The sequence below is a fragment of the Silene latifolia genome, chromosome 9, assembly GCF_048544455.1.
Source record: "Silene latifolia isolate original U9 population chromosome 9, ASM4854445v1, whole genome shotgun sequence".
NCBI lineage: Eukaryota > Viridiplantae > Streptophyta > Magnoliopsida > Caryophyllales > Caryophyllaceae > Silene > Silene latifolia.
The window spans coordinates 81,692,762-81,764,850 of record NC_133534.1 but is presented as its reverse complement, the minus strand read 5'-3'; the positions used below and the strand labels follow the sequence as shown (position 1 = coordinate 81,764,850).

The 72,089-nt window shown below is 41.6% G+C and overlaps 1 protein-coding gene, 1 non-coding gene and 1 pseudogene across 2 annotated transcripts; 1 reads left to right on the top strand and 2 right to left on the bottom strand.

Annotated features, from left to right (window-relative positions):
- Positions 1-28,432: 28,432 nt before the first annotated feature.
- Positions 28,433-29,080, bottom strand: LOC141601286 (uncharacterized). The gene has a single exon (XM_074421556.1). The coding sequence runs from the start codon at positions 29,078-29,080 to the stop codon at positions 28,433-28,435; it is 648 nt and encodes a 215-aa protein (XP_074277657.1).
- Positions 29,081-31,545: 2,465 nt separating this feature from the next.
- LOC141603855 (small nucleolar RNA R71) lies at positions 31,546-31,626 on the top strand (annotated as a pseudogene).
- Positions 31,627-70,895: 39,269 nt separating this feature from the next.
- On the bottom strand, positions 70,896-71,002 carry LOC141603191 (small nucleolar RNA R71). The gene has a single exon (XR_012525083.1). It is a non-coding gene; the product is annotated as a small nucleolar RNA R71 (small nucleolar RNA).
- Between the last annotated feature and the right edge of the window lie 1,087 nt (positions 71,003-72,089).

Below are 72,089 nucleotides of genomic sequence, written 5' to 3'. Positions count from 1 at the left end.
ACAGTGGCCACGCAGGCTCCCGGACACACTCCAAGAATCATACTGACAACAAAAGCCACTCTACCTCCCAGGACCCCTGTTGTCTCAGCCCAGACCAGATCGACAAAGGAACATCAAGCTCGGGCGTCACTCCGCCGCCGGGCCCCACGCAGATTCGCTCGCCGGCGTGGAAAATCTTCAGAAAGCTATGGAAAACATGAGAGAAGATCAAAGGAGAGCAGATGCTGAGGTAAGAAGGAGAGAAAGAGAGCTCTGGGCACAAATTGATCTCCTGAAGTAGCAGTCCAACACTCCCGCAAATAGGACAGGTGAAGGAAGATTTCCTTTGGTAGATCTGACACAAGGAGCAGCAGGCAGCAGGCAGATACCAGCTGAAATAATTACAAGATTGGATTTGGCTACGACCCCGTCAGATGGAAGGATAACTCCACGAGGGTTAGGATACCTCACACCAGATAGCTGGCAGCCAGCCAGCTGCGTAGGGATACAAACAGGTGGCCTCCCGTTAGCGATCTGCAAAGAATCGATCGGACACTGTAGCAGGATCCGAGTCAAACCAGCAAGTGAACTGGCAGCAGGGGACAATCGTTGCCACAACCCCCTGGCAGCCGGAATTTATCAAAATCTTCAAGAGCCCGGATCAGGAGGAATTATGCGAGACGGTGACAACGGGCGGACCCAGATTCAGCCAATATAACTAATCAGCAGTACTTGGAACTAAAGGAGATGTTGAGCAGGGTTCCAGGGCTACCACCCCACTAGAGAAAGCAGCTCTAGACAGTTATGCCGACTCGCCATTCGTGGACACCATATCCATCACAGCCATGCCAAAGGGGTTCACAAACCCAACTATGCCTCTCTTCGACGGCACAGCAGACCCCTTTGATCATATCAGCCAGTATAAACAGAAAATGATGACGGTAACATCCATAGGACAAGTTAAGGAAGCCTGCATGTGCAAAGGATTCGGGTCCACCCTAACAGACCAAAGACTTCGATGGTTTGTAAGCCTGCCAAACAGGTCGATATCTACATTTGCTGAATTGGTAAACACATTTACTCAACAGTTCGCAAGCAGCAGAAAGCCACAGAAGCACGCAGGAGACCTGTACAGAATCGTCCAGGGGGCAGGAGAGAGCATTGGAGAATACAATACCAGATTTAACAATGAGAAGGTAGTAGTACGAGAGTGTGATATCTCAACGGCAGTAGAAGCCTTCAGGAGAGGCCTCCACCACGACACTGACCTATACAAGCAGCTGACTATGCATCCTTTGCATAGTTTCGAAGCAGTGCAGGAGAAGGCAGCTGCCGCGATCAGACTGGAGGAAGATATCCTAGCCAGAGCCAGCTTACAGAGCGTGCCAAGTATTTCTAGTACTTCAGCCACGGAGAAACCAGGAAGAAAGCAAACCACCAACAAGAAGGACGAGAGGTACATACCATATGGGAGGGGAGTCAACAGAATCGAGGAAAACCAGCTACTCCCCACCCTGGCAGAGTATAGCAGGAATTTTGAAGGCGCTTAGAGAGATGGGAGACGGAGTCAGGTGGCCCAACCCACCAGTAGGAGAGCAAGCTTAGCAAGAAGAAGTGTGAATTCCATCGTGATATCGGACACAACACTGAGGATTGCTACACATTGAGAAGAGAGATCAAGCGCCTATACGAACAAGGAAAGCTAAGCCACCTGTTACCACGTGGGGGCAAGCAGCCGGATAAGGTAGGTTTCGCCAAACCGGCCGATCCACCCACATGCACTAAAATTATAAACGTGATAACAGGCGGCTCAGACTTAAGCGGCCTGACATACTCAGCAGCCAAGAGACATGCCACCGAGACCAAAGGAGACAGGCCAGCCAACTCTTGTAGAATTTCTCACAGCGACCTGCCAGCAGTAAGCTTTGATGAAGGAGATACATACAATGAACGAGAACACCATGAAGCACTTATTATCACCTTGTCAATGGCCAATTGCACAGTAAGAAAGGTCTTGGTAGATACAGGAAGCTCGGTCAACTTAATCATGCTGAAAACCATAGAGAACATGGGATTCGGTGAGAAGGATTTACAAAAGAAGACTATCCCGCTAGTAGGCTTCGGCGGAGAAAAACGGCTCGCTAGGTGAGATAATCATCCCCACCTATGTGGGAGGAGTCAACAAGCAAGTCGGGTGCACTGGTTATAGATGGCCCCTCAACCTACAACATCATCCTAGGAAGACAATGGCGCACCGGAGGAAAGCGGTCCCTTCAACATATCACCGGTGCATAAAGTTCCCCACCCCATGGGGAGTAGAAACGATAAGAGGAGATCGGGAGGAAGCTAGAGGTCGCTACAAGAAGGCACTCAAGTGCACCGCCACCCTCCCGCATAGCAATTGCGAAGCGACCTATCCAGACGAATACATCGAGCCCCCCAGAAGAAGAGTGGATCGATTAACTGGACAAGCCGCACCTAGAGAGAACCGTGATCATTGGAGCGGGATGTACGGGAAGCTTACGACAAGACTAGTCAAGTTCTTACAAGATAACATGGATTGCTTTGCATGGTCAAACGATGATATGATAGGCATAGATCCATCCATCATAACCCACAAGCTTAGCGTGGACCCAAAGTGTAAACCCATCCAAAGAGAGAAGGAGAAAGTTTGCGAGAGAAAAATAAGGTAATCGGCTAGGAAGTAGACGACCTTTGGCAAAAAAAAAAGATAAGAGAGGTGAAATACCCAGAATGGTTGTCTAATGTAGTGGTGGTGCCTAAGAAGAATGGGAAGTGGAGAGTATGTGTGGACTTCACTGATCTCAACAAAGCATGTCCTAAAGATCCATTCCCGCTGCCTCATATTGATGCAATGGTAGATGCAACAGCTGGACACAAGATGTTAACATTTACGGACGCATGGAGTGGAAACAATCGATCAAGATGGATCTGAGACCAAGAGAAGACTGACATTTATGTCCGAGAGAGGAATATATTGCTACAACGTCATGCCATTCGGCCTAAGGAACGCATGCTCCACATATCAAAGGTTGGTTAACCGCGTGTTCAAAGAGCAAATAGGAAGAACCATGGAGGTGTACATTGATGACATGGTGGTGAAATCAGAAAAAGCCAAAGATCATATGCGGCATCTGGCGAGAAACATTCAAAGCACCCTCGGGGAATACAAGATGAAATTAAACCCATCTAAATGCACCTTCGGGGTATCTTCTGGCAAATTCTTGGGCTATATTGTAACTCAGAGAGGAATAGAAGCCAAAGATCGAAGCGATCAAAGTCTGTCTTACATTTGGAATCACCGAGAAACCTAAGGATGTTCAAAGACTAGCTTAAAAGGTAGCAGCCACGAACGGGTTCATTTCAAGATCTTGAGACAAATGCAGGCTATTTTACGACGTGCTAAGGAAAAGCCAGAAGTTTGAGTGGACCGTTGAACACGAGCAAGTCTTCGAGACTGAAGCACTATCTCAAGCAGACCCACCACTCTGTCAAAACCAAAGCCAGGTGAACCATTATTCCTATACCTAGCTGTCACAGAGGTAGCAAAGTGAGTCTTTGTCTGGTCGAGAGCAAGAAAAGGAGCAAAACCCAGTGTACTACGTAAGCAAGTCTCTCGCCGCCGGCAGAGACCAGGTACACATCTCTTGAAAAGTTAGTACTAGCATTGGTAGTAGCATCTCGCAAACTGCGTCCCTATTTTGAGTCACACATCATACATGTTGTGACAAACTACCCGCTAAAAGCTATCATGAGGAAGCCCGAACGTCGGGAAGAATGTCTAAATGGTCCGTACACCTCGGTGGATACGACATCCGAAGACGACCCTAGAACAAAGCAATCAAATCACAAGCACCGGCCGACTTCGTGTCGACTTGATCCGACCATCCGAATTTGGCGATACCGAGATCCTCACTTTAGAAGGGAGCAGCAAGATTTAAGGAGAAGTCCGGATGCATATCGACGGAGCCTCCAACCAAAGGGGGGCAGGTGTAGGATTAATTCTGCGATCTCTACAGGGAGATCTGATAGGACAAGCTGTAAGATGTGAATTCAAGGCAACCAACAATGAAACAGAATACGAGGCCTTGATATTGGGAATGAAGCTAGCTCTGGAGTTAAGGGTCAGACACCTGCTCATATTCAGCGACTCTCTATTAATAGTCAACCACGTGAATGATGAGTTTATAGCCAGAGATTCGAAGATGATAGCATACCTAAAAGTAGCAAAGGAGTTAAAACAAAAATTCGAAACTTGCAAGCTTAAACAGATCCCCAGAGATCAGAACGTGGAAGCAGACGCCCTAGGAACCCTGGAGGCAATATTCAAGCCAACGGAGCTATCCAGCATTCCAATAGCACATATGCTGGAACCCTCTATCCAGAAGGAAGACGAAATAGACAGGGGTGAACTGGAGGATCCACAAAGCGAAAAGGAAATCCAGCGATTCTGAGAGGAAGGTGAGAGCTCTCGGTCAAACGGGCAGGCGCCGGACCAGGTAGCCGATCCAGCAGACGACTGGCGCACACCTTACCTAGACTGGCTGCGCCATAACAAGCTTCCAGATGATAAGAAGGAAGTGAGAGCTTTTAGAATAAAGGCTTCCAGATTCATACTCATTGATGATACACTATTCAGAAAATCGCTAGCAGGTCCCTACCTATGGTGCCTGGACAAGGAACAAGCACAGACTGTGTTACATGCTCTCCACAGTGGCGAATGTGGAAACCATGCAGGGGGCAGAAGTCTGGCAAATAATGCCCTCAGACAGGGATATTATTGGCCTTCAATGAAAGCAGATGCTGCAGAGTATGCACGAAAATGTGATGCCTGCCAACGCTCAGCGCCCATGATCCACCAGCCAGCAGAGCCCCTGCACCCTATTATTTCTCCCTGGCCATTCATGGCATGGGGCATGGACATAGTAGGCTCCCTACCACGGGCCACGGGAAAAGAACCGGATGCTAGCAATGATGATTACTTCTCCAAGTGGATAGAGCAAGCAGCATTCACGGAAGTAAAGGACAAACAGTCGTCTCATTCATAAAACGAAACATCATCTGCAGATTTGGTATCCCATCAGAAATCATATGTGACAATGGCTCACAATTCATCTCAAACGACATGAAGGATCTTGTGCGGGTGGAACATCACCTTAAAAAGTCGAACCCAGGACTCCAAAGTCCAATGGACAAGCTGAATCCAGCAATAAAATCATTATGAACAATCTGAGAAGGAGGTTACAGGAGTTAGGAGGAAAGTGGGCAGATAAATTGCCACTAGTGTTGTGGTTAGACAGAACGACGCCAAAGATAGCAACAGGTCAAACACCCTTCAGCCTGGTTTTTGGCGCGGAAGCAGTCATTCCATCAGAAGTTCTTGTTCCCACCCACAGGTATGAAAATATGACGAGGAACCGAACAAAGGAGAGATGACCGAAGCCGGACACATTGACGAGCTGCGAGCAAGCGCAAAAATTCGTCCTGGTCGCCTACAAACAATCGGTGGCCAGGAGTTATAACAAGAACGTAAAAATCAGGCTCCTGGAGGTAGGAGACCTGGTTCTCCGAGAGGTGTTCCAGAACACCAAGAATCGAAAAGCAGGCAAATTCGCCTACAAATGGGAAGGACCATACCAGGTAGAAGGAGTTGTTGGCCATGGTGCATACAGACTGATGACTATGGACGGTCAAATCATACAACGCCCATGGAACATACTTCACCTGAAGAGATATTACTTTTAATAATAAGTAGACTCTAGTTTTCAGAATAATGTACTATGAGAAGCCAAATCATTTTTAAAGATAAAATAAAAATTCGGTAGTAGGCATACTGCCAGTTTCACTCTTATTTCTGGTGTCTTTAGTTGTTTTTAAAACTTTAAACTACTATTGGATGGTGTGGTCTGGCAGCGTCCTGGGACCACAATTGCTCTGGTACCCCATGAGATGGCGACAGGTACTTCACACCATTCTGATAGATTTTCCTATTTTCAGGCTTCTCTAAGTACATCACTTTGAATTCTGGTATCTATGGTACTTTGAAAGGATGTCTAGCAGGACTGTCAACTGCCAACGTGGGGTGACAAGGCACATGGCACTCCAACATGCCTAACCTATTTTCTCCACAAGGAACACCCTCACCAGGCGGACTGTGGAACATACGAAAGGGAGCCTGGCTGACAGCTGAATAGGCTTATCCAGCTACCCCTGATACCACCCCCTGGACGTAGCTCGCACTAATCGCACTTAATCAGGGCCCCAGCATGCATACAAAAACGAACATAGAACGTAGGGATATCTGCGCTACCAGAATCCTGCAGCGTCTCCATCTGGTCCTAGAATGACGATAAGCTTGCCTCAATGACTCCCCTGCTGGCATAAAACGAGACGAACACACCTTGCGTCATGAACAAGGTTAAGTAGTCCACAAACTGCGGCATACGCCTAAATCAGCCAGCCGGCTGACACGGCAGCTAGCTTGGTCTGGATCAGTCTTTTCAGGCTGACCAGGCTGGTCTAAATCAGCCCCCTGGGTTGACACGGCCACTCCTCCTTACATTGTGGCATACGCCTAAATCAGTCATCAGGCTGACACGGCAGCTAGCTGAGTCAGAACGTTAGCATTCTCAGGGTGACAAGACTCGCCTAAATCAGTCAAGCAGACTGACACGACACAAACTTCTTAAAAACAGGGAGAATAAACAAACAAACACACGATATGTAAAAACCTTGCCAAACAATGGCAAAAGGCATTTCAAAGTATGGCCAAAAATACGGCCCCAAGTTTAACCGCCACCCTGGCGGAGCAAACACAAGAACAAGTATAAAAACTTACAAAGTCTGCCACCTCTGGGCCAGACTTCCAAAAAAGTTTATCAAAACATAAAAATTTAATTATCGGTCACATTAATGACCTCCACCTCTGGCATCCCCTCTGGCTGCTGACCTCTCATTTCCGCACCGCTTGGCTGAGCATCCTCGTGACCATAGCTCCCCGAGCTCCGTCGGCAAAGCATCCGAGATATTCCAAAGATCACCCCGAGCACCTGCTCGGCCCGGCGCAGAGAATTCACCTCACCAACCTCAGGCATCAGCATACTCAGATCAGGTTGAGCGGGGTAGAGCATCTCCAGCTGCTTCTCCTCTTCCTGTATGGCCTGCTGGGTGGGAGCCTCCTCGAGTGCAACACGCATCCCACTGATCTTTTCCCGCCAGGTAGCATATGCAACGACGTTGGTGGCCAGGGAGATCAGCTCACTGATCTTCTCCTCAAACTGCTTCAGAGAGTCAGAAAAGGTGCTGCACACCGCCTGGGTTCGAGCCAGCTGATCAGCCCCCTCCTTAAACTTCTTCTTGGTGACGACAAGCTCAGTCTTCAGCTCCACCACACGCTCCTTCAGATCAACCCATTTGTTGTGCGGATCTGTGATCTCCTTGACTCCTGGTTCTTGGCGCTGGTTGCACGGCTGGTGGTCTGCACTATGTTGATCATCTTCCTGTTGTAGAGTGCAGACTCAAGAGTCTGGGGCATAAATAATCAGAAGTCAGCAAAAGAGTTGGGAGGTAGAATTTAAGCAAGAAGCAAATGGACAGACAGGTAGAAGACGAAGAATATTTACCATGAAGGCATTGTGCACATCGTTCTCAGCCATCTCCTCTGGAGTGAACTCCGAAAACGTTTCCTCAACAGGAGGAAAGAGCAGCTGATCAATCTCCGGCCAGTACGGCACCTTGTCCACATTCCCAAAGCCTTCTGGGAAATGAGCAATGATGCCCCTACTAGACGAAGCACGAGGACTGGCAGGAGGAGTAGGCGGATGGCGAGATAGCGGATTAACTTCCAAAGGCTCACGTGCAGCAGAACTAGAAACTGTAGGAGGAGTCTGAAAAGAGGCAGTAGGAGCACTCCTCTTGGAGGCAGAGGCCACAACAGGGCTGGCAGAAGGTCTCTTTCTTTTAGCACTTTGGAGAATGAGTTCCAGTTGATCGACTTTTGAACCTGCAAGCATACACAGTCTCAGACGGCAGAATGCTTAAAACATCAGCAATAACAGAATGCAAACGAGAGTGGCTACAGAAACCTTACCAGAAGACATACTGTGGGCTGATTGAGGAGGATTGGAGGAGGAAGCAGGTGAAAAACCAGGGAGCAGGTCCGGAAACTTTCTCTCAAATTTAGAGATGCAGAACAGTTTGCTGCAGGCAGGGATCTTGGCACCAATACGGGTAAGGTCATAGGGGCCTACACGAAGACGATGAAGTAAGCTAGTAAGCAGCGAGATGAAACAAATCAGGTAACAGGAAAGCTACTTACTCGAAGTCAGAACCCATTTCTCGAAAATATAATCGGCAGGAGGCTGGATGGAGTCCTTCCTCACATAGAAGAAGTCCTCGAACCATTTCTCATCGCGAGATTTTGACACATGTTTGAAGGGAGCCTCTCCACGGTCCCGGAAGGAGAATTGACCCCTGCCCAGGGACCTGATGTTGTACAAATGGGCCAGATCGCCCAGAGTGACAGCTTTGCCAGTACTCTGACCAGCGGCCAGAGAGTAGAGAAGAACTCTCCAAATGGCGGCAGAGATTTGTGCCATGGCGAAATTGTTGGTGAAGATAAAATCTTGAACGAGTTTCGGGAAAGGGAAACGGAGGCCATATCTAAACGGATATAAGTAGAAGAAAACCCACCCTGGACGGAGGGCGTCAGCTTTCTGTCCCGGTTCAGGGATGGCAATATCCACCCCATCACCAAGACCAAGCAGGTTCTTGATCGTCGGAATGTCGGCCGGAGTTAGGACGGAGTCACAATCATGTGGGTGTTTGAAAAGTCCCCGAGAAGGGAAAGTAGGGTCAAGATTACGGTCGGAGGGTGTAGGGGTTGATGAAGACTGCCGAGTTTTGCCCATGGTGGAAAGAGAAAAAGAAGATTAAAACGGGAAGGGAAGATGGATTACCTGATGATGAAGATGGAGAAGGGGAATAGTGAAGCCGGCAAGGAGTGAAAAAGAAAGAAGATTGAGGGTTTAAGAGAGCAGAGCTTTTGAAATAATTTGAAGTGATTAAATGAAAGTGGAAGAGAGACGTTGGGGTTATAAATAGGAGAGAGGGAGTTGTGTGCGGAGAAAGAGGAATAGGGCGGCTGGAAGTGATGGGTTGCATGGGAAGAAGTAAAAGGCGGCGTAGGGTTTTTAACATTTGGTTACGTAAATTCCTTGTTCGATACTTGAAAGCGTACTTCACAAGAAATTTGGGGCAAGCTGTTTGGGCTAAAAATAGCATAATAAAGAAAGCCCACTTGGTAAAATAAAGATTACGAAGAAGAGGTGAGGAGGAAGAGAGCCCGCGGTCAGGAGAAGGGGGAACGGGCTTGAGAAGGATCAAGAGCTCGTCATAAAAGGTGCCCGCGTTAAGGAAAAGAGTGTTAGGGAGAAGTTAGGGGAAGTTAGGGAGATCGGGGAGAATTGGTAAGGGAGTCCGGGTTTGGAAAGAAGTCCTTATGGAAATAATATTCCCTTTCCATATTCGAGGTAGGATATATCTAGGGTTCTTACCCTATAAATAGCCAAGGAAGGAAATCAAGAAGGGCATTCACTCATCCATATATTCATTCAAGATTATACTCAAGACAACCACATCGCGGCATATCAATTACAAATATACACCCGTCTGAGATCTTACTGGCCTGACACCTAACGCCAGCAAGAATAGCATAAACGTTGTCATTGTAATCATCCTCCTATTCATATAGTGCAATACTTGGCAGGGTACCGTCCCTCCCGCGCTTGCTCCCACATTGGGTTTTCCGCGTCACCAAAATCTTACGTGTCAATTTACATTACGTACTTTATTTTCCATTTACTTATTGACATACGGATCAACATACATTCAACCAACGAATATAGACTACATTGACCCTAATTAATCGACTTAGGTAAAAAAGACCATAAACAATCTTCTCGATGCTTTTAGTTATGTATGATAATATTAATTTCTATGACGTTTTATCTCTTGTCTCGTCTTATATTATTCTAGTCATTTTTGATTTGTTATTAACTTTTCGATGATGTCAAGAGGGGGAAAGAACGTCTATAGTAAGAATCTACCTAAGCTTGCTCCTTGTCAAGACCGATTGTCTCTTAAAGTCCTTAAAGTTTTGGTTTTTGATAAATCGTGTTGATCTTGCGTTGATCTTTATTATTAAGATGACGGTATTATATTGAGGGGGAACTACATACTTAGCCACAATTTTAGGAGGCTTGCCATCATCAAAAAGGGGGAATTTGTTGAACCATATAGTTTATATGTTTATGTTTTGATGATGTCAAGGTGTTTTATATTTTATATACTTATTGCGCGTAATCGTTTGTGTAAGTGTTTTAGAATCAACTTATTACAAGCAAGCAACAAAGGAGATTGTGATGATAGTATGAAATGTTCAAGCCTATATTCAAGATCAAACGATATATAGATTCATTCAAGATTTATGTGAAGACGAAGTCCGTCTAAAGATTAATCAAGCTTGGATGATGACGTAGCCTATACTCGAAGATCTCCTTGAAGATTAGAATAGTATAGGTGATTATCTCGTAATGATAATTAAGAATGAGTTTCTTGAATTGGTAAAGTTATAGCTTTGCAGCTATAACATTACTAGTAAAAGAGCTCAATGTTATAGCTCCCCTACTATAACATTGAGATGCTGAGTTTATTATACACGACTTATAATGTTTCAAAATTGTTTTTGAAAATTGTTTATAGTTTATTTTAAATGTTTTGATAAAAGTATTTATATAATAAAGCCCGGTTTAGTGCGGAGTTTGGTTTTATGTTGGACGTTGACTAGTGGTTGTTCTAGACCAACTTATGAGTTGGACCTTGCTACTAATTAGGGTTTCAACAAAACCTCTCTTAAAACCTTAATTCAGACCCATATATTAAGCTAGGGTTTGCACTAGTCACGAGGCTTATGAGCCGTGACATCTCGTGTTACCTAGGGTATATTTGGTAAAGATTTTATTCTATAATAATATCTTTACATATCTTATATATCTTACTTAATATATTTGTTTATGATAAAAGATATTCTTGTTTTAGGAAATCTTATCATATCTTAGAATTTATAGTAAAGATAATATTTGAATAAGATTATATTCTATCTTTTAAAATATTCTTTATTATCTTTTAAGGCTTTTAGGAAAGAGATAATAGAAGATATGATTTGTTAACATATCTCTTTTATTCGGCCAATTAGGGTTTCTATAAACCGAATTGCCTTGCTCTTTCTTTCCTATAAATATTTTGCTCTTTACAACATTTAAAGTAGAGACCTTAAGCATAAAAATTGATTTTATTTTTAGAAAGCAAACCGTGTGTTTTCAAGCAAAAACCGATTTGTTATTTTTGAAAGGTCGTGTGTTTTAAACTCGTATACTCGTTTTTATTGTTATCGTTATAAGATAATAGTGCTTAGTTGATTTCTTACTTGTTCATTAACGTGAACCTTTGCAAGAATCATTAGTGCTTTCTTATTTGCGTAAGTTAGTCACTCGAGTATTTAACGGTACTCATTGAGTTACAGCTAGAATTAGTTGTACGAGTTGGGTTAGTAAATTTATAATCCGTAGAAAGGTACTAAATTTATTAATCGAGAATAGTGGACATAGGTTTCGACTTGTGAAACTGAACCACTTCAAAAACCGTGTGTCTCCTCATTCTTTCGTTCGTTTGTTTATTTCGTTTTACATTCACTAGTTGATTAGTTAAAGTTTAATCAATAAACTTTAAATAATCAATTACATACACATAATCGAAAAAGCTTTCAAAAATTTTAAATCCTCAATTCACCCCCCCCCCACTTGAGTATTTTGGATCAATAGACTCTTCAACTTGTTTTAATCTTTGTAAAAGTTAAAGTAGGGTAAAATTTAAAAGAACTGACGAAAGGTGTTTATATATCTTTCTCGCATTGCTAACAAAACCCGTCAAAAACAACCCGTAAAACAAATTTACTCGATTGAGTAAGTCACTTACTCGATGGAGTAAGTCACTTATTCGATCGAGTGCCTCCTACTCGATCGAGTAACACCTGCTCGATCGAGTACCCATCAGACAGAATACTGTTTCGTAACCAAAACTCACTTACTCGACAGAGTAAGCCTTACTCGATATAGTACCCAACAGTATAGAAAACCGTATTATTATTGATTCGGTTTAAAACTTTGCCGTCTAAGCTAACCAATCAAAACAATATTTATAATCTAAACAAACTATTCTTAGTAGAGTGGTAAGTAAAGATCGAATCCCAAAGGACGGGTATTGAATTAAGTTATCGGTTGTAGAGAGCTATGTCTTAGGGTGTCACAATATTGGGTTGAGATTTGAGGTATCAAACTAAACTACAATAACAATAAAATATGAAGAAATGAAAGTAAAACAAACCAAGTAAACAAATAGAGGTTTGTAAACAACTGATTAAGGCACTAGGGTATCATAGGTTCATAGGGGATTCATGGTGGTGATCATACAAACATATTTACATAGTTGCAAGCAAATTATTGTTGTAGTGGAATCGAGTTAGTTTTTGTCTTACAATTCCTAGGAAGACTTGGGTCCCGATGCCGAGTCGGTCAAGACTCTACAACACCTAAAAGTCGACTTAGTTTATTCCTATTCAACTTTATGCATGGTCTAACAAGACTCGAGTTAGTTTATATCTTACAAGTCTTGTTGAATGGATAAGAGATGTATGCATGCAAGGTTTTCAATCAAGCATAACATGTGCATAAGTTGAAACTACAACAAGCAAGCAGTCTTATAAAAACATATTAGATTAAGTATGGATCTACCACCATGTTTTAGTTCCCCTAGTCCCCCATTAACCTAGCTAGAAGACTACTCACTCATAATTATGGTAAACATGCTAATAATGGTTCCAATCATATTAGCAAAGTTAAACATGGTAAATAAGTAAAGCAATAACTAATTAAGCAAGGGTAAAAGGGATTATACCAACTTTAAGGATGATCCAAACAATAAGCAAAGAATAATAGAAGAACACTTGATGAATGATGAAGAGTTGTCAAGTTTTCAATAAACCCCAAATAGTCTTCAAATTACCCAACTAAATCTAAGAACACAGATTTGATTAATATTGAATTGAGTGAATACAACTTGATTAATAATACATAAACTTGATTAATGCTAAATTATAACTTGGTGATTAATCCCCTAATACAATGGGGTATTTATACTAAGTACAAGTATTAGGGTAACTAAGGGCTTAAATGACGATTAAGTCCCTAAGAAGAATATTAGTGCCTTGCAAGTTTCATAAGGAGTCGCCCGACTTGACATTAGAGTATGCTCGTGCTGCCCAGGGATCCGCTCGACCTGAAGGTGAGACGCCCGGATTGAGGCTTGAGACGCCCGACCTGGGCTCGGGACGCCCGGATCCTTGCTTAGCTTTCCTTCTTCTTTTGACTGCCTAAGGATTCGTGGGGATCGTTGAGGGGTCGTGGGGGTCTTCATCATTGCCCATTCTACTTGATTTATTCACTTAGGCCTTTAGTAATGGTCTCCTCTTTGATGCTTGGTCATTAGATGCACTCCATTTAGCTCCACTTTGCTCTATAAGGGCAAGGCTAGCAATCCTCTCCTACCAAGGACACAAAACCTCAAAGAATATGTAAAGTAGGGAACTAAAGATAAGAAACGACCCTAAGAAGCTCTAGAAAGCATAGGAACGAGGCTAGTTCGGGGACTAATTGTGCACAAATATGAGTCAGATCAAATATCCCCAAACCGAACCTTTTCTTGTCCCGAGTAAAGAGGTGACTAAAACTATGAACCTCATTAATACTACTAGCCGATGTGAGACAATTAGCGGGTCGCACTCCGCCCCTTCAACTGACAACAAGACATTCATGAGGTAAGATGCCTTCTTGCAAGGCAAGGTGGGGCTTGCCAAAATTTCGATGCATCCTATCTTTTAAGCACACAAAAAAAAGTAAGGAATGCATCTACAAAAAGAATAGCCACTTTCCTCATCTAAGTGGCGGAAATAGTCTAACGGGGAAGCAATATAAGGGTACACACTCCATTGTAAATATCATTTCTCCAAGCTACTAAGTCAAAAAAGGATACCAACAAATCACCTCCAAGTTGTGTCAAACTAGGGTACTTTTATCCTCAATCGCTAAATACTTTTGTCAAGAGTAGGCTCCTTATGGTGTTAGAAACATTGTAGGATCGCGAAATTCCCCCTCTTGCCTAGACAAGAAGAAAGGCCGTCCCCTCTCCACCATGCAACAAAGAAGGGATCATCAATGGATAAAAGGGATCGATATGATTTGAGTTTCACAATGGTTGTTTGCTTTTGATTTGTTTTCCCCACCAATTTCTTGTGGCTTTTGTCTTTTGAGAACATTTGTTTGCCATTTTTTATGTTTGGCAATTTGATACTTGGCAAATTCTTTGCATTCTTTTTGAACATTTTCAAAGTAACCCCATTTTGTAGCAAGGGCACTTTTATTGAAGCATAGGAGTCTATTTTTGCTCCTCTTTTCATTGATGCATTTTTTGCTAACTTTTTAACTTTCACTTTAGTGCTTGAACTCAAATTGGAGATTTATTGTACCCATTCCCTTTGCATTGGCAAAACATGATGATAGAAATGAAAGAACGGTCGCATGGCATCAACGGTCACCTTGGAATAAACGGTAGCCAAGGAGTCATCACACCACAAGGTACTCTTTACTAGGCCTTAGTCCATGGGTCAAAGGATACTAGTATGACAGATCCTAGGGTGTCTTGAGGGTATTCTAGCAAACAAAGTCTCAAGGAGAAAATATATCTACAAGGGCCTATATACACTTGCCAAGCTTCCCACTAGACATTTTCACAAAATTTTCCCTAATATGCAACTACATGCCATGATGCAACTAGCATATGTACAACCTAATGCAAATGCTACTATCACTAGTATGCCATATAATCTAAATGCAACTCCTTAGATCACATTGGTTTTTACCGCATCAAATAAAAAGAAGCCACATTGTCATTAACATATAAGAGGAAAAAGGAGATTTGGAAAGATCATACCATGCGGTCTTCATATTCCTCATGCCTCGAATATGGTGTAGTCAGTCCCAAGTGATAGGAGTGAACACAAACAAACAAATATAAACAATATATACATCTCTACACTACAAAAGGGAAGAACATGTTTTTGGGTTTTTTAAATTTTTCAAATTTTTTATCATTATATCATTTTTGAGTTAGATAGTGTTAGAATTCCCCATCCCCACACTTACAATGGACATTGTCCCCAATGGACAAAACAATAGTGAATTGTGCAAATTTAATGAATGAATGATGCATGATTCTATACTAGATGCAAACTATATGTGAGATATTTACATGTGATATATACAAGTGATGCAAACTAAACTATACTACATGATGCATGCTTTCTATTGTTCGGAGAGCTAATTTAGATTAACTCGTATTCCCTATGTATGAACATCCCCAAACGGGACAAAACACTATTTCTAGTGCAAAAAGTAGGAAGTTCATTCACAAAGCATGAAATGCAATGCATGAATGAATTTTTGTCATTTTGGATTCTTTGTAGTGGGAGAAAAAATATAGACACCTCAATGTTTCCGAGGTGTGAGTCCTTTGAATGGTGCTAGGACTCAAAAACTAAAAACTACCAAAGATCCCAAACCGACTCTAAAAGTGATGCAAGTTCAATGTTTTTTTTTTTTTTTTTTTTTTTTTTTTTTTTTGGTGGAATGTTAATTTCATTAATAAGAAGAAATGTAACAATTACAACTCATTTGACCACCTTTCAAAAGACTCCAACCATTACTCCTCCCAAACATCACTCAGATAACAACTAACATAGCAAGAATCTACTACACCATTCATTATCTAATCTATGCGGGACAGCATATATCCTCTTTTTTGCCCTTACAATAACCTGTTGCTGAATTTGTCTAACCAACACTCTTGGATGCCACACCAGCTGCTCCACACGACACTGGTTTCGCATACTCCAAATCTGATATATCAGAGCCACAACCACCATTTGAATCAACTTCTTCTTCAGCAGAGACCTACATTTGATCTCAAGCACACCAAGGAAGACACTTGATCGGTATAGCATCGTCCAGCCAGTCATTGATCATCGCCAAACACAACTGACTATACTTACACTCAAAGAATAAATGTTCAACAGTTTCAGATTCCTCACCACACAACTCACAATCTCCATCAGTGATTACACCAAATTTAACCAATCTGTCTTTAGTGAGTAACCTTCCCCTTGCATACAACCAAGCAACAAAGGAGTGTTTAGGCCAATTCATTCTATTCCAAATAACAGGATACCAAACCACCTTCTCCTGCTCACCCAACAACCATCTATATCCTGCATCAGGCCTATACACATTTCCATTAGGATCCCAAACGCCTGCCTCATATCCTGGCTGCAAGTTCAATGTTATACAAGTTATAGAAACATGAGACAAAAACAAAGCAAAAAGAGGGGTAGGCGACTCACAATGGAATAAGTCAATACTCATTGTGACATCAACCCCACATTGTGATTCCCTCCTTCAAGCTTTGTCAACCATCAATTGTCACTCATTGTGACATCATCATCATCTACCTCCATGGAACCAGAGTTTTCACCATCATCTTCTTCACTAGAACTTGAACTTTGCTCTTCTTCCTCATCATCTTGGCAAGGCCCACTACCTTCCCCGCTCTCATCATTAACTTCCTCCTCTATCCTTGTTTCCCGATCATCTCTTTCTTCATCTTGAGAAGAATTAGGAAAGAACACTTTCCTATCCACCCAATTTGGCAAAGAACTCGAAGGATCAAGGAGTCCTTGCCTAGCAAGATGTAAAAGGGGTGGATATTGGGTGTAGTAGGCATTCACCCGATCATTTTATGCTTCCTTATGCATATGTTGCATTAATTGTGTCAAATATTCATTGCCCGCCACAACATCACTCAGTTTAAACTCGTGGTAGGCAAAGGGATATGGTGGTGTAACAATGGAGGAGGAGAAATCTTCACTTGGATTTTGTTGTTGCTTGATGATGGTCTCGGCTCTTTCGGAAACGGGAATGAGGTAGTTGGTTCGGTGGGTGGAGATGCGATCAATCTTGCTTGGTAAGACAATGGAATTAACATCTTTGATGAGCCACTCATAGGTATGGTCTAAGTTATCATGCTTGACCCATTGGAATTTGTGGATCAAATTGCTCATATCAAGAAGGTGGTTTCCTTTAACCTCTTGGTAAGTGTTATCTTTGTTAAACTCGGGGTTAAAGTGCTTAGCCAATCTTGTCACCAAGCCAGCATTAACAATGAAAGTCGTGCCATCTTTAACATTCTCAATATCTAACCATCTCTTGATCAATAGTTGATGAATATTGTACTCACTTTTGGGCTTCCCACCAACATTAAAAAAGGACTCAAGGTAAACAAAGTAATTCCGTCAAGTGATTGGCTTCCTTTATAGAAATCAAAGTGTTAGCCACGAACTTGTGCTAATACCTTATACCCGGATGATGAATATACAAGGCACGACACTTCTTGAAAGTAGTGAACTCACGACCGGAGATAGCTTTCCAAAGTGGTTCGACATCAAACTCCAAAGGTTTCTTGTTGAATCGGTCATGGTTCTTTAGCCCAAACACTTTACCAGAATCACTTTTATGCATTGTTCTAGTCTTATTTTTGAGAGGGAATTCTACATAATCTCGAGCCTCAATTTTATACTCCCTCAAGGAACTAATGAAATCCAATGTCAAAGAGAGGTATGTCAATTCATTCATTTTAAAGAGGGCTGATAACACCATAGACTCGAAGAATGCCTTTGTTTTCTCAAGAACACCCAATTTTCAAAGCGTCATGACATACAAATTTAGTAGCTAGAATCTTTTTCTTGGCTAGGGATTCGAATGCAAGCCTATGCTTATCGGATATGAAAGTTACCTCTGGATAGTTCTTCAATTGTTCCACCTCCGGGATAGAAGTAGTAGCTTCCTCGATAGAATTGATGGTTGATGGGGCTTGCTCCCTATGTTGAACCAAGACCAATGCCTTAGATGCAAGAGCTTGTTGTCTCTTCGATAAAGTTGGTGTCTTTGTTTCCTTGATGCCTCTTTTGGTCCTTGCCATAGCTATTCTCCTTTCAATTTAGTATCAACAAACCAAGTATATACTTGAATGCTCCTTTCTTCTTCAAGTTTCAAGTAAATGCCCAATCAATTTGAGGATTTTCGGATTTTCACCCAACCCTAGAGAAATTGATTGATTTTGTGAAGAAATTATTGTTTGAATGGTCTTATGTTGATAAAGAAGTGATTTGTTTTTTATTTGAGCAAGTTTGGACTTGATTGTGGTGAATTTGGTTGAGAAAATGTTGTTTTTGGATGAGGGTTTGAAGGTTGAAGTGAGGGAAGTTATGATGTTTTGTGTTTGAATGAAATGAAATGAAATGAAGAAGCGGGGTGAGTCCCGTGTTTTGGTGATGTAGCAGGTAAGGACGAGCAGGTAAGGTCGAGTCGGGCGGATTTTCATCCAGTGAAAAATCGACTATCTGTTTGGCTCTGGAGACGGGCGTCTTAAGCGCAAGTCAGGCGGATTTTGGCCTGGCTCACTCGACTTGAGTTCAGGACGGGCAGATTGTTGTCCAGTGTAAATTTTACAATTGAGAGCTCCTTCAAGTCCCACGACTTGGGCTGAGGTCGGGCGACTTGGGTAGTGAGTAGCTCGGGCTGAGGTCGACTCGGGCAGATTTCTTTCTAGAGCAAAATTTCACTTTGTACCCCTTTCCCAGTCCTCACGAGCTCAGGTCTACTCGTGGGGATCTTTGTCCCGCATGAATTCTTCGTCTTTTCTTGTTTTTTCTTGGGTAGCTTTACAAAGGCTTGATTAGCCTAGGCATGTGCTTCCCCACACTTGATCATCAAACACTACACATTTGAAGCACATTAAAATCCCTCCCTCACTTGCTCCCATGTTACACAAATTCGTCAAACAAAGCATGTAAATTGCAATTTAAAAATTGTGTAATGTACAAGTTAAATGAAATGCAAGTTAGGAGGTTAGAATATTTACAAGTGGTGGTTTAGGGAGGACTCCACCGAACTCTCCTTATTTTGAGAGGTGTCAAGGGGGCAAAGCCAAGGCATTGTTGATGTTGCTCAACACCTTGTAGAAGTCGTCAAAGGCTTGTTCATTTTCATGATAAAGGTCTTGCATAGACCCTTGCACATTGTTATAATCCGAGTCAAAGTGTTGACAAGGATCCATCAAGCCTTGTTTAGAGTCATAGCATTCCCAATGAAGGGATTAACCAATCCCTCAAATTTATTGTCTCATAGACCATACACTTTATTCGCTTTCTCCCCTATGTTGGGCGGATCATGAGTTGACAAGATCAACTCTCCTTCCTTGTTATCATGGCCAATGAGACCTCCATCTATAATTGTCATGAGTGAGCTTTGCAAGCTCTCATTCTTGTTGTCAAAAATTACATGCTCTCCGAATAGAGCCATTACAACATCATCAGTATCTTTCTTCCAATTGGACGGTGTGTCTTTGCCCTTCTCTTTGAGATTTCCATCTTTCCCTTGTTCTTTGAATAGAGATTCCATCTTCTTCTTGTCACCCTTCCGAGTATAGTGATTAACCATAAAGCATGGCTCAAACAAGTTGGGAGCTCTCTTAGTCTTATCAAGGTTGAAGGTGATTGTTTCATCACCTACTTCAAGTGTGAGCTCTCTATGTTTCACATCGATCACCGCTCCGGCGGTGTGTAGGAGTGGTCTTCCTATAATGATTGGAATGTTGGAATCTTCCTCCATATCAACAATGACAAAGTCCACCGGTATGAAAAACTTTCCAACTCTCACGGGTACATCTTCCTATACCCCTAGTGGTTTCTTTGTTGAACGATCCGTCATTTGTAAGGTCATGTTGGTGTACTTGAGCTCTCCCACTCCTAGTCTTTCACATACCGAATATGGCATGGCACTCACACTTGCTCCTAGATCACATAGTGCCTTGTTGATTGTGGTATTACCAATGGTACATGGAATGGAGAAGCTTCCCGGATCCTTGAGCTTTGGAGGGGAATTACCTTGAAGAATTGCACTACTTATCTTGGTAAAAGCAATAGTTTCCAACTTTTGGATGGATTTCTTCTTGGTAAGGATGTCTTTCATGTATTTTGCATAGGCCGGAACATGGTTGATTAGCTACGTGAATGGTATAGAAACCTCTAAGTTCTTCACAATCTCCATGAAATTTCGAAGTTGCTCATCAAACTTGGGCTTGGCTTGACGACTTGGGAACGGAAGTCTAATCACAATAGGCTCTTTCTCAATTTCTTTATCCTTCTCTTCATTTTTCTTCTTTGATAAGTCATTGGTAGTTGTCTCTACTGCCTTAGGATTTCTCCTTAGTGGTTCAATCACTTCACTTTGCTTGTCATTCTCCTTAAAAATATTCTCTTCAATCAAAATCTTTGGTCCCTCATTGGTAAATTTCTACCAATTTAGGGTTAAAGTGGTCTTAGCGTTAGGTCTGTATTATGATTCGATCGATTATTGTATGTTAACCTGTATGCGCAACGTAAATAAAGAACACAAACAATTTTGGTGACGCGGAAAACCCGATGTGGGAACAACCGCGGGGGGAGACGGAATCCCACCAATATTTTCACTATAATTCGGGAGGAAATACAGTTTGTTTGCTCGCTATGAATGCTAGGGTATAGTTCTCGTATTTCCTGATGCCCTTTCTTCTTTGCATTGAGGCTCTTTATATAGGGAAGCTCGATGAGTTAGGGTTTCTTGCTTTTCCTCCAAGTTATTCCTAATTTGACACCGGGTAGGACTTTTCTTCTTCGGATTTGGCAAGGGGTTGGACTCTCACACACTTCTCTCACGCGGATCAAAGCCCGCGTCCTTCACTGCTCGTTGATGCTGTCACCCTGGCTCCCTGATGTCCTGCGTCCCTTATTGCTTCCAGGCCTGTTGTCCCGAGTCAGCCCATATCCAGATTTTGGGCCTAACAGTTTGCCCCCAATTTTCCGCGAAAGTGCAACCCTAATTATTTGAGCGGGAAATTGTAGTGTATCATTGAGTGACTTCTCGCATACTCCATTTCAATTCAAATTTCTCCAAAACCCCAACTACCCTCTCCTATTTAATCTCACCCGTCCGCCTTTTTCTCTTTCATCATCATTTCATTGCCTCAAAATCTTCAAATTTCCGTCTCCCCAAATCCCTCTTCGTCAACGTCCTTTCACTGCCAGCGCCGTCTTCACCCGTCTTCTCAGGTACTTCTGCTTCTCTCTCCTTGTTTACCATGGCAAAGACTCGTTTAACATCATCCTCCTCCACCACCATCGACCTCAAAAACGATGACTTCCCTTCACAGGGAGTTCTCAAAAGACCGCATTCCGGCGACTCCCACCTAACCCAGGAGGATATCCCTAGAATCAAAGCCCTACTTGGATTGGGTGATGATGTGGTGATCCTCATCCCCAAACCTGGTCAGAAAGCAGACGCCTTCTGTGCGGGGTGGATCTGCTTATACACTTACCCCTTCGCCCTTGGCCTTAGATTCCCTTTTCCCTTGATGATTCAAGAGTTCATCCGCCTGAACTCCCTACCCATGGCCCAAATTGCCCCCTATGCATGAAGAATCCTCTTGTTCACCATTGCTCTGAACAACAGCTTGGGCGCTAAAATTGGACTATCAGATCTGGCCCATAGGTTTGAGTGTCGGTCATTGGGACATGGCCAATACACTTTCAAGGCCGTGGAGAAGACTGAAAACTTCCTCCAATCGGCTGCTAAAGGGAAGGACGATTGGTGGTATGAGGATTTTTTCTATGTCAAGCTTGATTCTCTCCCCATCCACGTTGATTACTTGTTCGAGAACTGGATTTTCGCTAAGAGTAAGTATATTTTGGATGTCCATTCTTGATTACTCTTGTCACTCACTGTCCTTACTCTTTGATCTGATGCAGAACTCAAGAACCCCGAGAAATCCGAGGACGAGGACGCTTCTGTTGCCAAGCTCTTTTCCATCCCTGAAGACCGTAGACTGTTTCCCCTTCTACTCTCTGGCTTAGCCGACTCTGCTACTGAAGAAAGCATGTCTTCTGGTAGACACCCTTCAATCTTTAAGAACCTCTTAACCCATTGATTCTTTATTCTAATCCCTTGCGTTCTTGTGCCCCTACAGGAAGTGCTAAACCGTCTGCCTCTGAGATCCTGATGCGTCATGCCAGGAAAAAAACTGCCGATTCCTCTAACTCCCCTGCCTCCTCAAGAAGGAGATCCTCCTCTAGGCCTACTTTAGAGCCTATCGAAGTGACCCCAATATCGCGTGCGCGTGGGTCCCCCGTCCATGCTGACGAACTGCTGCTGTGCCTTCCTGCTAACTTTGGGGATGCTGATCAGGTCAACTACTGGCCTGCGCTGGAAAGGTTCCTGACTCTGGCTTGCTCTAGGGCATTTGACTCGACTGCCCCCCAAGAGATGACTGACCTGGCTGCTGAGCACTGCTTCCTTGTGAGTCTTCTTTCAATGTCTCCTTTCTTTCTCTGCCCCTGTGCTTTCCTAACTCACGGTCTTCTTTATTGCAGGCTCTTCAATCATCTCTCTATCTTCGCAAGATGCTGCAGAGGGCCAAGGTTGAGTGCCTGGCTTCCGTGGGAAAGAATAAGGAGCTCACAGCTACCTCCGCCAAACTGAGGGAACAGCTCCATGTGGCTCTAAAAGAGAAGGAGGCAGCTAAAGACCAGCTGGCGAGGACGCAGGAAGGTAACTGCGTCCTGACTTCTGGGCTGACAAAGGCGGAGGCCCGTACTGAGGAGATGGCTGAGCTAGCCAAAAATGTGGGAGCCTACACTGCTTTTGAGGGGCGGATAGATTGCATCCGTGCTTATACCAAGGGGAGGCACACATCCTGGAATCTGGAGGAGGAGCTGGCCGAGTTTGCCCGCGCATTTCCCAATGGAATAGACCTGAGCACCCTGTTTCCTCCTGAAGCTGAAGCTGCTAGCCTGGAGCCTGATGTTACAGCCATGGATATCTCTGGAGCCATCTCTGGGACTGTGGAGGAGATCCTGGCGGGGGAGACTGGTGATGGTGCTATTACGACTCTTGAGGCTGTTCAGGCACCTGCAGTAGAGAAGTAGACAGAGCATGGGGAGCAGAGCAATGGTCAGGATGCAGTTGTCGAGAGGATTGACCTCTCTTAAATTTTAATTCAAATTATCTGGGGACTTGGCCCTGTGTGGCGCAAGTTTGTAAAAAACTCTTTTTCATTTTTTTTGTTTTGGCTTGTTTTGTGCCTGCTGGTGTGCAGGCTTTAAACGTCTGATGGCACCTGCTAAGGGTAGTAGGTGCCTTAACTCAAAGTAGTTCTGGGCCTAGGTTTTTAGGCCCTGCTTTTGTTATACTTGCGTTTTTGCCATTGATTTCTGGAGGTTTGATTCCACATAGGTATACCCAGGAAGCTGACCTGGCTCCAGGTGCACAGCTCCTATTTCTGGTGACAGACTTTTGATAACATATTTTACCCATGACGTAAAATATCTTATCACTAGGGTTAGCTGATTAGAGCGTACCTTCAATGAATGTTTCTGACTAACAAGGAATGTTGCGTTCCTTGTGGTTCCAGACGTTTGAAATCCGTGTGTGCACTCTTTGATCTACGACATAGCTATGGGATTACTAAGTTAACGTTAAGGTATGGGTGGTCTTAGTATGCCGTGCCCTGCGTGCTACCTCGGCGTATGCTCTCCATGTGGCTTGACTTAAGATAAACGTCTTCGTAGCCTCACATGGCAAGGGCTGGACCCTCAAAGTGTTCCTTATCTGACAAGTAACCAACATTAGTATCAAAGCCTTTCTTCGTAGAAGTATTATAAAGTCCAAAGTAGTGCAAATTACCTAGTGCTATCTCATGGTGTTCCAGGGCAACACCTGGATCCAGGAAGCCACAGCCTGAACTACTTGGTTTAAAAACGACTCTATTTGATTAAAGAAAAACTAAGGAAGACAAAAGAAAAAGATTTTGGAAACACACCAATACCTAAAGCATATACTAACCCCCACCCCCCCCCCTTTTTTTTTTGCTTCACGGACTTTTGAAAGGTCCTTTATACACTAAAGTTTTGGCACTTTGTCAGACAAAGTACCGTTTTAAGTGACGGATGTTCCAGGGTTTATCCAGGATTTGACCGTGCATGGTCATCAACCTGTATGCCCCATTCTTGATAACGCTTTCGACTTGATATGGCCCTTCCCATTTGTAGGCAAACTTGCCTGCTTTGTGGTTCTTGGTATTTTCGAATACCCTTGTGAGTACGAGGTCCCCTACTTCAAGGGTCCTGATTTTGACATTCTTGTTATATGTCCTTGCTACGGACTGTTTATACGATGCCATACGTATGTAAGCACTTTCTCGCAGCTCATCAATTGTATCCCAGCTCCTGGCCATTTCGACTTTATTTTGCTCTGCCGTCTGACAGCCGTATCTGTGCATGGGTACCGGAACTTCTGAGGGTATTACTGCCTCTGCTTCGTATACAAGGCTAAACGGAGTTTGGCCTGTTGCCATTTTCGGTGTTGTCCTGTCTGACCAGAGTACCAATGGTAGTTCATCTGCCCATTTTCCCCCAACTCCTCCAGCCATTTTCTGAGGTTCTCCACAATGATTTTGTTGCTGGACTTGGCTTGGCCATTGGTTTGTGGATATCTGGGGGCTGACTTTCTCAGTGTTATGTTCCATCGTGCACAGAAACCCTCGGTGTTATCCGATATGAATTGGGATCCATTGTCGCATATGATTTCGGATGGTATCCCAAATCTGCTTATGATGTTGCGCTTGATGAAGGAGATTACCTGCCGTTCTTTTACCTCCGTCGTTGCCTCTGCTTCAATCCACTTTGAGAAGTAATCAGTCATAACTAGCATATATACTCTGTTTCCTGGAGCTCTAGGCAGCTTACCCACTATGTCCATGCCCCACATCCTGAATGGCCATGGAGAGATAATCGGATGCATTGGTTCTGCTGGCTGGTGGATTGCTGGAGCCGCCTTTTGACATGACTCACATCGTTTGGCATGATTCACGGCATCTGTGAGCATGGTGGGCCAGAGATACCCCTGTCTAAAAATTTGTTTGGCAGACTTCGTCCTCCAGCATGGTTCCCGCATTCTCCGCCGTGTACATCCTGCAGCACTGTTTCTGCTTATTCTTTGCTCAAGCACCTGAGGCATGGTCCTGCCAATGACTTTCTAAAGAGAATGTTATCAATCATGATATACCTGGAAGCCTTTATCCTGAAACTCTGTGCTTCCTTTCTGTCTTCAGGGAGTGTCCCATCCCTTAGCCAATTTATGTATGGGACCCTCCAATCTGCATCCTGCTGCCTACTGTGAAAACCAGCGTCCTAGGTCCCTGCGTATACTGCATGCGTACATCCTGTTTCACCGGATTGTGATCTGGCTCCTTCTGTATTGCTGGGGTCAACACATGTGTGATAGGTATGTTTGATAGTTCTGTGGGCTGGAAGGTTGCCCCCAACGTTGCCAGGGCGTCTGTCTCCAGGTTCTGATCCCGTGGTACCTGAGTTATCTTGAATGTTCTAAACTTTGACTTTTGCTCTGTGGCTATCTTCAAGTAGGCTATCATCTTTGAATCTCGTGCCACATATTTGTTGTTCACATGATTTACCACGAGTAGGGAGTCACTATACACCCTCAGGTTCCTTACCTAAAGCCCTGATGCCATCTGCATTCCAAGTATAAGGGCTTCACACTCGGCTTCGTTGTTGGTTGCTTTGAACTCGCACCTAATAGCTTGTACTATTAGGTCACCCTTGGGTGATCGAAGGACCAAACCCACACCAGCTCCCCTTGCATTCGAGGCTCCGTCAATGTATAGGGTCCATATCTCGCTATCCTGACTCCCCATCATTGTCAGCATTCCTTCTTCTGCCTCCCCACGGGTAGCAGGGCAGAAGTCAGAGACGAAATCTGCTAGGGCTTGGGATTTTATCGCCGTTCTGGGTTCAAATTGCAAGTCATACCCACTAAGATGTACTGACCATTTAGCCATTCTGCCCGAATGTTCAGGCTTCCTCATAATAGTCTTTAACGGGTAGTTGGTTATTACATGGATGGTATAAGATTCAAAGTACGGCCACAGTTTATAAGAAGCAGTAACCAAAGCCAATGCTAGTTTCTCAAAGGAAGTGTACCTGGTCTCTGCAGGAAGCAGAGACTTGCTAATGTAATACACGGGGTGCTGCACTCCTTCTTGTTCTTTGACCAAGACTGCACTTACATTTGCCGTGAATCGATGTGTACGGGAATAGTGGCTCCCCTTGCTCCGGCTTTGCGAGTAACGGTGGTGTGCTTAGGTAGCTTTTGATTTCTGCGAATGCTTTTTCATGTTCCTCAGTCCATTCGAATTTCTGACTCTTCCGCAATATATCATAGAATAGCTTGCACCTATCCGAGGCCCTTGATATGAACCTGTTTAGGGCCGCCACCTTCCCTGCCAGCCTTTGCACATCCTTTGGCTTCTGTGGTGATTCCAGCTGGAGTATCGCTTTTATCTGTTCCTTGCTTGCTTCGATTCCCCTTTGGGTCACCATATACCCTAAGAATTTTCCAGAGGACACCCCAAACGAGCACTTAGATGGAATAAGTTTCATTTTAAACTCCCTTAACGTCTGGAAGGTATCCGCCAAGTGCTCCATGTGCATTTCTGCTTTTTTGGACTTCACTACCATGTCGTCTATGTATACTTCCATGGTCTTTCCTATTTGCTGCTTGAACATTTTATTTACCAACCGTTGATAAGTGGACCCGGCGTTCTTTAGGCCAAAGGGCATGACCTTGTAACAATATATGCCTCTTTCCGACATGAATGCTGTTTTCTCTTGATCTTGTGGGTGCATCTTGATCTGATTATAGCCGCTCCATGCGTCGAGGAAAGTGAGTACCTCGTGTCCCGCAGTAGCGTCCACCATTGCATCGATATGTGGCAGTGGAATGGGGTCCTTGGGACAAGCTTTCTTTAAATCTGTGAAGTCTACACATACCCTCCATTTGCTGTTCTTTTTGGGTACCACTACTACAGTAGAGAGCCATTCAGGGTAGCTAACTTCCCTAATTTTATCTGCTGCCAAGAGACTGTCTACTTCTTTGTTAATGACCTCATTTCGTTCTGCCGCAAATTTTCTTCTCTTCTGCTGTACCGGGGTGCAGCTTGGATTCACGCTTAGCTTGTGTGAAATAACGGATGGGTCTATACCTATCATATCATTGTGGGACCAAGCAAAGCAGTCCATGTTGGTTTTAAGAAATTGAATCAGCTGATTGCGCAGCTCTTCACTGCAAGTTGCCCCAATCAATATTGTCCTATCCGGGTGTGCCTCGTCCAGGTGTATCTGGTCCAGTTCCTCTGAGGGAGGCTCCTTATATTCTGTCGAGGTGCCCCGGTTCTATAATTGCTATGAAGGGAGCTTGGTTGTAGCTTTGAGGGCTTGAGCGTAGCAGTTCCTGGATTCCTCTCGATCTCCTTTTACTGTGACCGTACCCCATGGCGTTGGGAACTTGAGACATTGGGGATATGTTGAGGGCACCGCCTTCATCTGATGCAGCCATGGTCTTCCTAGTATCGTGTTGTAGGTGGTTGGACCCTAAATGACTAGGTATCTCACTAGTTTATTAACTCCTTCAATATATGTTGGGATGGTTATCTAACCCACCGAATGCGCAGTTTCACCACTGAATCCTACCAGGGGCACGAATTTCTTCAACGGGTTCTCTTTATCAAAACCCATGGTTTTGAGGGTTTTGAGCATGATGAGATTCACAGAGCTTCCTGTATCCACTAATGCTTTTCGTACGGTGCAATTGCCAATAGATAATGTTATAGTTAGGGTATCGTCGTGTTGCTCTACACCGCTTCCTATGTCAGTCTCGTCGAAAGTTACTAGGGCTAAATTGCTCTGGCTTACTTTGTATGAAGTTTCTGGATGATCCCCTTTACTTCCGGTGGCTTTCCTCTTAGTGGCGGAATATGTCAAACCTGATAGCTCGGATCCGCCTGTTATCACGTTAATAATTTTCGTGCATATGGGTGGGGCAGAAGGAAGCACCTGATTTGCTGCTTCCCTCCTGTCCTGCTTGCCCCCACGTGATAACAGGTGGTCCAAGTTTCCCTTGCGTACCTGGAACGTTACGTCCTTTCGCAACCTGTAGCAGTCTTCTGTCCTGTGACCTATGTCCTGATGCCATTCGCATCTCTTGTTGTTATCTCTGTCGTCGTTGGGTCGATCCTGAGTGGGAGGCTTTGGCCACCTCACCTAATCACCCAGGCTTCTGAGTGCTTTCAGCAACCCTTCCATTCCCGTGTTGAATCCGTATTCAGATAGCTTAGGAGGATGCGGAGAGTCATCAATTTGCTGAGTTTTTTCTGCTACCCTGCTGATATTGGGTCTGCTGTATGGCTTAGCTCTGTCGTCTTTATTTTCTGTTGCGAATTTCCTGCTTGACTTCTCGAAGCTTGCTATACCCTTTCTAGCCTGTATATCTTCTTCCAACCTTAACGCTACAGTAGCTCTCTGCTGGACTTCCTCGAATCTCTCACAAGGATACATCGTTAATTCTTTGTAAAGGTTTGATTCCTTATCCAGGCCCTGCCAGAAGGCGTTGATGGCAGTGGACATATCGCAGCCTCGTAGTGAGACTTTTTCTGCATTGAACCTAGTGACGTAGTCTTTGATTGATTCACCTATCTCCTGGACGATCCTGTATAGATCACTTGGCTGCTTGGGTGTTCTCCGGCTGCTAGAGAACTGTTGGTTGAATGCGTTGACCAGATCGGCGAATGAAGATATGGTCCCGTTAGGTAAACCGACGAACCATTGTAATGCTGCTCCGGTTAGGGTCGAACCAAATCCTATACACATACATGCCTCTTTCGAGGCTCCCGTGGCAGTAGTAACCATCATCTTCTACTTGAATTGACAGATGTGATCACAGGGGTCTGTGGTTCCATCGAAGAGGGTCATCGTTGGGACGCTAAATCCTTTTGGTAAGGCCATTGTTGCTATATCGTCTGTAAACGGCGAGTCAGCGTAGCTTTTCGTGTGACCATCATCTCCATAGGCGAGGCATTCCGGGACCCTCCGGAGGAGGCCCGTAGTTCCCTGCATCGCTCGTTGTTCTATGTATGTCTCTCTCCCGGTGGGTCGCAGATGCTCCTGTGACTGGCGTTCTTCTCCTCGTACGAAGTTTTGCTGTTCCAAAACTTCTGTTTGGCGCACCTGCGATGTTACTGCCGCCGGGGTGCCTCCCTAGTTATATTCAACTTGATTCGTAACTGGCATCCTGGTTATTGGTACCACAACTGTAGCCCTGCTTCTCTGATGTCCCTCTGTGCCTGATGTGGGTGTAGGCTCTTGGTGTGATGGTTCCTCGTCTGGCGTTAATGCCCCCAGTCCTGTTGGGACCAGGCCTCCTCTTGGCTGCGGTGTTCCATCCATGTCCAGCCTGAGTGCCACGTCGCGTGGTAATACCCGTGTCTGCCTTCGGTCCCCACTTTCTCCCGGCGGCCTTCCAGATCTGTCTTCTTGCATCCAATGGGCCAAACTAGCGGCCTGGCTCTTCAATTCGTTGATCTGCGCTATGAGGAGATTATTGTCCTCTTCCATCTGGGATCTCATGCTTCTATTTTCGCTCTGCATAGTCCGGATTGTCCTTGCTAATGTGTCCAACCCGCTTATCATGATGCTGGTGGGACTCGGAGGAGCTCGAACTCGTTGTTGCTGGATTGTGTTCCTATTTGTTGTGTGACTCCTGCCGTCCCCCGAACGACTCCTGGGTCTCTAGCCTGGATCCTCCCCGAAGATGGGCTTGCTGCTGCCTGGGAACTTTGACTTTGCTTGACCACTGGTATCTGAGCAGCAGTGGTGGTCTGAACTGAAGTTGTACGTGATGCCGCGCCGCGAGGGAGATGGTGCTGTGTCATTTGTCGAGGGGGCGGTACTGTAGCACGGGGCACCGCTGGTGCTGCCTGAGTTGGTTTCCTTGTGTCCGGACATGTTTTAGTTGCTGAGTAGATTGGCTAACGGAGACGACCACTATACCCCACGGTGGGCGCCAAACTGTTTTGGTAAATTTCTACCAATTTAGGGTTAAAGTGGTCTTAGCGTTAGGTCTGTATTATGATTCGATCGATTGTTATATGTTAACCTGTATGCGCAATGTAAATAAAGAACACAAATGATTTTGGTGATGCGGAAAACCCGATGTGGGAAACAACCGCGGGGGGAGACGGAATCCCACCAACTATAATTTGGGAGGAAATACGGAATCCCACCAATATTTTCAATATTTTCTTGCTTTTCCTCCAAGTTATTCCTAATTTGACACCGGGTAGGACTTTCCTTCTTCGGATTTGGCAAGGGGTTGGACTCTCACACACTTCTCTCACGCGGATCAAAGCCCGCGTCCTTCACTACTCGCTGATGCTGTCACCCTGGCTCCCTGATGTCCTGCGTCCCTTATTGCTTCCAGGCCTGTTGTCCCGAGTCAGCCCATATCCATATTTTAGGCCAAATAATATCTTGTGCCACTCCTCAAGTGGATGGAATCGATGGTCTCATGTCTTGTGGGAGGATTACCACGTGGAGGTAATTGTCCCTTTTGTCTTTGGGAACTAGAAGACGCTAATTGAGATAATTGAGTCTCCAACATTTTTGTGTGAGCAAGGATATTGTTGATGGTAGTGTTTTTGGCTTGGCTACCCTTTGCATTTGAGCAAAGAAATCTTGTTGGCTCTTTTGCATTTGGAGGACCGCTTTTTGGACATAAAAAGCTTGGTCATTGGGTTGATTGTAGTATGGTCTTTGAGTAGGATTTCTCATTCGAGGTGGTGTGTATGTGGGTTGAGGGTTTTGGACATTTTAGCTTTTGTATGAGAGGTTTGGATGGAATTTGGTATTCTCATTGTAATAGTTGGAATAAGGGGTGCCATTCTTGTAGGCTTGGAAAGCATTTACTTGTTCATTTTTTCCTCTACATTTATGTTGATCATGCCCCACGGTTCTACAACTCTCACTCACTCCTTTTGGGATTGAGGATGTCGCCATCATAGAATTGACATGTTTTTTTGGGTGCTTTGGAAGCTTCATCAAGCTTGGCCATGGCCTTCTCAAACTACAAGCTTATGGTGTCGATATGAGCACTTAGTTGAGCACCCAATTGTGTGATGGAATCCACCTCATGCTTCCCTCCTCCAATGACTTTTTGTGGCCTACTATATTCAGAATTATGGACCGCCATTTCTTCGATTTTAGCCCATGTTTGGTTGTCATCAACCTCGGTGAACCTCCCATTGGAGCCCATGTTAAGCACATTTCATGAGTCTTCATATAAGCCATTCCAAAACTGTTGGACGAGGAGCCACTCGCTTAGTCCATGGTGAGGACAAGAGCGACATGTGTCCTTGAATCTCTCCCAAGCCTCATATTGTAGATACCTCATTTCTGCACCTCCCGCAAGCCACCCGGTGATGATTGGGCCGCAGGTTTGGTACGCGGAACGATTTATGACAGTTCGTAAGTTTATCATCAAGTGATAGCTCATACACTTATGTCTACCACATAGTTGTCATCGAAGTGTCATTACGGTCGTTTTGACAGTAATTAGAGTACATTTGGAGTCCGGATCAAAAACCGTCTTCATTTTCTAATAACCGTTTTAAAATGACGAGTCAGAATATCCTGGAATGTTCTGGATATTTCTATTCCATATTTTCAATCTTTTAATCTCTTCGGCAAATTATATCCCGGAAATATTATATAAAATATTAAGGATATTGAGATCAAACCACAATTCCATAATAGAAACGCGGAAATCTTTCTTCCGGAGGAGGAAACAACTTGGGAAAGGACGCAGCAGGTGTTGCGCCTCTTCCAAGAGACGCAGTTGCTGCTGTGCCTCTTCCCCAGTTCCTTTCTGCGTATTTTCAAATCTTTTCGAGATTCACTTCCAAAGTTTCTCCGAAACCCTAATGCCTCCGTGTGATTAGTATAAATAGAGACCTTCGGTCCTCATATTTCTCACGCGAGTGTCCGCCCTTCTCTTCTCCCTTTGCATTCTAAGACCACGCTCTTGCTTTTTGGCGTCTACGTGCTTGAACTTTCGACCACGTAAGCTTGGATCTTTCTGAGTACTAACCTCGTTTTGCATGACCGGCCAATTTGACCAACTCCACTCAATCAACTTAATCAACTTTATTTAATTTCCTCCTAGAGGGCACTTTCGTCGTACATTCGAGTCGAGCATCACTAAACGTTAACTTAGTCAATCTCGTTTCGTCAAACATGTAAGTCTGAGGGTGTAAATCCCTTCTTTTATTATTGTACTTTATTTTTGTAAACATTATTGTAAGGTTTACGTCGAAAGTATATTAAAAACCGATTTATAAAACTTTATTTCAAACCCTTTTTACGGATTAACAGGCGACAAACGCCGAGAAAGGACGCAGCAACTGCTGCGCCTCTTCGAAGGGACGCAGCACCTGCTGCGCCTCTTCCTGAGGCTGCCGCAGTTCTTGCTTCCTTTCTTCTTCCTTCGTCTTTTGTTCGTCTGTTTGTTTTGTTTTGTCTTTGTTTGTTCATGTTTCATTGACACGATAATTCTAGTATATTATCTTTAACATGTAAGTCATTATTAATTAATTCATGTTTTAAATTCCCGACTTAAATCCCTTATAATTCATATCTGCGGGTTTTCGTCATAAAATCAAATTCGGGTTTTTAGAGGTTCGATTCAACAATATTGAGTCTATGAAATCCATCTTTGGTATATTTTCATCTTTTTATTATCATTGCTATCATAATTTTAGTATTAATAACCTAATTAATTTTATTAGTTTGTTAATTTGTATCATTAATCCCGTAATTAACCTAATTAATCCGTTCTAATTAATTTTTATCCATGTTTTACTGTTTTTATGACCCAATCATATGTAAATAATCTGTTAAACAACTTCTATCCGAGTCAAATATCATTAATCAAGCCTTTAAATCACCATTGAATATTAACGATTTGCAATTCCGGCTTCACAGCCAGAACTGAACTCAGGAACAGACGCAGCAACTGGTGCGCCTCTTCCAAAGGACGCAGCTCTGCTGCGCCTGTTCGGGGTTGAGTTCTGTCTCTGAACTTCCGTTGTTTCTTTGACCTAGTTTATTAATTATGTATTAATTAACTATTACCCGTAATATCACCACCACTAATCTGTTCGTTTATTTGTTTATTCCTTCTTTTCTCAAATTATCCGTTTTAAATGTGTTTTCGACGTAAATAAATTAACCCATTGTAATTATCGTAATTTTCTTTATTGTATTTTTATTGTATCTTTATTATCAAATTGTTTGTATGCTCTCACATGCAACTAACCTTAAATATTTACTTCGACCTAATGCATGTTAAACTGCGTGTTCACCGACTTAGTTAATTCTCACATGCTAGGATTAATCTAATGGATGTTGCATAGCATGCATATAACCTTCAACATATCGAGTATAGATGATTTTCCCTAATCATTAGTAGAGGCCGCTATCGAGGTGGACGGGATTAGGTGTTCGATCAAAAGAACTTCCTAATACGTACCCTCACCCCTTACTCCAGATCTCTGTGAACATCCGTGTTCGTTGGCATGCATGAGAGTCATTCTAGACATAGAATGCTAAGGGTAACGAGTTCTTGGTTTTCATGTCACTACTTTGTGTTTTGACATGGCACGAGGTATTCGAACGGTTTCCAATTTTCCACAATAAATTGGTGGCGACTCCACAATTGCAACGATTGCTCGCTTTTCCTCCCGAGCGACCCCCGTGGGCCCGCGTCCACAGTTTGGCGACTTCGCTGGGTATTAATACACTTACGTATAGCTAGGGTGAACTTTGAACAAGGTTAGGGAATAGTTTGTACAAGACAGTTGTTGGTTTTCATAACTCGGTCTTCCAAGACCGTTTATTCGGCCTTCCTAAGGCCCAACCCAACCCATTCGACCAATCGTCCCGTTTGGACGGTCCAAATTCTTATTTGGGCCTAAGGACGGATAGCGATTGACGTCAACCATACCATGGTACTTACTCTTGTTTGTATCAAGGACTTTCACTACTTGAGGAAATGGACTAGGAATTGGCCTTACTCCTGTTTGGTACGAGCCTCTCCACAGACCCCGGGTTTGATTGTTTGGTATGGCGACCCACCTTTAATTCAAAACCCTTTTAAATGCACTCAACATCCCGTTATAATGCCTGTATAAATGCTTGTACGATATGTGATCACCATTTTCTAAACGAAACCATGACGAATTTTGTAAAATCAAAACCACTTTCAAAACGTAAAATTTTCGAAAAGTAGGCCAATATTAGCGCAAAAATAGTCGAAACTCTGTCCAATTGTCGAGTTAAAATTCGGGCCTCAAAGCCCATTTCAAAACTTCACTTCGAGTCCACTCCTACAACTACACTATAGTTGACTAGGACCAACATTTCAAAACCTTGTCATTTCTTCAAACCTCACTTGACACAAGTGGCACACTCCCACTTCACAAGTCAAACCTTTTCTTTGAGTAAGTGTGCTAGAATGGTCGATCGCGTTTTGATTCATCGTCGATCTCTTATCCAGTTTTCAAGATGTGTGGAACTAGTCACGCAAGTGTCAATGGACAATTACCAAATGGTAATGATCTAATCCTAGCCGCGCTCGCTCGTCTCCAGACTAGCCAAGACCAAGCGAATAATCAACTCAACACGATCGAGGGCCAAATTGTTGCCGTAGAAACTAGGTTGCCTCCTGCAGAAAATTAAATACTTCATGATTTTGTGAATGACTTCTTGAATGAAAATACTCCCCCTATTGTGGGAGCATAAGAGGTCAACCCTCCCGTAGATCCGACTGCAGCTGAGAAACGACTCCAATACTTGGAGGAACAGCTGATGTATCTCAAAGGGGATGATATCTATAGGGAAAACAATCGCAAGTATGAGGCCGTGAGTTCCAAATTGCCAACCAACTTCAACATGACGGATATCCCGAAATTCAAGGGGCATGAAAACCCTTTGAACCACATCCGTGCTTTCAAGGATTACATGTCTATCCAAGGCATTAAACCCGAGATGTTCTTAAGGATATTTCCTTCATCTCTCGACAGCATTCCTAAACAATGGTTTTATTCTCTAGAGCACAAGAAGATTTCCACTTGAGATGATGCCGCAATCGAGTTTGCTATGCAATATGCGGATAATGCTGAGATCCAAGTCAATATGCGCACCTTAGAGGCTCTTATCAAAAACGAAAAAGAAGGCTTCACCGACTTCCTAAGTAGGTGGAGGAAGACTAGTACCCAACTTGTCGAGTGTCCAGATGAAGCTACCCTCGTGGAAAAATTCGTGGATAATTTAAAGCCCATTTTTGGAAATCATTTGAGGTACCAAAACATTATGACCTTCAAAGACTTAACTGCACTAGGGACAAGAATCGAAGATGACATCCGCAAAGGACTCTTGCCAAAAATTGTAGGTCGTGGATATCAAGGTTCAACAAGTCGTTCTTACGGCTCTACTAGAAAGACTGATGAGGTTAACCTTCTCGAACCATCAAAGAAGAGTATCCCACAAAGAAAGTTCACAAACATTGGGGATACATACTCCAATGCTCTGAAGAGATTGATGAAACAGGGTAAGCTTCAACCCATAGGCCCTACACCTGAACCAGAAAAGAAATCCAAGTCCTGGGACGAGAATTCGTACAGCGAATATCATAGAGGTAAGGGACACGATACAGAAAAATGTTACAAGCTAAAATATGTGCTTCAAGACATGATTGAAGATGGTCACCTACCAATACCGCCTGGAGATAAACTTAACAATACTCAGAATCCTCTTGGAGTTCTGATGATTACAAGTGAAGAATCTACCTTAGATTGTTCACACCTCATTTCTCCAGTCGAAGATGAGATCTATGCAATAGAAGAAGAAGGGAACTACTCTACCATTTCCCCTACCATCACCGACTTTATAACATGGGCAAAGTGTGTGAATAGGCAAGTCTCAGAATTAGAAAGTGTAGTGGCAACCCTACGTGATCCAAATGCAACACCGAAAGAACGTGCGCCACTAAATCTCTCTCAAAATGCTACAACGCAAGAAGTAATAGTCGTGGTTGATGAACTAATTGACTAAATCATCCAATTGGAGGCCGAAATCATGAGGATGAGAGAGCTTGCTACTGTCAATGGAATATGGGCCGACGATGATGAGGATGAATACCTCACCGAACACTACCTAGTTAAAGTCAGTGAGGAAATAGTCCAAAACAGTGAGGACCAAGATGTAGACCACCTTACACGTTCAGGGCGTCCATACCAAAATATTTCTCAAAATGGTCCCATAGCAAATGGTCCAATCACCAATACCAACGTTGTCACGCCGAATGATAACGAAGATACCTCAACTGACCATTTGCTAAAGCAACTACAGAAGACAAAGGCTGATCTTTCAGTCTGGCAACTAGTTACAAGCTCGTTCCCACATCGCCAAGCTTTACTACAAGCCTTGGCCAAACTAAAAGTGGCACATAACTCCACACCCGATGACGTGGTCAACTTGGTCTTCCAAGAGTCACCTAAGCTAAGTAACCCTATTACTTTATTGGATGAAGATTTACCACCTTTTGGTGCTAATCACAACTTGGCTCTTTACATCACTGTCATTTGCTTGAAGAAGAATGTGCCAATGACTTTGGTAGATGATGGCTCGGCAGTCAACGTCATACCATTAAAAACGGCGTATAAATTAGGCATGAAAGAGTCGGATTGGACCCCTACCAACCAAGGTGTTTGCGCATATGATGGTACACGACGAAAAGTGGTAGGACTAGTTAACCTTACCACAGCCATAGGGCCGATCGAACGAAAGGTTAACTTCCAAATAGTGGACATTGAAGCATCTTTTAATATTCTTCTGGGAAAACCTTGGATTCACGCGTCCAAAGCGGTAACATCCACCCTTCACCAGAAAATCAAGATCCCATTAGATGGCAAAGTGGTGACGATCACTTCGTCACCCATCAAAGCGGTAATAGAAAAGAGGTCAAGTAACCAAGTACTCACGGATCCAGTACATGAACTTGGGGGCTTCCATAGAATAAAAGTCATAGAAAGCGAGTTGGCACCCTTATACTTCAATCCCTACTCTAATTTAGTGGTCAACCACATACTCAAATCTTAGGGATACTTCCCGGGAATGCCTTTGAATCCTATCCGAAGAAACACCTTTGCACCCTACAAAGAAGGCAACTCACAAAGGATACCACTAGGACTAGGATACAAACCCATCAAGGAGGAAGCCCTAGAAATGCTCACTCAATTCTAAAACCGCAAGAATGTGGGAATCCAAATGCGGCCCTACCTCCCTACCCTAAATGGATACTTCGTTAGAGAAGGGAGTCAAGAACTCTTCCATAGGTTTCCCGAGCCTTCACACTACATAGGAAAGCAACTGGCTAGAATCGAGATCTTTCACGATTGCTACTTTATTCCCACAAAACGGTTCCTACCGTTAAGACTCGCCAATCACCTTTCTTAGACGAACAAGCTGTTAGCTTACTATTTGGGGAAGATCGATTTGTTAGAGCCGCGCAGGATGAGATCATTACCATGATACTTCAAGACGATCACTTCAGCCCTACCACATTGATCACATAAACTAGTTTAAATCAACAGAAAGGATGGAGAAAGTCGATCAAGCGGACAAACAACCAAGGAAGACTCTTAAAGCTCACCACTGGAGAAGAAGAGATGTTCAAAGGAGAACCGAAAGACGATGAATTCGAGTCAGAATCAGAGTCGGAGTCAGAGTGAGAGTCTAGAGAAGTCCCTAGAGAGTCTCTTTCTGTCGTCACTCCCACTCCCCTTGTTTCTCCTAGCTTAGCATCGAGTAGTAACAGCAGTTCGGGAAATGTCCCAACGGCTGTCCCTTTACCGCCACTGACTACCGAATAGATGGCTTCTTTGTTTCAACTTTTCTCGAATTTTAATATGATTCTTACTCTTTGTGTTATTCTGAATGCAATTCTGTTTATATGATAATGAGGATGACCCAGAACTAGACTCAATCGAAATACCTCCCTACATAGCCAAAGAAATACTACAAGAGGGGGAAGGGGGACCAGTTATAGAAAACACCGAACCCATCAACATAGGAACCGAACTAGAACCCCAAGAACATAGGATAGGGACGACCTTTAGCCCCGCCGAGAGGGCCAACTTTGTAGACCTCCTACATGAGTTCAAAGACATTTTTGCTTGGTCCTACAAAGACATGCCAGGGATCGACAGGGATGTCGCAGAGCTTAGAATCCCGATTAAACCAGGTTTTAAACCCGTAAAACAGAAGCTTCGTCGAATGAGGACATAATGGGCTCTTAAGATCAAAGAAGAAGTCGATAAGCAATTCAAAGCCGGGTTCATCAAAGTTTCCGAGTATTCAGACTGGGTAGCCAGCATAGTACCCGTACCCAAAAAGGATGGGAGAATCCGTGTTTATGTTGATTTCAGAGACTTAAACAAAGCAAGTCCCAAGGATGACTTTCCTCTACCACATATCGACATATTGGTTAATAATACAGCAAATCACGCATTGCTATCCTTCATGGACGGATACGCAGGGTATAACCAAATCAAGATGGCCATAAAAGATATGCAAAAGACCGCCTTCGAAACTCAATGGGGTACCTATTGCTACACGGTTATGCCGTTTGGGTTAATCAATGCCGGAGTTATATATCAACGCACTGCAACTACACTCTTACATGACATGATGCATAAAGAAGTTGAAGTATACGTAGATGATATGATTGTCAAGTCCAAGGACAGAGAGGGGCACATTGTGAACCTTCACAAATTCTTCTCCAGATTACGAAAGTACAACATGAGGCTCAATCCTCAGAAATGTCCATTTGGAGTAACATCCGACAACCTCCTCGGATATGTCTTCAGCCAACGAGGTATAAAAATAGACGCTTCCAAGATCAAAGCTCTAATCGAAATGCCGCAACCTCAAACAAAGAAGGAAGTTAGAGGATTCTTGGGTAAGGTGCAGTACATAAGTCGATTCATATCAAAACTCACCATGATCTGTGAACCTATATTCAAAAAGCTAAAGAAAACGGATCACACCATGTGGGATGATGAATATCAAAAGGTATTCGACCGAATCAAGGAGATACTAGCCAAACCACCAGTGCTCATGCCACTCCAACGAGATCAACCTCTTGGTTTATATCTCACGGTAACTGAAACAGCCATGGGAGCCATGCTGGCCCAAACGATAGGAAAAGAAGAAAGGGCCATCTACTACCTTAGTAAGAAGTTCTTGGAGTATGAGTGCAAATACACACCACTCGTGAAGACATGCCTCGCTCTTGTGTGGGCAACGAAGAAGCTACGCCATTACATGCTTAGCTACTCCGTTAAAATATACTCCAAAATGGACCCTGTCAAATATCTCTTCGAAAAAGCCGTTCTCAATGGACGCCTAGCGAGATGGACTTTGATGATCTCAGAGTTCGATCTCAAGCACGTACCTCTGAAAGTTATAAAAGGGCGCGCCGTTGCCGAGTTCTTCGCAGAAAATCCCATCAATGATGCACAAACAATAGACACCTGGTCGTTTCCGAACGAGGATATACTCCAAACAGATGTAGACTCCTGGGACCTTTACTTTGATGGAGCATCGAACTTAAGAGGATTTGGAATAGGAGTGTTGCTCATTTCTCCTGAAGGCGAGCATACACCACTCTTTGTCAAACTCGACTTCGAGGTGACAAATAACGCGGCAGAATATGAGGCCTGCCTCATTGGGCTACAAGCAGCAGTAGGTTTAGGCATAAAAAATCTTCGGGTACATGGAGATTCATCTTTGATCATCAACCAAATTACGGGATCTAGGACAATTCGGAGTGAAAGCCTAGCACCGTATCAAGCCAGGATAGACCAAGTTGCCCAATTCTTCGATCATGTAACCTACCTACACCTACCTCGAGAAGAGAATCAATTTGCAGATGCTCTTTCAAAACTTGCATCTTTGATTAATATGCCGGATAATATGGTAGAAATGCCTTTATGCATCGAACGACGGTCAGAACCGGCTTATGTGCACCAAACTAAAGATGAAGAAGAAAACCCATAGGAACCTTGGTTCCAAGCGATCCTGACCTTCAAACTCTACGGCACCTATCCACCGGATATGGACAAAAGGGGACAACGTGCTATACGCTTACTAGCCTCCCAATACGTCCTCATACTAGGAGAATTATATAAAAGGAATGCCTCTTGGTGTAATCCTGCGTTGCCTTGATCATTCACAGGCACGGAAAGTGATGGAAGAAGTCCACGATGAAGAATGTGGCCCTCACATGAGTGGACCAATGATGGCAAAGAAAATCACGGGTTTGGGATATTATTGGACCACAATGGAATCCGATTGTATCAAATACGTCAGACAGTGTCATAACTGCCAAATCTTCGGGAACGTGCAACATGTCCCTCCTTCATTACTCTACACCATGACATCTCCTTGGCCATTTTCTGCTTGGGGAATCGACATCATCGGAAAGATCACCCCAGCCAGAATAGGAGGTCAGTGTTTCATTTTGGTGGCTATCGACTATTTCACCAAATGGGTAGAAGCGGCTTCTTATACTAGTCTCACAGCCAAGAACGTGGCAAAATTCATACAAACCAATATCATCTGTCGATACGCTTGCCCACATAAGATCATTAGTGACAATGGATCCCATTTCCAACCTGAGACCGAGCAATTGCTAGCCAAGTACAAAATCAAGCATCACCATTCCTCGCCATATAGGCCACAAACTAATGGTGCAGTAGAGGCAGCAAACAAAAACGTTGTCACAATCCTCAAGAAAATGATTGAAAACTATCGAGATTGGCCAAGCAAGATACCATTTGCCTTATGGGGATATCGTACATCTGTTAGGACGCCCACTGGGCAATCCCTTCTTATTTGACCTACGGTATAGAATTTGTGCAACCAGTCGAGCTCGAAATACCGTCATTGCGTATTTTAATCGAAAGCCAAATCCCAGAAGCCGATTGGAAGAAGGATAGATATAAATAACTCATCCTCCTGGATGAACGTAGATTGCGCGCATTACATAATGTGCAAACGTATCAGGCCCGTGTCAAACGAGCCTTCAACAAAAGGTTTAAGCCAAGTAACATCAAAGAAGGAGACTTGGTTCTCAAATCAGTTAGAGCTCTTTTACCTGATGATCCGCAAGGAAAGTTTAAACCCAACTGGGCCGGACCATTTCTGGTCAAATCCATACTCCCGGGGGGTGCAGTTAGGATCACCGACTTAGATGGGAATGAATTTGCCAACCCAACAAATCTCGACCAACTGAAACGTTACTATACCTAGAATATGAACAAAACGCGCCTCGCGTAACCTCACGTGTCGCTCTTGTGGCACGGAATATAAACGGCCCCTGGCCAGCTGAAATAAAGCTAATGTCACCTTGCTCGTGCATTTTGACAGATCATTATCCTCATATCATCAAATAAACTGAATTGTGCTTTAAGAGTAAGTAAAGCTCATGCTTATTTTCTAGCTCATTACAAGCTCTTGCTTAGAACAATTATTCTTTTACATTTACTTGAACTACGCGCAAGGGTTTGATTTCATTTTTTAAATGAATACGTAGGCAATCCTTCACAGGATACAACCCATTATTTTTTGAATGTAAATAGGACATTTGCATATCCACTTGGAATTCGACAAGAATAATAAAAGAAACATCACAGCGGTTTCATAACCAATTAACCTTTTTATTTCAATTCTTTCCATAATAATAATAATACGCTACATAATAAAATAAATGTTGAAATAAATAGGCTAGGATTCTAAAAACCCCACCATATTGCAAATAATAATAATAATAATAATAATAATAATAATAATAATAATAATAATAATAATAATAATAATAATAAATAATATAAAAGACTTAGGCTATTCTTCCATTTTCCCTTTGCCTTTGTCATTCTTGTCATATTTCCTATCTCGGCTACGAGTCGGACGCTCCTGCGCTATCTCGGAGCAAATCACCAACGGTCTCTCTCGTGGTCTAGCCTTGCCATTCTTATCTACCACCTTTTCCACGGCAGGAGAAGTCTTCGGTTTCTTCGATGGATGAACAACTCGAAATCCGGCTTCTTCCTCTCCCTCGGTCAAGTGCTTCTCTTTCTCCTTCTCTACATCACGAACCTTGTAGTCAACAGGCTCGCATTTCCTTAGTCTCTCTTGCTCCTCAGGAATAGTAGCTTTCCTCCACTGCAAGTAAGAATCTGATACCCATAGTGCGCTAACAGAAGAGTTCAGGAACCACATGTTTCTTTGAGCCCATTTGATGGCCCACTCTCTTCGGCTCTCAGTAGTAAGCACCATGGCAGTCTGAGGAACCGTATCAAGCTTCAGAATCGTCTGCTTAAATCCAACCTGTCTCATCAGCCTCTCTGGGAAGATGCATATCATGAATTCCAAGCCAGGAATGCGCACCGATCGGGTAGGATCCAAGGACGATACTCCAGTAACACACTTGAGATGCCACCATGGTACGATCCATCTAATCAAGGGACCATCCTTGCTCTTCAGCTGTTCTGCCAGTAGTTGTAGACTCGAATAAAGTCCACCATGTAAAGCCTGGTCCTCATTGCAATTGAGCGAGCATGATAAGCAGGAACATTAACTGGGGCTCGATCAATCGTAGACGCTCCATAAGCCAAACCTACCAAAGCAGGTATTAGTATTCAAAAAAAAAATATATACGAAACGAAAAAAAAAAACAAGACAAAAAAAAAAGCAAAAAAAAGAAGAAGAAAAAGTTGTGTTCTTTTACCTGCAAAATGATGGGACTTCCCAAGAAAGGAAGGTCGCGGTTGGCTTTCCTGTTATCTAACCCCAATAGGATCTCTCCTAAACATAGGCAAGCTGGGCTCCTGCGCAGCTCCATCTGCTCAACTACGCTCAAATAGCGAGGGTCACCTCTCATATCCTCATCAACATGACCTTGAAGGACATAAACATGCAATAGGCAAAACCCGAATGCCCTACGCCTCACAACATATGAGATAGTAGGATATGCCCTATTTATGAATCGATCAATGAAATCCAACATTCAGACTCCATTTGAGGTCACAAGATGGTCAACCTCAGCTCTTGTCAATCCAAGAAAATCCCTGAATTTGTTCTTATACCCTTGAGAAGTAGAGGGTATAGCAGGTAAATGTTCCGGGTCCCATTGCAGTAATTTCTTCAGGGAATGGGCAGATATCGCCTCCAGGAAATACAAATACGTGATAATTCGGGTCCCAATACTCAAGACCAAGCATCCAAGAATGGTTTGACAACCTTAATTAGCTTCAAGCTCAAAATTGATCCAAAGTTGTAGGCACCCATATCATGTTTCTCCACATTTGAGAACTCGTTTGTCCATTCTTTGAGACGGATTTCTAAAGTATTCATGATGTATGATTAATTAGAGAGTTTTATGTAATAAGACGGAGAAAGACGGAAGAATTATGTGAATAAAACCTCCATCGACGTCTATATTTATACTAAAAGTTGTTTCCTAAACTCTGTCAGGACGGACACACTGAGGAAAGGGCGCAACACTTGCTGCGCCTCTTCAAGGGGATGCAGCTCCTGCTGCGCCTTTTCCTCCGCTGTATTTCTGTGATTTTCCGCAATGGATATTTCCTAATTCCTTTAAGGCATAATTTCCTATTCATACGGGTTATTATTTTTGGTAATTCCGTCAAATTACCATATTTTAAGTTTCCTAATTCCACGGGCACGCATTTCGAGGCGACATCGGCATTCTCGTCATTTCAGCACACTTATCCATTTCTTTTTAATTTTATTTTTTGGGGAATCATTTCACCAATTTAATAAGTCATTTTAAAACTTAGCCATTTCTTTTAATGTTTTTCTTTTTTTGGGAATCATTTCACTCCTGTTTCATTTCAAATTTATATGTTTCTATTTTCATTTTTTTAGAGGGTAACCCTCCCTCCCGTCCGGTCATTTTCAATAATTTTTTTGCATTTTCTCGAGTCTTTTTCTTGCGCTAATTTAGGCCATATGTACAAATATGTGTTTTACGTGCAATTTCTGTATAAATGTCGGCAGCATGACGGCATTAACTGTCATCTACCAAACCTGTTCAAAGTTAACCTGCAGGTACAAACATACAACCCAGCAGCAAAGGCACTCAGGCCATCATATATACAACCAAAAGGAATATGTACACCAAACTGGGGGCTCGAGCCCAAAACAAAGTGTATAAAGTGCAAAATGAAGGTCCCAAAATGTACAAAAGTGTGTAAAGTACAGCCAACAACATAAACAACAAAAAGCAACAAACTACTGCTGGTCACCGCCCAACTCGGTAACTCTCGCCTCGAGAGCAGCGATCTCGGCGTCACGGACCTCTAGCTCCCTCAGCAGGCGAGCCGTCTCCTCTCGGGACTGGGCTAGCTCTCGCTCCAAGTCATGCTCCCTCTGCAAACGATAGGAATTGGCTCATGTCAATCATTTCAAACATAAAGAAAATTAGAAAATTCAAAAATGAAGTAAAGGGAAGGTCCATACCTGACGTCCTCGACCGCCAGCAAGGGTGCCTCGATAGCAATAGCCCGTAGCCGGTTGGCTACCCTCCACAAAACCACGAACCGGGATGGCGCAACCTAAATTTCAATAAACAAGGATACTCAATGATTGGATAAGTTTAAACAAGTGTATTCTTATACAAAACTGATTAAGTTGGGGAACATACCCTCCGAATCAGATGATGCCACTCGTCTAGGCCAGCATCTCTCACCGTCGCGTCAAAGTCGCGAAGCTCGGAGATCGTCATCATCCCCGTCGCATCAGTGTACTCGAGGGTCTCGGGGTACAATGGGGGCTCGATGCCTGCCACCTCAACCTCCTGCAAAATTCAAATGGTTTCCATTAATTGATGATCATTCATCATTTGTTTTCAAGACAATCGAAAGAAGAATATAGCATTAACCACAACTGGCCCATATGCAACCCTCCAGTAAAGGAACGCCGAGTAGTCCTCATCAGGAAGTTGGAGGGCGTTGCCACCAACGTCTGCCAAGTCTGCCTCCCTCTCAGCATCAGAAGGCTCCCTGAACATCATCCGAGGGGGATCGATGGGGACCGTCAAGACATCAAGAGAGCACTGACGAGTCAAACGCTCGCCCAAGTACCACACGGGACCCATCGACGTCCTCAGCAGCAACCGGCTCGAGCTTCTGGGTGGAAGAAAGCAAACAAGAGGTCATTCTTATGATCAGTTGTAAAAGAAAGCAATGAAGAAGCAAACAAAGAAAGGTGAGTCGAAGGTACTCACGCCATCCAACTGTAGAGCGTTCACGTCTCGTCGATAGACGTCGTCAAACGAACGCTGGCTCTTCGTGCGACACATCACATAATCCCTCACAACGGGATAGGCTCTCTCCAGTGGCTCCGTCCTCTTGGGCGCGAGACTCGGAAAGTAGGAGTACACCCACGCCTGTAAGACAAGATAATCAATAACGATCTTTCGTGATTCGATAAGAAAAAAATGATCTTTCATGAAATGAAATGAAGGTTCATACCTCCAGCAACAGTCTAGGGCCCACAGTGGCAGGAGAAGTCCCCTTCTCTATCAGCTCCAGACGAACCATGTCCCTTATATAGCGAATGAGGACCGCAAAACCAGCAGTGACCCATTCCCAACGGCCTAGGCCACTCAGGTCCGAATGGAAGGGAAGAAGCTTCGTCGACAGCCTCTCTCCCTTGTCTCCGAGGTAGATCGAAGACAAGAATCACCAGAGCCACAAACGAGCTCTCTACTCTGCAGTGCAAGGAGGGGGAGCCGTCTCCCTCCCATCGATCACCACCATCGCCGGTCTCTTCCCAGCAAAGTAATCTCGGACGTAGGAACTCGGCACCAACCCGGGAACCGCAGCAGCCTTCGGCAACAGGTTCCAACCAATCAAGCTCCTTGCCTCAGCCGAGTCCACCCTCATGGTTGTCTCCGGCCACACCACAGCCTCAGTCCCGCATGGCAAGCCAGAAATCATGCCGTAATCCTCCAACGTGACCCCAACCTCGCCAAAAGGCACGTGAAAGATAGAGGTCGTGTCCCAAAACCGATCAAGAAAAGCTCGAACCAGGCTAAGGTTAGCCCGTATCTTCCTTCCCTTGATGTCCCTCCAAGCTCGTACCAAGGCACCAAACGCTCCCCGCTCGATGATGATCCGCTCCTCCGACGACAACCTCCCGTAAAATTCCATCATCGTCGTGTAGCCCGAGAAAGACCTAATGTTCCCGGCCTCCTATTTTGATTCGAAGCAAGAGCTATCTTTAGCTCGAATGAAAGAGAAAAGGAATAGAAAATAAGGATAAAAGAAGATAAATGAAAGAGTGATGAGTTCAAATTACCATGCTCTTCATCGTCCTGTAGGACAAGTGACCCTCCGTAGCCCAGATGAGGTGTCTGCTGTCGCAACTCTCATCCCACTCGGGTGCTCCCCTCGGCTGATGACCACCTCGTCCGACGTTGGCCCGCCTCGGGGCCTCCTCCTCCTCAACAACCTCCTCCTCGACGACCTCGTCCTCACCAGTAGTAAAAGCCTGCTCTAACGCCTCCTCGAGCTTACGAGAAGGGTTAAGAGCCGTGTCCACACCCATGGGACCCCTCCCTGATATAGAAGCCTCGTCACCTACAAAATTAAGGTGAATTTAGGCCGCGTCAAATGACGACGAGCCTTAGTTAGGGGATTTTCGGGCTTTCAAAGCTCTGAAATCGCTCTTTTCTCGCCATCTTTGGCTGTTTTTCCAAAAACCCGTCCGCTCATGTGGTAATATGGGTCAAGTCAAGTCTAAATTGAAGCCTAGTCATGGGTTCGAGTCGGAATTTCGACAGCATTTCATTATAACGGTGATTATGCCCTAGAAAAATGTCCTGAAAAAGCCGTCACAAATCAAACACTACTACAGATACAGGCTATAACAACGGTTGAAAACCGTTGTTATATAAAAAAGCGGACGTTGTTAAAGTGTCCGTTGTAGAAGGTTTTAACAACGGTTGGTTTTCTTAAGGAACCCGTTGTTAAAACTATTAACAACGGATTTAAGTATAAAAACCCGTTGTGGAAAGTGTGACTCAATTTTGGGGGGAAAGTTATAACAACGGGTTGTAATATACAAAACCATTGTTATAACTAAAGACAACGGGTTTTTTCTTAATAACCGTTGTTGTTTGTTTTTTTAAAAAAAAAAATTAAATATTACTAGATGCATGCATAATTACGGCCCGTTATAATTCCGATGCATGCATTATTACTGCCATCCATGTGCATATGAATGGACAATATGGAATGAGAAGGGTTATAACAAGATTTGAAGCAACAAAGAGAGATATGATGATGATTATGGCACAACTTCCTAACATATATATTAATTAAAAAACAACTCAAACAACGCATTACTTAGTATAAATACATGCATTATCTCAACTAACATTCCATTATCTCACTATATACCTCCAAACCCTAACTGCTAAAACAAACTCCAAATAAACCCTAATTAATCTTTCAAACAAACTCCAAACTTCATCAACAAAATGAATGATATCATCCTTAAAACTCTTACTATGATCGAGAACAACAACAGTTTCATCCGCTGGTTGATCCACATTGAGGACAGTTTCAGGAGCTACCTTGTGGATGCTCGATCCATACTGAAGGACGCCAAAAAAGATGGCTTGACAGAGCAGCAACAGTTGCAGCTATATGACGATATAGCAACTGCAGAACAAAACCTCCAAATAGCTAAGGAGGAGAGGACGGATATCATAGAAGAGAATAAGACTCTCTATGAAAATATAAGAATTGCATTTTTATTAATGTAATTTTTTTTAATTTATGTATTTATATATATATATATATATATATATATATATATATATATATTTATTTATTTATTTATTTATATTAATTAAGTTTATCATGCATTCCCCTCTATCATCTTGCTTCTTCTTTGTTTTATTTTATTTAATTTGTTTTACTAGCTAATTAAGCGAATAATACTTAGAGAATTAACATAATGATCGATAAAAACACATACATGCAAATGAAATAATTAGAAAAAGAAAATAATGACGATGAAAGACGATGAAACCAACAGTGACGGTGAGATTTACCTGATAATTAGAGAAAGTAAGAGACGATGAAATCAACAGTGACGGCGAGAAGATAAAGCGACGATGAGAAAGTGAGAAAGAGACGATGACAAAGTGTGTGTTTTCTGTTTGTGTTTGTCTGTGTTTATGTTTGTGTTAAGGTTTGTGTTTTGTGGCTGTAGCTGATCTGTGTTTGTGTGGTTTATGGTATGGAAAGTATTGACAACGGTTGTTAAACAAAAACTGTTGTTAAAACGTTTTCACAATGGTTGTAAAACAACAACCGTTGTTAAATAAGTTTTAACAACGGGTTTCAAAAATAACCGTTGAGATTACTTTTCACTAACTTTGCACCAATTTTGCGCCAAATTATTAACAACGGTTGTGCATGTTTGACCCGTTGTTAAAACTTATAACAACGGTTATATAACCATACCCGTTGTAATTAATTTTAGTAAAATCCGCGCCATACATTCTACAACGTCTATTGTGATTTTCGTGAATAAGCGTTGTTAAAGGGGTGTTGTAGTTGCCTGGATTTGTAGTAGTGAAAATTCCGAAATGGTAGGAAGTTTACCCATCATACAAGGATTCTAAAGATCAAGTTTCATCACAAATGGGCAATCCTAAGGGTATTTTCGAAGCAATTTACGGTACAGCTAAAACTCAATATAATTTAATGAAATTTCGAAATGAACATATGGTTATGATCCTTATATTGCCAATTATCCATCTACCAAGTCAATTTTGCACGGCAAAATCGTTTGGGGCAAAAGCCCCAAATTTTCGACATTTTTAGGGTTGGAAACCCTAATTTGTCGATCCAAATTGATCAAATATGGAAGATTAATGCAAAGATAATACACATACCTCGATTAGTCATGGCAAATGCAAGCTTTTGATCAAATTTTGGCGAGAAATGGTTGGAATTTGAGAGAGTATTAGACGGAATTGTGTTTTGTTATTATGAAATAAAACACGACTTTTATCGGGTTTTTACCCAGACAAAGCCACATCCAGAAAAAGACGCAGCAGGTGTTTTGCCTCTTCCAAAAAACGCATCTCTTACTGCGCCTCTTCCTCAGTTTCCCTCCAAATTATTTTTCGAAGATTCGTTATAAGTTCGTTATTTGTGGGCCCATCTTTGGTGCGCCTCTTCCTCAATACCATATATCATATATTTGGTCCGGTTGATGTTTATTCTTCGCTCGGACCCGCATTTTCAAGCAAACTATGAACTATTGCGGTACGCCATCAAGACCTCGCTTGCCACAACAAGCGAGTACCCTTTGACAGGTGTTTCGACACACCTCTATTCTCTTCCCCCAGCGAGAGTTCTGGACAGACAATTGTCCCTCTCAAGACGTGGAGGTCAGTCTCGATTACATTCCCCCAGCGAGAGTTTAAGATAACCAATTGTCCCTCTCAACACGTGGAGATCAACATCAACCTCAAGTTTTGCTGAAGTTTATTTGAAAACCGACCCGATCAGATTTCCCCCAGCAGTTCCTGCCGACGTCCTGCTGCCTCTTCGATTTCACGTTTTGCCTTCCTTTGGAGTCTCAAGGAATCTATGGTATGGTCTCTTCTTATGGCTGGCGAGCCTCCTTACGTAGTCTAATGGACTTTAAACGACCCTCCCCGGAAGTCGACAGACTCTAAAATGTTCCCGACGGCAGGTCCTTGGCTCAGATCCCTTGAGCCGCCTCGCGTCGCCATAGTCGTCAGGTTATAATCTTCGATTGACTTGAGGGCTATACTTTGACTTTTGCCTTGTCTAAGCCTCAGTCAAAGTGGGGGCTCTGTAGATACCTCATTTCTGCACCTCCCGCAAGCCACCCGGTGATGATTGGTCCGCATGTTTGGTACGCGGAACGATTTATGACAGTTCGTAAGTTTCTCGTCAAGTGATAGCTCATACACTTATGTCTACCTCATAGTTATCATCTAGGTGTCATTACGGTCATTTTGACAGTAATTAGAGTACATTTGGAGTCCGGGTCAAAAACCGTCTTCATTTTCTAATAACCGTTTTAAAATGCCGAGTCAGAATATTCTGGAATATTCCGGATATTTCTATTCCATATTTTTAATCTTTTAATCTCTTTGGCAAATTATATCCCGGAAATATTATATAAAATATTAAGGAAATTGAGATCAAACCGCAATTCCATAATAGAAACGCGGAAATCTTTCTTCCGGAGGAGGAAACCACTTGGGAAAGGACGCAGCGGGTCCTGCGCCTCTTCCAAGAGACGCAGTTGCTGCTGCGCCTCTTCCCCAGTTCCTTTCTGCGTATTTTCAAATCTTTTCGAGATTCACTTCCAAAGGTTCTCCGAAACCCTAATGCCTCCGTGTGATTAGTATAAATAGAGACCTTCGGTTCTCATATTTCTCACGCGAGTGTCCGCCCTTCTCTTCTCCCTTTGCATTCTAAGACCACGCTCTTGCTTTTTGGCATCTACATGCTTGAACTTTCGACCACGTTAGCTCGGATCCTTCTCAGTACCAGCCTCGTTTTACATGACCGACCCAATTTGACCAACTCCACTCAATCAACTTAATCAACTTTGTTTAATTTCCTCCTAGAGGGCACTTGTCGTAAATTCGAGTCGAGCATCACTAAACGTTAACTTATTCAATTTCGTTTCATTAAACATGTAAATCTGAGGGTGTAAATCCCTTCTTTTATTATTGTACTTTATTTTTGTACTCATTATTGTAAGGTTTAAGTCGAAAGTATATTCAAAACCGATTTATAAAACCTTGTTTCAAACCCTTTTTACGGGTTAACAGGAGACAAATGTCGAGAAAGGACGCAGCACCTGCTGCGCCTCTTCGAAGGGACGCAGCACCTGCTGCGCCTCTTCCTGAGGCTGCCGCAGTTCCTGCATCCTTTCTTCTTCCTTCGTCTTTTGTTCGTCTGTATGTTTTGTTTTGTCTTTGTTTATTCATGTTTCATTGACACAATAATTCTAGTATAATATCTTTAACATGTAATTCGTTATTAATTAATGCATCTTTTAAATTCCCGACTTAAATCCCTTATAATTCATATGTGCGGGTTTTCGTCATAAAATCAAATTCGAGTTTTTAGAGGTTCGATTCATCAATATTGAGTCTCTGAAATCCATCATTGGTATATTTTCATCTGTTTATTGTCATTGATATCATTAGTTTAGCATTAATAACCTAATTAATTTGATTAGTTTCTTAATTTGTATCATTAATCCCATAATTAACCAAATTAATTCGTTCTAATTAATTTTTATCCATGTTTTACTGTTTTTATGACCCAATCATATGTAAATAATCTGTTAAGAAACTTCTATCCGGGTCAAATATCATTAATCAAGCCTTTAAATCACCAATGAATATTAACGATTTGCAATTCCGGTTTCACAGCCAGAACGGAACTCAGGAACAGACGCAGCAACTGTTGCGCCTCTTCCAAAGGACGCAGCTCTGCTACGCCTATTCTGGTTTGAGTTCTGTCTCTGAACTTCCGTTGTTGCTTTGACCTAGTTTATTAATTACGTATTAATTAACTATTACCCGTATTATCACCACTAATTTGTTCGTTTATTTGTTTATTCCTTCTTTTCTCAAATTATCCGTTTGAAATATGTTTTCGACGTAAATCAATTAACCCATTGTAATTATCGTAATTTTCTTTATTGTATTTTTATTGTATCTTAATTATCATATTGTTTGTATGCTCTCACATGCAACTAACCTTAAATCTTTACTTCGACCTAATGCATGTTAAACCGCGTGTTCACCGACTTAGTTAGTTTTCACATGCTAGGATTAATCTAATGGATGTTGCATAGCATGCATATAACTTTCAACATATCGAGTATAGACGATTTTCCCTAATCATTAGTAGAGGCCGCTATCGAGGCGGGCGGGATTAGGTGTTCGATCAAAAGAACTTCCTAATACGTACCCTCACCCCTTACTCCTGATCTCAGTGAACATCCGTGTTCATTGGCATCCACGAGAGTCATTCTAGACATAGAAGCTAAGGGTAACGAGTTCTTGGTGTTCATGTCACTACTTTGTGTCTTGACATGACACGAGGTATTCGAACGGTTTCCAATTTTCCACAATAAATTGGTGGCGACTCCGCAATTGTAAAGCTTGCTCGCTTTTTCTCCCGAGCGACCCCATGGGCCCAAGTCCACACATATAGAGACTCTTCATCCCGTTGCTTGAACCCGGTGATTTGGGCTCTCAACATGTTAGTCTTCTCCAGAGGATAGAACTTCTTGTAGAAGGCAAGTGCTAACTTTTTCCATGAATCAATTCCAAGGGTAGCCTTGTCTAGACTCTTTAACCATTGCTTTGCGACTCCGATCAAGGAAAAAGGAAACAACAACCATCGAATTTGGTCTTGGGTTACCCTGGTTTGAGAGATTGCATCACAATAGTCACAAAAAGTCTCCATGTGTAGATGAGGATCTTCACTAGGCATCCCTCCAAATTGACTTCTCTCAACTAATTGTATGAATGCGGATTTGGCAATGAAATTACCCGTTAAGTGAGGTGGTGTTGGAGTACCGTTTGGTAGGTTCTCCTCGGTTGGTACGGAATGAGATCAGAATTTAGGCATTGGTTGATTTTGTGGTTGGTTTTGAATTGGGTTCTCTTCTCCTTCTCTTGCAAAAGGGTTGGTAAACTCAACACTATCCGATTAGATAACAGTGATGTCCACAAGTTCTCCAATACCCAAACTTGTTGAAGCCTCTCTAACGGTTCTTCTAATGTTGGTCATGGTTCTTTCAATTTCGGAATCAAAAAGCAAAGGTCTACCTTGTGATCTCCAACACATGCAAAAAAAACAAACAACTAGAAAACAATTAAAACTACCTTGAGGAACTTGACTTCGCCACGGTGAAGAAAGACCCAACTAAAAAACAACAATTAATAACAATTCAATTGAACACCGTCCTCGGCAACGACGCCATTTTTTATTCGGTTTAAAACTTTTTCGTCTAAGCTAACCAATCAAAGAAATATTTATAATCTAAACAAACTACGCTTAGTAGAGTCGTAAGTAAAGGTCGGATCCCAAAGGACGGGTATTAAATTAAGTTATCGGTTGTAGAGAGCTATGTCTTAGGGTGTCACAATATTGGGTTGAGATTTGAGGTATCAAACTAAACTACAATAACAATGAAATATAAAGAAATGAAAGTAAAACAAAGCAAGTAAACAAATAGGGGTTTGTAAACAATTGATTAAGGCACTAGGGTATCATAGGTTCATACGGGATTCATGGTGGTGATCATACAAACATGTTTACATAGTTGCAAGCAAATTATTGTGTAGTGGAATCGAGTTAGTTTATGTCTTACAATTCCTAGGAAGACTTGGGTCCCGGTGCCGAGTCGGTCAAGACTGTACAACACCTACAAGTCGACCTAGTTTATTCATATTCAACTCTATGCATGGTATAATAAGACTCAAGTTAGTTTATATCTTACAAGTCTTGTTGAATGGATAAGAGATGTATGCATGCAAGGTTTTCAATCAAGCAATTTATCAAGCATAAAATGTGCATAAGTTGAAACTACAACAAGCAAGCAATCTTATGAAAACATATTTAAGTATGGATCTACCCCTATATTTTAGTTCCCCTAATCCCCCATTAACCCTAGCTAGAAGACTACTCACTCATGACAATGGTAAACATGCTAATAAAGGTGTCAATCATATTAGCAAAGTTAAACATGGTAAATGAGTAAAGCAATAACTAATTAAGCAAGGGTAAAAGGGATTATACTAACTTTAAGGATAATCCAAATAATAAGCAAAGAATAATATAAGAACACTTAATGAATGATGAATAGTTGTCAAGTCTTCAATAAACCCCAAATAGTCTTCAAATTACCCATCTAAATCTAAGAACACAAATTTGATTAATATTTAATTGAATGAATACAACTTGATTAATAATACATAAACTTGATTAATGCTAAATTATAACTTGGTGATTAATCCCCTAACACAATGGGGTATTTATACTAAGTACAAGTATTAGGGTAACTAAGGGCTTAAATGACGATTAAGTCCCTAAGAAGAAAATTAGTGCCTTACAAGTCCCATAAGGAGCCGCCCGACTTGACATTGGAGTATGCTCGTGCTGCCCAGTGATCCGCTCGACCTGAAGGTGAGACGCTCGGATTGAGGCTTGAGACGCCCGACTTGGGCTCGGGACGCCCGGATCCTTGCTAAACTTTCCTTCTTCTTCTTTTGACTGCCTAAGGATCCATGGGGATCGTTGAGGGGTCGTAGGGGTCTTCATCGTTGCCCATTCTACTTGATTTATTCACTTAGGCCTTTAGTAATGGTCTCTTCTTTGATGTTTGGTCATTAGATGCACTCCATTTAGCTCCACTTTGATCCATAAGTGCAAGGCTAGCAATCCTCTCCTAACAAGGACACAAAACCTCAAAGAATATGCAAAGTAGGGAACTAAAGATAAGAAACGACCCTAATAAGCACTAGAAAGCATAAGAACGAGGCTAGTTCGGGGACTAAATGTGCACAAATATGAGTCACATCAATTACAGTCTTCCTTCCTTAGAAATGAACTTCATCCCCGAAGTTCAAACTCATACTCCAAAACAAACATACTAACTCAACCACGACACAACAACGCAACAAAAAGTCAAAACAAAACCCCAAACACAACTCATATCGACTCAAAAAACCACTAACTGTACAAAAACTAACATAAAACAATACCAAAACCTTATGCGATCATCTCCTACCCCCCTAAAAGAAACATGGTTACGTCCCCGTAACCACACATACCTGATCAAAAAGAGACGGATACCGCTCCTTCATCGCCTCTTCCGCCGCCCAAGTCGCTTCCTCGACCTCATTATTAGACCATAGAACCTTGAGTAACACCGTTTCTCTGGACCTAGTTTTTTTAACCTTGCGATCAAGAATCTGTTTTGGCACCTCAAGATAAGACAAGGATTCATCCAACTCGATGTTCTCCACCTCTAACACATGAGAAGGATCACTCACATACTTCTGTAACTGAGACACATGAAACACATTATGCACCCGATCCAAAGCTGGTGGCAACGCTAACCGATAAGCAACCTCTCCCACACGATCCAAAATTTCATACGGTCCAATGAACTTCTGGCTCAGCTTCCCTTTCTTACCAAATCGCATAACCCCATACATAGGTGACACCTTCAAAAGAACCTTATCCCCAACCTGAAACTCGATGTCACGACGATGTAAGTCTGCATAGCTCTTTTGTCGATCCTGTGCCGCTTTCATCTTTTGCCGGATCACTTTCACTTGATCTATCATATCCTGCAGCATCTATGGTCCTAAAACCACTGCCTTAGCTCTATCATCCCAGCAAATCGGACTCCTACTCCTCCTCCCATACAAAGCCTCAAATGGAGCCATCCCAATACTCGTGTGGTAGCTGTTGTTGTAAGAAAACTCGATCAAATCCAACCTATGTTCCCAACTACCACCAAACTCTATCATACAAGCTCTCAACATATCCTCCAAAGTCTTGATAGTTCTCTCTGTCTGTCCATCTGTTGCAAGATGAAAAGCAGTACTCATCTTCGAGGTAGTTCCCATCATCTTCTGCAACTCTTGCCAAAACCGAGAAATAAACCTCGCATCTCGATCTGACACAATGTCCTTAGGGACTCCATGTAACCTCACCACATGCTTCCTATACCCATTAACCAACTGAACCTTACTCCATGTATCTTTCATTAGAATAAAGTGAGCTGACTTAGTCAACCGATCAACTATCATCCATATCATGTTATTACCCTGCTGGCTCCTAAGTAAACCCACTATAAAGTCCATCGAGATAGACTCCCACTTCCACTCAGGTACCTCAAGAGACTGAATCTTACCTTGTGGTCATTCCTGCTCTCCCTTAAACCTCTGACATGTCAAACATCGAGCCACAAACTCAGATGTTTCTCTTTTCATCCCAGGCCACCAGAAAGTTTTCTCCAAATCTCTATACAGCTTGTCACCACCTGGATGTACTAAATACGTTGTGCAATGAGCCTCTGTCATGATCACCTTTTTCAACTCCTCATCTATAGGTACACATCATCTCCCATCAAACCGAACACTTCCATCTGAATGAATAGAAAATCGAGACATCGTCCCTCCCTCTACTCCCAATCTCCACTCCCGAATCTTAGAATCAAGAGCCTCCTTCCTGCGAATATCATCATAAAGATCCGGCTCCACTGTCAAGTCTCCTCTAGCATCCCCTTTTTGGATCACATGTTTCCCCATCTTTCCCACCTCATCTCTCAACCTCATTAAAGACATAGCTGTGCATAAAGAATACGCACTCTTCCTACTCAACGAATCAGCCACAACGTTTTATTTCCCTTCATGGTATATGATATCTATGTCATAGTCCCCTATAAGCTTCATCCACCTCCTTTGTCTCATGTTCGGCTCCTATTGAGTAAAGATGTACTAAAGACTCTGTGGACATGGGCCGACCTGTGACGCCCAGCCGATATGTGGACGTGCATCGGTCTTTTGAAAGCCACACTCGGCCGCATAAAAAGTGCTTTCGACCAGATCATTTTAGATCCGTCGGTTTCGTCTCGGCAAGGGTCTCGAAACGATGCAGGAGATGTTCGGAGTCACCACCAAGCATTTGTGGGATGCTTGGAACCCGTTCGAATCCACTTTATACCTAGGTCAACCAAGGAAAAAGCGATGTTTGACATAGGTACTAAAGATAAGGAGTCGTCCCTCTTTAGCATCCTATCTCTAGAATGACTTTCGTACGCCCTGGATAAGGTCGTCCACTATCCAAAGTTTTTGAGTAAGAGGGGAAGGTAAGTATTGGGAAGCCCTTTAATCAGACACCCAATCCCGCCCGCGGTAGCGGCCTCTACTGATCGATCTTGGTTGCTTAAATGCAAAAGTTGATAAAACGGGTAAATGCATGAATGCGCATCCACAAGTTTGAACCTAACATGTGAGCTTTCTATGACGGTTGTTTAATCCAAGTATCAAGTATTTGATGTCAAGTTGGATTTAATATTGATTTTCATGCAAGACGGAAATTAAACATCCATTTATCGAGTAAGGTTTATGGTGCATAACTTGATCCATTAATCTTAGTAAAGCATTTTGCAAATACAATGTTAAAAGAGTATATTTGTCATCTGATCCGTCTTGTATTTAGGTTAACCGAAGTCGGGATTATCCTAGATAAGTGCTGGAAGGAAACAAGGTCTCCATCAGGCAGCCTATATAGGAGTGAGCTGTCAGGCGATGCAAACAGGCATGTCCTGGTTTGAAAATTGGAAAATGGTAGGCCTGTTTAGGCGCGAGTCATCAGACTGTCCAAGGGACATCTTCTGATTGTTAAAGTGTTTGTGAAAGTTGTTTGTAAAGGGGGTGTTTGAACTCGTCTTTGTTTGAAAAGGTCATTTAGACCGCTTTTGTGTTAATATGAGGAACGGGACTTGAATAATCATCATTGTTTTGATAATATTTGATGTCGGGTTCGGGTTTGCAAGCTTAACATGAGTAGTTTTGAAAAATGATTATGAACTAATTGTATTAAGTTGATTTGTTTGTAGTTAGTCAATGTTTATCATCGTACTCGGGTTAAAAATCGACATGGTATGTAGAACCAAGGATGACTTTGTATTTATGACTAATATGTTTGTTTTGAAATGTAAAGAAATGGAATAAAAGGTTTTAAAATACCTTTTAAAGTGTAATTAACCAAATATTATCACCGAAACATGGGTTGAACCGTCATGGTATGAGGAACCAAGGGTGAAATGTTTTATGGTTAAAAGTTTATCATGAAAATGATTTGAAATATTTGAAAAGGTAAAAACCGATTACAAATAGGAAAAGAAATAGAGAGGAAAGATGAGAGCAAACACGACTGGATTAAGGCCTGAGAGGGTATATTGGCGTGAGCCCCCTTGCTACGCAAGTAGCACCTGCCTCCGGCCAAAATCCGGTTTTGGCTCATCTAACCTATAATTCAATCATGTTATGCATGTTTCAGCATGTTACAGTCATAAAACAGATGAAAAACATGAAAGAACAGGATTTTTACACTTTCATACTTACATGCTAGGCTTGAGACGAGAAATCGACGAAAGTGTAACAACTTGTTAGGTCCAAAAACTCGGTTGATAACCGTTTTAGCAATGTAAAGAGTGTTTTGTTAAGTTTAGTGTAGTTGGTCAAGATGGTCGGTCAAGTGATTTAATGCACGATGACGGTACCAAATAATGTGTATGGCTTGTATTTTCGATCGGTAGGTCGAAAATACGTGTCGGTTTGTGACTTAAGAAATTGAGTCGAGAATTTTAAAGGAGAGATGAGGAGGCGGACACTCGTGTATCTTCAAATGGTGGAATTTGACGGGTATTTATAGAAAAATGGGTGGTCGTGTGCGTTTTGGGTGACGTGGCCGCGTAGGCTACTCGAAGAGGCGCGAGCCATTTCGCGGGTCTTCGAGCTGTCTTGTCACTATCATGTAATTGAAATCATGATTTGTTCTATCCTATGTTTTGGATGACATGATTTGTACTTGACCATTCAAGTATTCCGGGAATACTTAACATGGAAGTTTTGAGAAGTTTGTTTTTTGTGTTTGACTCGATTTGACTTGTGGCTGGAGTCGGGATATGAATTTTTGAGTCGGTTTTGGGTCCGGTGTCGGTTTTGACTCTAGTAAGTGTTATTGCGACCCTTTCGTCGTGCATAAAACACTTCATATACTTTTAAAAGGTTTTGGAATGTTTTGTTTTCGAAATCGTTTTTGAGTTTTTCGACGTATAGTTATACAAAACTGTCGATTAAACGATGTGATTCCTAAGCATGTTGTAGTCCGATAATCATCGGGTGTTTGTTGGAGACTCGACATATACTAGGTATCTACAGAGGCCCCACTTTGACTGAGGCTTGGATTACAACCTAGAGACCGAAGCGACGTCGAGGCGACTCGAAAGGGTTCGGGCCAAGGACCTGCCATCGGGAAAGGCAACGCCAAGGTGACTCGGGGATACGAGTCAAGGGCCTGTCGTCGGGAACATTTTAGAGTCTGTCGACTATTCGTGTGGGTCGTTTAATGTCTGATAGACTACGTACGAAGGCTCGCTAGCCATAAGAAGAAGCCATACCTGAGGCATCTTTGGGATATGTCCTTGAATTGTTTTTTGTTTGCGGGCAAAGACTCGCCAGCCGTGTTACAAATATGTTGGGGCTCACCAGCCGCGTTGAAGGTGTGCGTTGTGAGGCTCGCTAGCCATGCTGAATGTGCGTTGTAAGGCTCGCGATCCATGTTGAATATGCGTCGTGAGGCATGCCAGCCATGTTAAATGTGCGTTGTGAGGCTCGTTAGCCATATTGAACGTTGTGAGGCTCGCCAGCCATGTTGAATGTGCGTTTTGAGGCTCGCCAACCATGTTGAATGTGCGTTGTGAGGCTCACCAGCCATGCTGGAGGTGCATTGTGAGGCTCGCCAGCCATGTTGATGATGCATTTTGAGGCTCGCCAGCCATGTTGGAGGTCGAATAATTGACTGTGGAAAATAGTCGTGTTAGACGGGCATATTTCAAGGGGTTGTCGAGTTAGTGGGCTCCGTGAGGAGGTTTCCGATATCCTGCTGGGGAATTTTGGTGTTTATATTGGATGTTTGTAGTGCCGGAAAGAGATGGGCTTGTGCGCCTGGCTCCCGTGGACGGCGGTGATTTTGAATCTCGAAGAGAGGTAACGGTTTTTATGGCCATTTGTTTGAAGCTCGTAGATAAGGACAGGTGCGTATTCTGCTATTTGATTTGTGTTTGGGGGACAACGGTTTTGATTCTGTCTCCCGGTGATTTGAAATTTGTAAGGAATAGTGGATTTGAATTTCACTTTCCGTTTGAAGGTGTGACGTTTTTTTAATGCCGTTCGTTTGAAATTTGAAAATAGTGAATTTAATTTTCACTATTTAATGTTTGTGATTTGAGAATGACGGTTTTTACTTCCGTCGTTGAAAATTTTAAATTTGTGGAAATAGCGAATTTGAATTTCACTATTTTGTATTTTGTGCGTGTATCTTGGACGAAATGCACTTCCGGAAAGTGCTCAAATTGTTCAACACCCGGTATCACTTCATTCTCTTGGACCCTTGCCTCTCGTGAGGTGGTTGAGGTAGTCCCCTTTCGGTGTTTGGATCCCGAATCGCCGGTCTTCTTATTTTTGCTCCTTAGAAACATTCTTGCTTGACGTGGTTGGTATGAACTTTTGATGAAAAACCTTGTATTGATGTTTTTGTGATGGGGTTTTATGTGGAGATTGTGGAGAAGGTGATGAGATGTGGTTGTAATGATGTTAAGATAAGGGAATAGGGATGGTGGGGGCGGATTTATCAAAGAATCATGCTGGGACGAGCGGGCTAGGGGTCGGGTTCGTGAGTGCTGAGACTCAGCCCTGTAAATTTCTTATGTAACTCGGGCGTCCCGGTGTCGGCTCGAGCGTGCCTCTGTATGGGACGGACGTCCTAAGAATGAGACAGGCGTTTTTTGTGTCAGGACTTTCTCCCTTGTTTCCCCAGCAGCGGGTCAAGCGTCCTTTAAAGGGGACGGGCGTCCTGCCTCTGCTCTTGTTGAAATTAAGGCTTAAGCCTTTCCCTTGCTCCCTTTGTGATCTCTTCTTATCATCGTTCCCTTTCCTGAAAAATTGCTTAAAGAGTAGATAAGAACTCTCACTCACAACTCTCATGTAAGGACTAAAGGATACTTGTAACTAACCTAAAATGCAACTACCACAATGATACAATATAAGGCTTAAAAAGAGTAGCAAATGGTGGTTTGAGATAGGACTCCACCAAACTATGTTGAAATGACAAATTCCTTTATCCATGGAGCTCAATGCTCTCAATAGTTGATCAAAAGCTTGTGAATGGTCCTCAAGTAAGCATGAGTAGGTTTTGAACCATTTCAAGATAGAGTATGGGCAATCCATGAAGAGCCTCTCTTTAAACTTTTTCCCTTTCTCCTTTACTTTGTCATGATGGCCTTCCCGACTCTTGTAACTAACAAACTTGAGATTCTTCGCATAGAGGGGTTTAATGTTGCTCCTATTTCTTTCAAAGTTGATGACCAAAGTACTTGGACTAATCAATCTTCCAAGAATAGGAGGTGAATTCTCATGGCGTTGATGAAAGATTAACTTGGGAGTTGGTATTGTGGGTGCCAAGTTTTCGCAAATAGGCTCTTGCCTAGATTTATCCTTGAGCTTCTCTACCAAGAAGTTTTTGTATGACGACTTGACTTTCATGAGAAGGTCCATAACGTTATCTCCAACTATCATGGGTTCCATAGTGGGTGTGAGAAGTTCCTCATGTTCAATAATGAAGAGACATTCTTCCTCTTTATTGAAATAGTCTTCAAACTTCTCAAGGATGGGTTTCTCAAGTGAGGGATTTCCACAGTTCCATTCATCAATTGAGTCCATCTTTCTCTCATCATCTTCTTCCATGGATTCGTCATTATTGCTTTCTTCATATGAATCATAAGTAGGGGCTTCACCCCTCCTCATTAACTCTCCCTCCATCATCTAAATGTTCACATCAAATGTCACCCCCTCCTACTCACAAAGGCTAAGAGTATTTGGTTTACTCAACCTCATATCTTCTTCTTCAAAGACCACACTTTCATACTCACAAGAGCTCAAGGAGATTGGCTCTTCCAACTTCACATTTCCTACGTCAAATGTTATTCCTTCGTATTCACATTCATAATCAATGCTTGAGAATTCTGATCTGACTCATATTTGCACACTTTTAGTTCCCGAACTAGCCTCGTTCCTATGATTTAATGCATGTATTTGTTGGAGTAAGTGTCCTCAACAATAGTGCGATCACATGATTAAATCTCATAATAAGAATACGGAGGGGATGATTCATATATATTGTCAATTGATCAACATTAGTCAATAATGATTGACTAACTAGAGTTTGACATTACTGTCGTTTGACGGTGGTGATCAGTTGATCCCTTCGGTCACACCTATAAAATGACGTACAAATGGAAAAGTAATTATTTGTATTTGATACAAGTTAATTAATCCCTTATAAAAATTGAGTTATGTGAGTTAAATATTTGTTATGAGATTAGAACTCATAATTATAAATGAGATTTATAAATATTTTGAGATAGAGGTTGGTAGTTAATTAAATTTACAACAAGTTGTAAATTAAGTAAAATGGGCATCGTAGTACCCATTAATTGATGTGATGACGTTAAAATAAACTCAACAAGTTGAGCATATATACATCGTCCGTTAATTTGTCATATAATTGTTATACAACAAATTAAATATTTAATTATACGCGATAATTAAACACGAGGTTAATAAGCATTTACGGGATAAATGTCGAAAACCGAAATGGATCATACAAGCCCCCATAACCGGTTCTAAGAGGGTATAGGGAGTCCATTGTATATGTCTTCTTGTGTTTGGAAGATGCTAAAAAGACAATGATGATTAACCTTATAAATCACACCCTAGCTAGTCTAGACTACCTAAAAAGCATGGAATAAAAAATGAAAAAAAAACCCACCCACTTACCTAGGGGTGCCGATATTGGGAGCTCTAAATAGAGCATTTTGTGGTTCATTTTTTTATTCCCATGTCTTCCTAATTTCTCACTACTTCTCTCAAAACTAAATCTCTCCAAAATAATATGATGATATTATAAGATCATTACTAAAGTAGTAATAAGATTATTAAGGGTATATTACTACAACTATCTAGTTGATATTTGTTGTAATCTTTGTGCTAGGCTTGGGTGCTCACTAAAGGAGGTATTCAAGTTTGAATACTCGGTCTTGGATGATCATCCATTTTACTAATAGCTCAAGAATTACAAGAGAAGGAGTCTCTTGTGGTGACCTATTTCGAACCATACAACAATGTAAGGAGAATTGTTTTCTTCTTTATCTCCTTTTATTTTGTTATGCATGCATTAGATCCTCCACTAGTTTAATGAGTAAATTCATTTCATTCTTAGAAGAGTCTAATAAATTGGCCTTTGGAACTTTCAATTGGTATCAGAGCATAGGATGTTGCATGCATAATCGATTTATGGTTTTTTCGAGTTATAGTAACTTAAATAAAACTAAAAAATTATAATACATTAGGTAATGTCATGAAATCATTTTGCATATTGTATATTCTAGTCCTAAAATGTATTTAGGTCATTTTGATGATTTATGGTATTTTATTGCCCATTTTAATGATTTTTAGTGATTTTATTACATTTTAATGAGTAAAATGGTATTTAAAATGCTAAAAATAGTTACACTTAATTTCTGACCTTGAAATTTTTATATAACCTCACATGCATATTTTACTTATGTAAAATTTCGTATAAATTTGATTTATTTTGCATGATTTATGATTTTTATACGATAAAAATGGAATAAATGGAGGTCAAATGGTTAAAAATAGTTAAACTTCGAAAAAGACCATGAAATTTTAATATGTTGGCACATGTACATTTTACTCACTGTGTGTAAAATTTGAGATAAACACGATTCATTTTGCATGATTTATAAATTTTGTGTAAAAATGACATAAATAGTGACTATTTTAGCAAAAATAGCTAAAACGAATTACATGGCATGAGAAAATTATTTTAGGTTGAATTTATATCCCACATATCATATCTAAAGTTGGAACATTGATTATATTAATTTTTATATGTTTTGGATGTTTTATTTGATAAAACCGATAAATCGCAACTATATTTTTCTCGAAATAAATTCGAAAATTTTAAACTTGATTTTTGACAATATGAGTGTCAAGGAAATATTCCGGAATGTTCAAAAATTTAAAATTCAAATTTTGAAATTATTGTAATTTAATTTGGATTTATTTCAGAAAAGTTATAATTTTAAGGTCATATATGAGCATAATTGTAATATCAAGTTGAATTATTGTCAAAAATTGAGTGATGACTAATTTTTGAGTCCTAAGAGAGTTAGGATAATGAACTTGGACTAAAATTTGATTTTAGTATAATTTTTATTGATTTTAATAAGTTAAAAATCGCGAATATCCATAAAACCAGGTTATATTTACGATATTAGTTTAAATAGGGCGATTTGGCACATAACTTGGCATGTTAGATACATATTATAATGCTGAATATTTCATTGATGAATGTCATATTTTATTTATATAATTTTGAATTATGTAATTTTATCTTAGTATGGCCTTAGTTTTTATTGATATTTCCCGTAATGTAAGGGGATATCAATACGGTTTTAATTTAATGTGATCTCGCATCACTTTTACTTTTATTAGTTTTTCATTTTATAAATGTATAATAGAAAAGCTATGTAATTTCATTACTATATTTGTAATATTTGTAATCCTGGAGTTTCCTTTAAGACGGTGTCATTCGGAAAGGCGTTCCGACGAAGATGGTGTTCTTGGGAGGCGTGCCACTTGAAGATCAAGGGACCAATGAAATTGGTTTCCGAATTTGTAATAGATTATTTGATTTTCTATTTTAGGAAGGCCGTACTGAATTTATTTTTGCATTTCTTTTCATATGTTGCATGCATTGCCAAATTGCCATAACTTTACATGCATATCTTTTCTTATCGAGTCATTGACCGTGTCAATTACAATTATCGATAGTTCACCGTTTTAGTTCATTAAATGAGATAGATAATAAATTGACATGACCTCTCACTAAATTTAAAATTAAGATTAACCTTACCAAATAGTAGGACCCATGAATCCCCGTGACATTTGGGGTAAGTTCGGTTTTCCCGGGGTGCTTTCATTTTTCGTTGGGTAAGTGGGGTAATAAAATGTTATTACAAGTGAAATTTGGTTGGTCTCAACAGGATATTATGACTAGTCTTATGTTCCGGGGCTAAAGATGGGTTTTATGAAATTCATCAACCGAGAGTTCTAAAGTAGAATCAATTAAAGAGTTAATTCACCAAATTTACATAAGTATGGGATGTATCGGTTTCCCCGTGCCCATATTTGTATAAAGATGGATCTCGGAATTATTTATTATAGTTGGGTAGAGGTCACTATATAAATGCTAAAACTTGCTGCAAGTTTTGATATATTACGATGAATGTTAATTTTCCCACTATTTCGTATGTTAATTTTGTTCTATATCTTTGCTCCTAGACATATACGATGTCATTTCAATTTTAACTTATGTCTCCATTAAACCACTATAGCCAAAAACACAAATAGAATCTCTTTTCTATAGGCCTCAATTGAACCGTTTAAATAGGGCATGGACTAGCTCCAAAGGAATCGTTCTATTCCATAGAACTCCATAGGAGTTGTCCTATGTCATATAAGATTAGCATTTTTAAATTCCTAACATACCTATGTATGATTTCTTGTGAAGAAATATGAATAGAGGTAATGATTAGTCAAAATATGTTTTGATAATATCTTCTATGCATCCACGGTTTAAAAGTCTTATTGCTCAAACTAAACACTTGTCATCAAGCACTTAAGTTGATAAAAACATGACAATATTAAATTGGTAAATTAATTTGTTAGAAATTTTAATTAACCAAACACCACAAAAGAGTTAACCCTTGTGAAGGATTAACAAGGAATTTAAATGAAGATAAGTCTTCATCAAATAAAAATTCTTGAAGTCAGTGGGAACAATAAGAAGTAAGTACCTATCTTTATTGTTAAGGATAGAACTAGGCTCGAAAGATAAAGTGTTAGACACTAAAATAGAGACAAACCCCAAATAAGTACAGATCAAGGAAGTTGGTCGTGTGACTCCAACATATTCCTTCTTGAATATCTATGACATTGACATTGCATTCTTGCCAATTACCACATCATGAGTATTCGATACAAATTTGTGGATTTTTTATTTCATCATAATATTTGGCATTATCGTGTGACGACTAGCATGAATAAGTTCTAAAATTTGCATGAATAGAACTAGGGTAGTTGCCATTTGATCCATGAACATATGAATGTTGTAGTGTACTCATTTTTGTTTTGTATTTAGAAATGTACCTCAATAATTGTTATGATGTACTAACTCTAAATAAGAATATAATTCAAGTTTTGGAATAAAAACAAAGGGGATTCACTATTATGCAATTAAAACAAGCGTTGTGCCCTTACATACCATGATTAAGTTTATGGTGAGACCATACAAATCAGGTAATTATATTCAAACTAGAAATAAATGTCATATATACAAGACTCAAGTTGGTAACCCCAATCATTTCTCAATTCTCGATTGAAAATAGCATTGAGAAACTAGTTTTGGCTAGTCTCCCAAACCATTTGATTGGGAATCTTTTGGTGTGTGCGAATCTTGTATTCAAAGCAAGATAATTCATGACTTTTTCTTGAAAAAGATTATGAATAAAGCAAGATATTCGCCCTATTTACACTTTGAAGTGTATGGTCGAATACAATTTCAATCAGAAAAGGTTATTACTTCTTCATCTCTTTTACCAACAAACTAGGTTGATACTTGGTATCCACTTATTGAGGTAAGAAGAGAAATTCTTTGAATAAGTTCAATGAATGGTTAAAAAGTATCAAAACCTAGAGATTATAAAATGGGGAACAATAAAGTGAAGACTTTTATCTGCACCAAAAAGAGTGTGATATGGTATCACAAGTTCACTTTCATTACGATATGATTGAATCTTTACAATATAGTTGTAGGTAGTTTCTGTTATAAAATTTGTCTGGCATTTTAATTTTTCCACTTAAACAAAACAAGGTTAAAGCAATCATCTACTTTTCATATGAGATATGGTTAGGCATGGTACCTAAATTGTAGCTTGTTTCGATCATAAGCATGTAATACCCCAAATATATTGGATCTTTCAAATGTTTAAATAGATTTTAAAGATGAAAGAAAAATAAAAGTTTTCGATTTTACAAGAAATTATGTTGTGCTATTTTAGTTGGACCGTATTATTGGTCTTTGTATTCCTAGTCCAATATAATATGCAACTCACTTTATTCCTTAATTTATATCCTCTTATTTACGCATCACATAATTTCTCTTCTTTGCTAAACTTTGTTTCCCTAATTCTAGCCCTATTTTCTATTTAGCCGTCATGATCTAGAAGTTTATCACTATCATAATTCTCATATTTGTATAAAACAATCAATCAAGATGAAGCTTATTATTAGCATAAGGATTCTCGCTAGAATTTTTATCCCATAAAGCCATTGACTCTCTTTTTCTACAACTGTTAACTCTACATGCTTCGAGCGTTTCTCGTTCCACCGTCTGCCCATCAATTGAGTTTCAGAGTGATAGATAGATTTTTGTCCCCTTGTGTGCTCACCCATTATCTCCTGGTTCAACCGATATTTGTTGGCGTTCTGCCGTTGTGAGCACTTTCGGAATGACTGTAAGGTAACACGATTTTACCATCCTAATACTACTATTATTGTTTGAGGTTATGTGATTATATTAAATGTTTTGATATAGCGTGATTTATTTACTTGTCGAAATTAATTGTGATGGATGCTATTCAATTCTATTCTATTCTATTTAGATTTATCTCTGTCTTTTTCTACTATTACATTACGGTGAGATTTTGGTTTAGCGGTGTACTTGTGTAGTAGAAAATTGATATTTATAAAGATGAGAGCAGCCATGAGGTTTGATTATTAGTAGTTGAATTTGACATATTTTACGGTTAATGGTGTCGTAAATTGGTTTTAAAGATTAAACTGGATTGTAAACGGCAATACACGGCTAATCATGAATTGGAAAAGTTAATAGTGATTGCTTATGGATGCCATGATATCTTGTTTACGAGATTGTTCTTCTTGGCTACGTGGCTTATGAGTTTTTCAATAAGAAATTACTAATCTACATCTTACTACTTGGAATTGTTACCGAACTCATTGAGCAGAGGATATAAAAAGTTGGCTTTTGTTTGGTATTGTTATCAAATTGTCTTTCCCTCGGTCCTTGGCATGCGGGTGAGTAGCTTGGAGTTTATACTCTAAGTGTTGAGCACGGTTCTTTGAACCTTTGACAATATCGATATTGAAATTGAGATGAAAATTGGTTATTGGTATTGAGTTATGAGTTATGGGGCCTTTCAGCCGAGTTTTGTTTACGGTCCAGAGTGACCATGGTTATTGAGTTATTGGAGTTTGAAATCGATATTGAGATGGAAGTCGTGGGTTGGGCGTGTTGTTTAGTCGGTTTTGATTCGTATTATAGTAGTCGGGCAATGATGAGGAAAGATCCTTGTATCCCCGAGGAAATCCCCAAGGATTTTATGAAGAAAAGGGAAGAAAAGAAGAAGAAAGTACGCTGCATGACAATCCACCCGTCTTCCCAAGAAGACGCCCGTCCCCAGCACCACAATCCGTGCGTCTTCCATACAAGACGCCCGGGCAGCAGCATCCAGAAGACGCTCGTCTTCTCCCAAAGACGCCCGGGCAGAGACTCACGAATCCGGCAGTCCCGAGCCTAAGACGCACGGATTCCAAGACAGCGCAAATTCGTTTCTTCAAGCTTCAAGAAAGATGCCCTTCCTTCAGAAAATACCGGCGTTTCCTTAAGTAGGGACTTAATCGTCATTTAAGCCCTTAGTTAACCCTAATGCATCCACCTAATTTCCACTATAAATACCCCATTAGTCTTATTAGAAGAGGATGTTCTTCTTATCAATTCTTAGAGTAGTTAATATCAATCAAATCTCTCTTTAGTTTTGTAATCAACAATTAATCAAGTTTTAATACAAGTTTTATTTCCTTAATCTCTCTTTTGTTCATCCTTTATTTTGGGTAATTAAAGATTATTTGGGTTATTATTGGGAGATTGACAACCTCTCAATCAAGCATCAAGTACTTCTATTATTCTTTGCTTTATTATTGGAATCACTAGTAGGTATAATTCTCTTAATCCCTTTTTAATTATTGCTAATTACTTTCATTTGTTCATCATGTTTCACTTTGTTGGTATGATTGACAACCTTGCTAGCATGTTCAACATGATAATGAGTGAGTAGTTCCATAGCTAGGGTTAATGGGTAATTAGGGGAAACCAACATGGAGAATGATTCATGCTTAAATTAATATGCTTTCATGGTTTATTTGCTTGCTTGTTTTGATCTCAACTCATGCACATGTTATGTTTGATGAAATACGAGCCTATGAATCCTTGCATTTTTTACCCATCACCTACCTTTTCAATGATACTTGTAAGAAATAAACCAACTCGAGTCTCATTAGACCATGCATGTTATTGAGTAGGAAAGACTAAGTCGACTTGTAGGTGTTGTACAATCTAATCGATTCGGCTCCGGGACCCAAACTTTCCTAGGATTGTAAGATATAACCCAACTCAATCCATCACAACAATAATTGCTTGCTTATAATTTGAGAACATGTTTGTATGATCAATTCCCATGAATCTCCTATGACCCCATTATACCCTAGTGCTTTTTATCAATTGTTTACAACCCTTTCAATTCATCTTGCTTATTTACTTTCATTATTATTTAGTTTAGTGACCTTCTACATCAACCCAAATTGTGACACCCCTAAGACACCACTAGTCTCAATAGAAATCTCATTTCAATTCCCGTCCATTGGGATCCGACCTTTACTTGCCACTTTACTAATTGTAGAGTTGTTTGTGAAGCTATAAATTGTGTTTTGGTCTAGGTGCTCCTAACGACAAATTACCGAAAAGATTTAGTCCCGACCAAAAATGGCGCCGTTGCCGGGGACGGTTTTATCTTGATTTAGATTTCCTTATATTGTTATTAGTTGTGTCTTTCTTTGCCTTGAGGAAGTAAAACTCCTCAAGGTTTGTTCCAATTGTTTTCGAGTTATTTGATATTTTGCATGTCTAGAAGGTCACAAGGTGATTTGTTACCTTTTGGTCGTGAAATTGAAAGAACTTTGACAACCAATAGAAGACTTGCTAGGAGAAATTTGAGAGGTATTAGTGAGGTTGTAGATATTCAACCAACTATTGAGTTCATCAACCCTTTTGCAAGAGAAGATGAGGAGAACCCAACACAAAATACAACACAAAATCAATCCACAATGCCTAAGTTTTCATCACATTCCGTACCCACCGAGGAGAACCTACCCAATGGTACTCCCACACCACAACATTTAACCAGAAATTTTATTGCCAAATCCGCATTTATCCAATTAGTCGAAAGGAGCCAATTTGGGGGGATGCCTAGTGAAGACCCTCATTCTCATATGGAGACCTTTTGTGACTATTGTGATGCGATTTCTCGAACCGGTTTAACTTAAGACCAAATTCGATGGGTCTTATTTCCTTTTTCTCTAATTGGCACCGCGAAACAATGGTTGAAGGGCCTTGGTAAGGCCACTCTCGGAATTGATTCTTGGAAGAAGTTGACTCTAGCTTTCTACAAAAAATTCTACCCACCGGAAAAGACTAACATGCTAAGAGCTCAAATTACGGGTTTTAAGCAAAGGGATGAAGAATCTTTGTATGAAGCTTGGGAGCGGTTCAAAGGAATTTGTCGCTCATGTCCTCACCATGAACTTAGCGAGTGGTTCTTGGTACAACAATTTTGGAACGGTCTATATGAAGATTCAAGGAACATTCTCAACATGGGATCAAATGGAATGTTCACCGAAGTTGATGACAATCAAACTTGGAACAAAATTGAGGAAATGGCGGTCCATAACTCACAATATAGTAGACCTCACAAGGCTACTAGAGGAGGAAAGCATGAAGTGGACTCCGTTACTCAATTGGGTGCTCAACTTTGTGCTCACATTGATACCATCAATTTGAAGTTTGAAAAAGCTATGGCTAGACTTGAAGAAGCCTCAAAATCACCAAAGCATCATGTTAATGCCATGACGGCATCTTCATCAATCCCAAGTGGGATATGTGAGAATTGTGGAAGTTTGGGACATGACCCAAGTGAATGTAGGGGAACAAATGAATAAGTGAATGCTTTCCAAGCATACAAGAGTGGTACCCCTTATTCCAACTATTACAATGAAAACACCAAATTCCATCCAAATCTCTCATACAAAAGCCAAATGTTCAAAACCCTCAAACAACATACACCCCACCTCCCATGAGAAACCAAAATCAAAGACCCTTTTACAACCAAAACCAAGGTTACCAAAATCAAAATCCATACAATCAACAAAATGACCAAGGTTTTGATGTTCAAAAAGCGGTCCTTCAAATGCAAAAGAATCAACAAGAATTTTTCACTCAAATGCAAAAAGATAGTCAAGCAAAGGAAACCACCATCAACAACATCCTAGCTCACACCAAAATGTTGGAAACCCAATTGACTCAACTAGCATCTTCAAGCTCACAAAGACAAAAGGGGCAATTACCACATCAAAGTAATCCCCCAAGACATGAAACGGTTAGTGACATTCACTTGAGAAGTGGTACAAGGTATGAAGCACCGAAGAAGCAAGTTGAGGATGAAGTTGTTGAAGCTAGTGATAAGGAAGAAATTGTGCAAAACTCTAAAGATGGAGAATCATCAAAAGAAGAAATCTCAAAGAAAAATGAAGACAAGGTCAAGGAGAAGGAGCCCATTGTGATTAGACTTCCTTTTCCAAGTCGTCAAGCCAAGCCCAAATTTGATGACCAACTTG

Coding starts and splice junctions, on each gene's coding strand:
- LOC141601286 (XM_074421556.1), bottom strand. CDS start 29,080: ATGATGGTTACTACTGCCACGGGAGCCTCGAAAGAGGCATGTATGTGT.